The sequence below is a fragment of the Watersipora subatra genome, chromosome 6 (assembly GCF_963576615.1).
Source record: "Watersipora subatra chromosome 6, tzWatSuba1.1, whole genome shotgun sequence".
NCBI classification, from domain to species: Eukaryota; Metazoa; Bryozoa; class Gymnolaemata; order Cheilostomatida; family Watersiporidae; genus Watersipora; species Watersipora subatra.
This window is the reverse complement of record NC_088713.1, coordinates 24,694,871-24,766,959: the sequence shown is the minus strand read 5'-3', so window position 1 is coordinate 24,766,959 and position 72,089 is coordinate 24,694,871. Positions and strand designations below refer to the sequence as shown.

At 35.2% G+C, this 72,089-nt stretch overlaps 1 pseudogene; it reads right to left on the bottom strand.

The window, feature by feature from the left end:
* Positions 1–30,348: 30,348 nt before the first annotated feature.
* LOC137398770 (ATP-binding cassette sub-family F member 1-like) lies at positions 30,349–52,141 on the bottom strand (annotated as a pseudogene).
* Positions 52,142–72,089: the final 19,948 nt, after the last annotated feature.

Genomic DNA, 72,089 nt, shown 5'->3' with positions numbered 1-72,089 from the left:
TCCAGACATCTGCACAAAGCATGATAATCAGCCGCTAGTGGTGGGATGCAAGGTCTGCCATACCATCAGCTGTATGAAATGTGTCGCAGATTCAACCAGATGTGATAATGGTAAGCTTATTGAGTTAACACTGTAACCCATCAGTTAACTCATCAGCATGGGGAGGGTGTTGCTGATGCTATTAGCGAACACTAGTATTATTCTGACGTAATCAGCAAACCAACTGCCAAATTTGAATTTCGACAGAAATTTTTGATATTATCGTTTGGCGAAAAGTATTTTGTCTAGAGAGGACAAAAAATTAATCGAGGTCTTCATCATAGGGCAAAATATCATAATAGTGTCATCGTAACCAGAAGGCACACTGCAGTAGGCAAATTTGTAGTGGGTCCGCTGTAGCTAATACTAGTGGAGAATACCTGTATATTGGCACATGGCAGAAGTGTTTCATATTCATATCTGATGCTTTGTCATGATTGGTATAGGCTGATCATCGGTTAGTATATTTTATGAAGCAGCACAAATTGCTCTGATATAAAAATGTTAGACTTTAAACTAAAACTTGGCTGTTTTAAAATAAAACTGTGTTATCCTGACAACACTTCAGTAACTAATAAAATTATTGAAATCAGTTATTAAAATATTCACTTTATATTGCAAGGGTCTTGATGAAAGTTGACTAAAATAAATGTCAAAGACAAATATCACATACTTGTCTGACAAATTACTAGAATTTCACAGTTACTCCTATTTGCCTTTCAGTATGTTTCATTTTTTCTCCTCGTTTAATTTGTTTAATGGATTCATTGTTTGCAGTTTTAACAGCGGGGAGAACATTCGATTGAGGAGCTTTATTTGTCTTATAACATTTATTACATGGAAAAGTGGTTAGGTGTGTTGACCTCCCTGAACTATTTCAAGTGTCTGGATTAGCACAGGAAAACACCATATTTATACATTCTTTAGCTGAACTTATTTCAACACATATAGTCAGCAGGTAGAGATCAAAGTTTGGTATAGATGACGCTACGCAAACATCTGCATTCTGTCTAACATCATGAGGTTTGTATCATATTCATACTTCCTGTTTGATTTGTTTCTTACCAACAGCTAAGATAATATTACACAGGTGGACCACATGACTTCCAGTTGCTGGAAGATCTGGCTGCCTCCCTCCTGAGTACTATGATAACAGTAGAGAGTGTAAAGAAGGATGAGGAATATGAAAAACTCTTCAAGGAAGTATCCAAAGTTCAGTCGGACTATGATGCTAAAACAGAAAGCATGCTTCAGCTTATTCGTAAAACAAGAGAGAGTCAGGTTTGTCAATATTATTCTTGTTACAAGGTTTCATGCTGGTAAAATCAGTACCTAAAATCTATCAGTTACTCTATTAAGGTAACTAATACAGACTCTATTGACTGCATATTTTTAGAGATTTGTTAATAATTATGTTAAGAAGCTACAAAAGCAGCAGATAGTAAGAGTAATATATTTAGTATTCACTGAAACAAACTGGTGTTTTATGAAACCATCAGTGGAATGAGTAGTTGCAGCAAGAGCGGACACACTGACTTCTGCTGACAGCAAAATATTGGTGGAATCTGAAAATTTTTTTTGTTATAGAGTGAATATCCCACCTTATAATGTCTCTAATTGGGATCTATGGCACAATTTTACATCTAATTTTTTTTATTTCAGTAAAAAGCAGCTTATACCCTATTATGCACTGTATAACTACTGAAGGATGTTATGTTTTTGTTTTAACTTATCTCCTCTTCTTCATGCTTAACCAAGTAGTTGCTGTGATACTGAAGCAATTGTGTTAGTATGACAAGGAGGCTACAACTCCTGATTATTAGCTTTTCTCTTATTTCCATTTACTATTTTCTGTTACAGCTAAATGCGGTTAAAGTCAAATATGACACACTTGAGAAACAGGTGCTGGAAAACCGCCAGAAATCACAAACAAAAACTGCGGATTTTGTCGAAGATGTGTTGCTCAAGCAGTGGAATAGCCTGAGAACCCATCAAGAGCTGCTTGAAACTGGGACCAAGAGCCATCCCCCAGTAAGTTATTAAGCAGTGTTGTTATCCAGGAGTTCAGTAATGTGAATGAACTACTGTACTAACTGTATGTGAGTGTTTGTGAATATGTTGGTGAACATGTATGTACCAGTACTTGTGTAGTAATGTACTTGAGGTGTTTGAGGTGGTTGTATTGATATACATATATATTATTGAGCATGTGTGGATAGTTGTGTTTGTACATGTATCTATTGACATCTATTTCTGTACTTGTCAGTTTTGTGCAGTGTATTCATATCTGTGTGTCAACATATCTGCTGCATATGATCGATTGATCTGCTCAGTCAGATTGATCCACTTCATAAGACTACTAGACTGATGTCTCATAACCTACAGACCTCATACTATCAGCTATCTGCTCCTTCCATTCCTTCAATGTATCTGAGTCTATGAACTTGCTATTATTATTGTACCATACATCGTGAGCTGTCTACTAGCTCTTCTTACTTGTATGTTTCCACTGCTTAGTCTACACTCTCAGTCTTTCTATCCCTGCTTTATCTACCATCAGTCCTGTTCCTCAGGCACCACTTGTCAGGGTTTATATTCAGTAATGGCAGTTCTCCTATAGATACACTGATTGTAAGTTTACCAATTTATACATTACATATCTCTGTCCTTCTTCTATTGATTCTATTAGAATAGCTCTATGTTTAGGCGGCGATTGTGAGAGGATTCAAGGAGTTAAAGGCTCAGCTTGACAAAATTACCCAGGAGCATTTGCCAAAGTTCGAACTCACAGACCAGCTACAGTTAAAGCAGATAGGTATGAATAACTGAAGATAGATGTATACATTTTCTATCATCATTGAGGGGTGACCATACTGTGCTGCATGTACTGTACAACATGTTTGTTTTTGCACATTTTTAGTATTTTGAATAAAATTTATGTCTTTTTTAATTCTTGTAAAGCTTGTATCTAGAATCTGAAAATTTTGGCTAGAAAAGGGAAAATTTTGTTAGCTCTTACATTAAAATACATATCAGGTTGCTACTGGCATGGAAGCCTTGATTTTGAAGCATGTGCCCTGGTGGGTTGCTGGTGTGAAATATCAAAAATACATCCATAAGTTCATGCGATCATTAAGACCAAATTGTATCTGTGGTCTTAGAGTTAACTGCCACCTGTCACTTTCTACTGTACTAAAATAAAAAGAGGATTACTCTATTGATGACTCATGAATGAATCTAATAAACCATTATTAACAAAGCTATCAACAATTACCAAGTTTTTTGACTAAGTACAAAGATGTAAAGACTATAAAACTGCAACTTTTATTGATTTTTTAATGATTTAGACAGTTCCTGAGCAGAACTATTAGGTTCAAAGCCTCAGAGCTACTGTATATGATGAGCTACCAGTTCTTTATTTCTGATCTTTGAAGTTTTTTCAGCCTTCTGTCATTTTAATTTTTTGACATATCGATAGTTGAGATATTCTTAATATAAAATCTTACTAATAGTTAATAGTCTGGTGTTTAGGTGAGAAATAGCTAGGTACAAAGAGCCAGGTTGGCATACCTCCAAGTAATCCATGTAACAATGGTTAATATAGGATGCTGCTGATAGCAGTTGATATTAGTATTATATAACTAATTATTAGTTTATAGTTGTACAGTATGGCAGCGCTGTCACATGGGCTGACTGTTGAGTTATTTTTAATTGGATAAAATATACTTTCCTTAATCTACAGTACTTGTCATGCAAAGAAGAGGAAAATTTGTGAGCATAATTTTATAGTTGCACACAGTACAATGTAAAGATGGTGATATAACTAGAATCTTGACTACTATGAGCTAATATCTTTCTCTCAAGTACAATATTTCTGTGTATAATATTTAGTAACTGTTGGTAGTCACATGTACACTCTATACACTACAGGTGAGAGAAGAGATATCGAATTAGAAGTTATTTCCTCTCATGTTATCATCATTGAAGGACAAAAAGTTCCACCAGTTCAACTCCGTAAGTCCCTCACCAAACTGTCCTCCGTACAACTACCATCCTGTCCCCTCTCCATCTGCCACTATAAGGGTAATACTTATATTGGACTAGAGGATAAGACAGTCAGCAGAGTAGATATTGATAATAAGATCACCAACAAGTTTATCTCCACCTCCGGTCCAGTAAATTCTGTAACTTGTTAGGAAAGAATTTACACCTTGTCCGGTACCAGTCCTCGTACAGTTGATGTCTACAGCATGTCAGGGGAATTGATCACCAGCTGGAAGCATCCTTCTCATGGCTACTACTCTGACATGCTGGTGATAACTGAAGATAAGGTTCTTATCACAGACCCATCCAACACTAGAATCACTACCTACTCCTTAGATGGTCAAGTTCTATATCATACTCCCTGTCCTCTTCTCGCTGATAGCACCGCTGTCAGAATGTGCGCCCCTGACAACAACTCTCTCATTATATCATCTAGCCCACATTCCAAAGTGTTTAAAATAGACCGGATCACCCAGGGAGTCATGTGGACCCTCACTGAAGTGAAGAAGCCTCAAGGGCTGGTCAGCTATGGAGAGTATATTCTACTGGCTGCAGTCAACAACAAGACTATTTACATCATTAATTCCACTACAGGTTAGTTATTAGTATGATGCAGGGCTGTTATAATATATAATGTTATAATATAGGGATATATTTTAATTAAAATATGTAAATGACTACACAGAGGGTAACCATATATTTTTAACATATTAAATAGTTCATGATAGACTGAGCTCCTGCTAAGGGTGTCATATGTAATATTCTATGATAGTCTGAGTTCCTATTTGTTCAAATGAAACATTTTGAAAGGTATGTAAGGTTACAAAGAGTCGAGCCATATAATAGTGTAATCTATAATATATTACTGCATCATAAGCTGTGCTTACACTGAATGTACCATATATAATACCATACAGTAGACTGAGCTCATATCGCAGGATGTTGTTAAAACAAAAAGTATTTTGTAATTTGTGTCATGATCACAGAAACCATGGTTAAGTCGGGATTATAAGATTTAGAGTTATCTGCATTAACAGAAGGAGAAAATTCTCAGTTATTTCGCAAAAAAAGTTTGATTTTAGCTTAATTACAGCAGATTTTATGGTCAATAAACTGAATGCATGTTTACCATCAGTGCGAAAACATAGTTCCGAGAAAACTGGTGTTAAAGTCTGAGAAACGAAAACCGATGCACAGTTTTGTTTACATTTCAAAACGTCATAGCAACCAATATTAAGAGGTTGTGTTATTTATCTAGATTTCTGTCTTTATATCAAAATCATTATGCTGAATTTAAAAATCTAAACAGATTTTGGCTGGTTGTCATAGAAATGGCTGTATATCTATAAGAAAATGTATTACCTAATTTTGCAGATATTAAAAACGGCTTGGCAGTGCCGCGATATTGAGCACAACCGTAGTTTGATCAACAAATGTTTAAAAATATAATAACAGTAACATATTGCACATCATCGGTCACTCTATACTTTGATCTTGCAAATTCGAAAAAATTTTCTTGTAATCAAATCTTATAAAATCGAATAATTATTCTCATAACTAAATATTGTAAAAATCTTATAAGATTGGTTAGGAATATATCATGGTCATCCCCTTTACTTACACTGCTTTTGGCATCAGTTGGAATACCAAAGTACTCATTATAAGTGTCCAAAATGTCAGAATTATCCTTCAAATCGGCATAAAAGAAATGATTACGTTTTTCGGACGCCATTTTTCAGTACTTCCTGTTTAGCATAGCAACGGTTTTAAGGTTTTTTTTCCGATGTTTTAAGACATCTATTATCTAAACTGACTTCAGATTCAGAAAGATCACTCTTTGATTGGTTCAGAAGCACGTGTTACAAAAATTCTTACTAAAATTATAAATTCAGTTAGTGCAACTTTAAAGTCGAATAACTCAACTTCGTGATTTGCGACTTAGCCATGGTTTCGGTGACTGCGACCCATTTGTTAATGGAAGCCCTTGACTCACATTTTATTCTATTATAGAGTTCATATTGCAGGGTGTTATTGCAATGAAAAGTATTTTGTAATTTGTTAATAGAAGCCCTTGACTCACATTTTATTCTATTATAGACTGAGCTCCAAGAAGCATTTGTTCTTTGGCTAGCAAAAAGCTGGCCATATACAGTATTTGCGGCATTTTAAATGTGAATTATAAAACTGCATGATAAACTGAGCTCCTGCTGATGGTAGACTGAGTTCCTAATGTACGCTAAATAGAAAAAAAAATCACTTTCAAAAAATGGTTGTAAGCCTCATAAAAAATGAATGTATCTATTACTATATTAACTCCTTTATTCAACATTCTCTGTATCAATGGCTATTATTGTGATACGAGAGAACCAATCATCTGCAGCTTTGAAATATATCATGTAATTTCATGTCAAATTGTATGCTGCCTCCATGTTTCTTCTATTTTAACTGGAAGACCTGGCTGACAACAGTGTTCACGCATAGTTAATAAGCATCTGTGGAAGTCTGGCTGTGTATTTATTATTATATATTGAAGGGCAAGTAGTCTCTCAGATGGCACATGATGATATAGCAGGAGATTATGTGTTCTCCTTAGATGTGTATGAATCCACCCTAGTTGTACTTCAATTCAACAACCAGAATCTCTCTTTCTACAAGATGACATAACTAATAACTAGAGAGAGTTGATTATAAACGTGTTGATTCCTTCTATTATTACTAGTGATTATTATATTACTAGATGTTCTTGATGACTGTCTGTAATCCTTGCTATATGTACATATGTCTGCATGCATCTGAATATGTGTGAGTATAAAATGTGTGTTTCTACTTTTATATGGCTCTCTGCATGCTAAGCAATCTGAGTACATACCCCATTGCGTTTGAGTGTATGAATATTTATACATGCATGGGTGTACATATCATGACATTTGTAGTCATGTAGACAACTACATGCATCCTTGTAGTGCCTGAATATGTATGTTTGATTTTATGCCTTGGGCTGTTTGAATGTCGGTATATTCGATGCTTGGTTCAGGCATTTGTGGACCAGATCAAATGTCTCATTTTTATACTTGTTTTGACATTTTACTCTGTGTTTTTGAAATTTAAAGGTTTGTAACAAATTATATTGTCTTTGGGCAGAAAATGTTAGACTATCATAGCAGGGCAGTAGAATATGTCAATAGGTGAAAGGTCAGAGAGCTCTTCAAACTTTCCTTGATAAACATCCATAGAAATAAAATCCAACAAATCCTGGAAGCTTGCCAAACCTACTAGAAAAAAGCTGTTAATAAGCAATTAGAAAAGTTATAAAGCATCTAATAGAATTGCCCTGCTATACTGAATGTTGTGAATGTTTGCAGGTAGACAAGAAAAACTGCAGGTTACAGAAAACGGACATAAATGCATAAGACTATTAGCATATGTAGTATGTTATAACATAGTCTTCATCATGAACAATCAGTATGAGAATAGATACACTCATTTACTGTAATCTGCTAACTTTGAGACTTATCTGTCTGTAGGAAAGGTTAAAAGGTCGGTTCACAAAGCTAGTCAATTATAATTTTTTCCTAAAATCCTAAATAGTAACTAAGAATGATTAAAATAACAAACTATTAATCAAGACAAAACTGTTTTTGGCAGCAAATTGAATTTTTGGAAGCTTGCCAACTCTACTAGAAGAAAGCTTGTTGATTGACACACGAATGTGGCGGCGCGTATAACAGGGAAGCTTGTATAGAGCTGAATTTATTATGGCATTGCTGTCTGGAGGCTTGCCAAGTCTACTAAAGAAAGTCAATATGTGGTGTAAAAATCCCACAACGTGTGTAACAACTATATTTGTGCAGTGTTAAAATGTTATATTAATTTACATGCTTGTCTTCTTCTGATAGATATGGTAATGAAATAGTATAATCAAATAACTACAGTAACTGTGTTAGCTCAACATAGATATTGTCAAAGAAAAGATAACTCCGAATTATCCTCATTCATTCTCATGTTAGATAGTATTAGTGGTCGACAGAGAACCCTACTTAACAAACTAAAGAACTTACCAATATATTATAGTAGTGGCTACTAGTAACTACATTGACTAATATACAGCCAGAACAGATATTGTTAACTGGTCAGCATGTAGCCACTGTATGATTTTCATGAAAGCGCTAGCAAATTATCAGAGACCTTAAACAGCAACCAGCGTATCTATCCATTTATTATGGGGAGAAATGTGTTAACTAGTTAGTCGCTGGAGACAAGAGTAAAGGTACCATTATCTTTATTATATGTCAGCTGACAAACTTGTTTGATCGTGAAGTCTGCTAATCAGCTTAAAAAACACAATATATATATATATTGTACAGAAGGTAGAGTTTAACACACACATCTACTCCTGTTATATAACATCTTCATCACAAACTAGATTAGAACATAAGTAAGAGAATGGGTGAAACTTGGTTACTACTAGAAAGCAGTAGTGAAGAGATTATTTCCTTGTTAGTTCTTGATACCAATACTAGAGTCAGTTTCAGAAATGCAGGAAATGGTTAATAGCAGTTGCCTCCCCCAATCAGTGCTATCATTAAAGTGCATAGCAAGGCTCATGATTATAGAGGCATTCCTACATTACATAGTAGTCTAAAAACTGAGAGCTAGCAATAAGGGACTAGCTAGGGACCTTCCTTAACCAGGGGTTTGAGCATCTTGCATTTGATATATCTCGTGTATCTACTTATGAAATGATCAAAACAAACAGAAGCATATTTGATAAATTGGTTTCTACAGTCTATGTTTGACCTTAAAATACCAAAGCAAAAAAGTATACAATAATACATGTATATTAATAACACAAGTTAATTTTCATCAAATGTACAAAAGCGCTAATTTGTTAAATAACAACAAGCTATTTGAAGTAGTAATTAAACACATTTGATTAAACGCTAGTCAGTCATTTCTCCTTTGGGAATCAATTGTCCCATTTATCAGTTTTGACAGTTTTTCACACGCCTTCAGTGTCCTATAAAAGAAATGAGTATAAAAATTATATCTTCTCAGTGTTCAGTAAGTATGTGGGTTCAAGACCCACTCGTGGCATTAATTTTCCCCCTGTTTATTCTCTTGATGGCTAGCTAAACCACATTCTGAATGTCAAGTAACTGCAATTATCTTAATCACAATGTTAGATAAATACAAATAATATAGTAACTCATTTACTAGAGTAATTATGGGAGAATTATAATTTCATAACCACTCTGCAATATCTACAATGATTCACAATGCTTAGTTTAAATGCCTCAAAGTAAAATATATATTTAGAACTACATCAGCTCTAATAAAAAGTACACTCATACTTCCCTTGATTCTAATAATTTTGACTCAACACACACAATTTTTCTATGGCTTGTAATGACTACAGAAAGATCATTGAGTGCATAAGATTGTACAATGTTCACTCTGCCCTTGCGGAGTTCATAAAGATGTTGATGACCCACCGAAAACGGAACTGACAGCTAAAGGTAAAAAGCTGACTAGTGTCAGAATCAATTAAGGCATCTATCAAGGCCTATAGTTGGACCCTTCAGTGCATAAGGTTGTACAATGTTCACTCTGCCCTTGCGGAGTTTATAAAGATGTTGATGACCCACCGAAAACGGAACTGACAGCTAAAGGTAAAAAGCTGACTAGTGTCAGAATCAATTAAGGCATCTATCAAGGCCTATAGTTGGACCCTTCAGTGCATAAGGTTGTACAATGTTCACCCTGCCCTTGTGGAGTTCATAAAGATGTTGATGACCCACCGAAAACAGAACTGACAGCTAATAGCAAAATGTTGACTAGTGTCAAATCAAGTGAGGCATCTATCGAGGTGACACCTTATCACTGCTGCTCTTCTGCATATGCTTGAACTCTCTAAGTAATATGCTGGTGGGGACCCAATATTGTTGCCAGTTTTAAGATAAACTTGTACAAAAAATATAGCAGATTTTAACGTAAATTATTGGTGTTTTCTTACCATTTGAGATTATTTTTGATGTTTGCGGTGACCTGACTTCAACGATATTTTATAATTAAAATCTACAAAACTTGATTGCAGTTAAAATGTTCCGATCATTTGAAAGTGTCAGTATAATGTCTATAGTAGTAAAGAGATCAACAACATAGAAACATGTAGTGCCACAACTTCAATACAAAAGCCGATATCAACTGTCTCAACAATAGCAATTAGTGATGTCATTTAAAATGTATTTATCTTCTGATTATTTTAACTGCGATCAAGCTTGGTATATTTTATTTTTGAAACGTTTTTGAAGTCAGGACGCATCAAGCGTGAAAAACAATCGCAAATAATAAAAAAATACAAAAGTTTCTATTGAAACCAAGTGAAAGTTAATGGAAGTTTACCTTAGAGAGCATTGGTGAACAAACCTGCTTACCTGGACATGCAGGAACCCAGCGGCAAGAAAACCTCCAATACTTGAGACATACCAAGTTGCAGTAATTTAAGGTAAAATTACCATTGTTGTTACCAGCAGTGACACTTTTCGATCACTTTTTGACATCAAAATATGTTGTTTGTAGGTCAAGCGTGCTAAACCACAAAGCCACAGCTGCTATTTATTGGCCATATATACTTAATTTAGTGATTTTTTCGTGATTTTATGGCTGTATTTGAATTTGCCAAACTACAGCAATAAAAAGTGAATCATTGTTATAGCTATTGGAAACAAAAAGTTTCCTACAAAATCAATATTTGTGCTGACAAGACTACATGTTACAATCATTTTTTAGTAGATCTCTTTTACAACTACAGCAACATGTGATAGGATGTACTTCTTACCACTTTTCTGGTGGTATAAAAGGTCCTACAACTTAAAATTAGTGACACCAAACTACAACTTGTTAATCGCATGTCAGGCACTCTTGACTACTCAGCCAATACAGCTGTCGAGGTGTTAGAATAAACTAAAACTCAAAAATCTCTGATCCTTAAAGATGTGATCACATCAAATTCTAGTAGATTATATCAGAAAGTATAGATATTCTTTTTTCCTGTGAGATTCTGTTTGTTATTTTAGCTGTTCTGAGTGCCAGGATGTTTCAAGATTAAAACTGACCAAACTTGGTAGCAGTTAAAACATTCAGACTTCCCTTAAAATGACGTACCTAACAGTTGTTTAAGTTTAAAAGTGATAAATATATGACATCTTATTTATCCAATCATCAGCATTGGTTACTAACATATGTTTACACAACAGTAAGAGAAAAACAATGGCGCAAATTCAACTCTTTCTACAAGCTCTTTAGAGTATTTAAAACGTACAATATAACAATGTATCTCAGGCTATATTTAAAGTTTTTTTCCAACAATGATTGGCAAATACAAAATAAAATAGATGTCAACAGAGACGGGTAACACTGCAAACATAAACACAACAACAGCTGATGCCAATACCAAAAGGAAAAAAGCGGTAAAAATCCTTTCAACATAGGGACAAATAACTAGATTAAAACATCGCATTTGGTGAGCAATGAGGCCTTGATCACAGAGACAGATCAAGATGTGAGTCTATCTGTTTCTAGCCATGCTGTGAGTGCTATTACAATAATTTTACAGTCGTGCGCAAGATAATTTAAGGTATTGGTCAACCAGATGGAATGTCACAAGTTCAAACCCCGCATGAAGCAATCTTTTATCTAAACTTCTTAACTGTAGTCACATTTAAATATATAGTTCACTTTTCCATTCACATTGCATAAACCAGCCCAAGCAATTAACACGGTGAGTAATATATACAAGACAAATGCAACTATTGTTCATACTGTAATGGCGAATAGCTATAAATCATCATTTTATTGAGAATTGGCTATAAAAGCATAAACAGATATGAAGTGATGATCACAAACTGGTACACCGGCAGTCCCATGCACCATGAGATGTTGTCACATGTAATAAGTATACACACAATTATTCATAAATGTAACTAAGTGATCGAGTGGCACAGACGGTAGCAAGCTTTATTGGGAAGCTGAATATCTGGTTTCGAATGCCGTTTGAAGAATCTTTTTTCTAACATTCTTAAAACGGCTTCAGACAGACAGAGACAACTCCTATTATATTAATGCTCAAATTGTCTACTATAATCAACAGTTCTCATTTCAATCATTTTAATCCCTAGAATCTATTTGCATTCCTTTCACAACCTCAGTATATAGGTATATTAGGTATTACTGCATATTATCTGTCTTTATTTCCCCATGATCTCAAGTTATTCCTTCACGACCTTGCTACCAGTGGCAGCTGACAAGTAACAACAGGTACATATGCTGTGGTAATCACTGTAGGTAAGCAGGCCTCCTCACATGCGGCTTTACTCTACAAACACAAAAACACTTGAAAATCTAAGTTTGATTCAACAAAAGTTGTCAGCTAATGAAATAGCTCTGGAAGACAACTCCTTTTCATCAGTGTTAAAAACGAGATAAACTCGCACAAAATGTTGGTAGATTTTATCAGAAAGTGTTGGGAGTGTTTGATGCTGTCAAACTATCCTGATAGTGTGCCAGGCACCCACGAGACTATATGCAATGTGAACCTCTTCAGTGATGGTGATTAGACATCACAGATTGCTGGTTCTACAATTATATTTAAACCCTCTAAGTAATATGTTGTCAGGGACTCAATATGGCTGCCAGCTTAAAGTTGAACTTGTGCAAAATTTTAGTATATTTTATCAGAAAGTATGGGTATTGTTCTATCATTTGTGACTGATTTTGATGTTTTAGGTAATCTGACAGCCAGGATATTTCACAATTAGAGTAGACAAAACCTATTGTGGTTAAAATGTGCATGGCTCATCTCTCATTGGTTATTAGCAGCTGCTAGCTTGTACTGCCTCAGAAGATGCAATCACACTTGATCTTCTCTGATTGGTTGTCTCAATTGCACAATCATTTACACATTGAACAAACACGCTTCCTATTAAAGTGATAAATATACGATATCATCTTCAGCCAATCATCAGCATTGGCTACTCATATGTTTACACAACATTTAGAGAAAAACAATGTCACAAATTCTACTCAAATTGTTTTTAAATCATTTGAGACATATATGGCAATGCATCTGAGGCTATACTTGGAGTGTTTCTTCAACAATCATGAGCAAATACAAAATAAAATGGATGTCAATATAGATGTGTAACACTGCGAACTTAACACAGCAATAGCAGATGTCAATATCAAAAGGAGAAGAACATTAAACATATGTTCTATGTGATAATGGCAAGGACCTGGACTACAGACGTTGCTGGTACACAGGGAGCTCTTGATCAGATATGCTAAAATAGTTACTAAACTGTTCACTAACTTAAATTATAAACTTATTTATTTAAATGCATTCATATAAGATAGCCTTAGTTCAATAATAGCAAACATGTGAACTATCTAGTATAACAATATTTACTATAATAGGAGCTGAGTCTGTCTGTTTGAAGCCAACGCTATGAGCGTTATTGCACAAAAAATGCACTGCATATAAATCCACCTTAAGTATTCAGATTTCAACCCAACTGCATTGCCAACCACAATACATGGCCACCTTTTCACGTTTGAGAATACTTGTGCACATAACTAGTACACATGAAGATCTCTCACAAGATTTTCATATGTAATAATTGTGATTTGTTCCAATATAGTGATTTTTCACCAGATTGGAAAAAAGATTGTACTGTACAAGATTTGAACCTGCAACATTCATCTTAGTAAACTGACACTATAATATTAATATTAAATTGGTTACCACACCTGACAATCCCTCTTGGTATACCGGATTACCAGGGTGCTCATAGATATACCTTTATTAATATTAAAATGGTTACCCAAATCTTCTAACTTTTATTCTAAGTTTTAAATAAAAACAAAAGCTTTATAGATAGCTCAGCCAACCCAAAGAAAACATAAACCATGCATACATCTTACTCCATATCTAGTGATGGTCTATAGACTCAGAACCAAAATATTCCAGCTCTCCTTGATAAGACAAGCAAAATAGAGGCAAGACCTACTTTGCCTAATCCCCTCCTAACAAGGGAGACAATTACAACTATTGCTCATACTAGAAGCGTGATTAACTATAAAACATGATTTTCTTGAGAGTTGGCTACAAAATAAGAAATAGACTTGAAGCGATGATCACAAACTAGTACTAACACCGACAGTCATGTGCATCACGAGTAAGGGGTAATAAGTATACACACAATTATACCAAAATGCAACCGAGTGGTTGAGTGACACATAATTATGGTAGCAAGCTTAGTTGGGAAGCCGGACATCTGGTTTCGAGTGTCATGTGAGGAATCTTTGTTCCTGATGGTCTCAGCATAGCTTGGGACAAACAGAGACAACTCCTATTATAGTAAAGATTGAATTGTTTACAATAATAAACAGTTCTCATCTCAATCACTTTAATCACTGGTATCTATTCTCATTCCTTTCACAACCTCCGTGTATAAATACTACATATTTTCTGTCTATAATTCCCTATGATTTTAAAATATTTATTCACTGTCCTGCTACGTGTGGCAGCTGACAAGTGTCAACAGGTACATATGCTGTATTAATCACTCTAAGAAGGCAGGCCTCCTCACATTTGGCTTTGGTTTACAAACAGATGAACGCTTGAAAAGTTCTAGCAAGGTTTGATTCAACGGAAGCTGTCAGCTCATGACTTAGTTCTAGAAAACTGAGACATTTCCAATAGTATTAAAAATAAAAGATGCGCTTGTGCAAAATTTAAATATATTTTATCAAAAGGTGTTGGTGTTGTTTTATTATTCACAATTGTTTTTAATGTTTCAGGTGATCCGACTGCCAGAATAATTCACAATTAAAATCGATACAACTTGATCGCAGTTAAAATGCACATGGCTCATCTCTCATTGGTTATTAGCAGCTACTACAGTTATTACTAGCTTGTACTGCCACAAAAGATGCAATCGATTTGCTTGAATTGATTGTCTCAATTGTACAATCATTTACAAATTGAACAAATTCAAACTGCATTCTACCTACTTTTTTCAAAAGATTTTATTCTGACAGAAAAAGTAAATTTTGATATTTGTTGACCAATCAATATTTGGGCACATTATTTCTGATTACCACGTCGTTACCAGCAACAAAACCTAAGGCAAGAATCATTGTTAGGATGATATCTTCCCGGTCTACTTTTAAAATACTAAAATATACCAACTAATAATGGTTACTGTTAATAATTAGTAAGTATTAGTGAAGAGCTGGTAAATTAGAATAAAGAATAAACCATTTCAAAAGGAAACTAGCTGAGGTTATCTCAATGGTGAATATTGTGGGCAAAATCTTACAATGTTATCAGACACTGCATGTCACTCTTTACTTCCTGTTCTTTAATAAAATAAGTAGCCAATATTTTATATTATTTATTGCTAGTCCTTGTGTCTAAATACTGTAAGTTGATCACTTAAGTTCTACAAGAGTTCTCAGTGGGCGAAGAGTTAAGCCTGGTTCCCATATACTACTTCGCGAAGCACTAGCGACGGCACCGCAGGCTGTTAGCATTGAAATAGGAGCATACGCGCCGAGGACGGCCGGTAGTTGCCGGCGGCAGTGCAAGAGTTTGACGCTGTTCAATTTTTGCAAAGATCCGCAGGCGAAACCTTCACGAAATGCACTGTACAGGTGAAGGTCAGCATTATCAAAACGGCATGCTTCGCGAAAATTTTATGTGATTATGCAATTATGTTTAGCGATGCAGCTTATATGTGGACAACAGCCGCCAAGCCTAGCAACGCCAGCGTTTTGCTGCTCAAGTTACTGCCGGAGTCTCGCAATTGTTATGGGAACCAGGCTGTAAGGTCGGATGAAAAAAAAAGCTTTTTAAAAGATATGCACTACATAAATCTATAGGCATCCACTATCAAAGAGATAATTTCAACTACTCATATCCGCCAAATTTCTTATTCGGTTGGGATGTGTTTTGGGCCCACCTTGAATTACTTAGTGGTAACTTCAAAAAAGCAGTTCTGGCCTCGCGGTCAAAAGGCCTGACTTGTAAAAACAGATGAGAGTTCAATTCCCAACAAAGACTGTTGGCATCCAACACTGAATTGTTCTCAGGAACTGAGCATATATCTAGTTATCAAGGTTTCTTTGCAACTATACTCGGATAGGTCAAGCCAAAAACATTGAAGCATTGTTTGTACAATAATATTCTTAAAAACTATATCGAACTCTGAGGGATTGCTCAAATAGATAACTTCAAGATATTGTCCTTCATAAAAATATGGTCTCCTCATGTCAATAAATAACTCATACTATTTTATTACTCTGATATGGCCCTTCAAGTTCTAAAGGAAACAAAAAATGAGGAAAAAACAGACAGCAGAGTAATTCTTGCTGAAAAGAGTGCAGAGTGAAAATAAAAATGGACTTGAAAGCATAATTTAATATCAGAATAGGTAACAGAAATTCAACAACCTACATGTACCATAAATTCTCTATATGGACGCTGTGGAGATGCACGATTCAAACCCTCTCTATAGTGACATTTTAATAGAGGTGATATTCAAAACAGCGCTGAATTCTAGAGTACCTTGTCAGAAGTTTGGAAAGATAAATAAATTCCAAATAAAAAACAGGTGAAGGAATGCTAACGTCGCTTTTTTATTAAGCCATTTTTTATTGAAAAAATTTGAAAGGTTAATTTTAAGTTTGAGCAATATAAAATATATACCTCATATAAATGTATATATACGGCTAATGTATATAAGGTATGTAAGTCAGAGTGGTAAAATAAGGGCAGCATTTATCACAATATTGTGTAAAGTGCTAAATCAGTAAGGTTATGAGTCAAGCTGGCATATGAAATAATCATTTCATAAAGTTTTTAAAACTTCCATTTCTCATCTACTTTAATAGAACTTTTATGACCCCGTGATCGGTAGATATGAACTGCACTCACAGATCATCACTCCAAAAATTAAATACACGGAAACAAAATTTAGTTTCACATGTGTTGTGAAATTACAGCTGTTACAACGCTGTGGCAAGCTCAACGGCATATAGAAATAGTCCAGATCTCTTCAGTCATTCTAATATTTACTAGAGCCATAATTGTACAGAATTATTTACAAACCATATACTGACACTTTATCACTAATACAAATCAATTGTCTTTCCGTATTTAGAAATAATTGTGCAACAGTAGCTACACCAAGCATTTGACTGTCAGAGTAATACCATCTCAGATATTATTTTTAAAATGTTTGTTATGAATGACTTATGGTCCTAACCTTATGGTCCTAACCTGTCATTTTATTTTTACATTGTCTAGCAACTCTACAGTAATTGTAACAAGGTCAGAAGTTGTCAGCGTTGAGACATGGTGTAAAATAGTCGAAGCGGTTATTGGTGTTTCAGACTTGCTGCAAGCGGAGTTATTATATTTCATTAAACTAGCAAGCTTTGCTTTTCGTCACACGCATTGATATTATTTATGACTTTAGCTTATATAAACAGTTTAGCTTATAAGACTGGCCGTTAGCTGGTTTGTGAGGCACCTCAAAGGATCACTTGAGATTGTGCAAGTTTTTGTACTTCTCATCATAATGAACATCCGAGTTAATAGAAAGTTCATTGTTTCTACTTACATGTAATTTTGCACATTTATTAAAGTGGACACTAAAATGAACCTAATTGTTATTTTCCAGAATTCTATATGATTCACAACAGCTAGTCATTAAAGTATCTCACCTACTTAAACTGGGGAAAGCCTTACTACTGGTTTATAAGATATCTCATATTGTAGGTGTTATTACCATATGTTCAATTAAATGCATGCATTGGACTGTTTTGGACTAATCACCCTGTATATTTGGTTAACATTTGTGCACATCTTTTTTATGCTTATATGCATAATTTACTGTATACAGGGCACAATTACGAGCCAGTAACAAGAGCCAGAATATAGGAGCCAGGTCAGTTCGTTCATTTATCTGAAGCCACCATAAAAGCGTTAGGAAAAATATTGCACCACATGAAAATAAAACTCAGAAATTTGTATTCGACAACAAGTGCACTACTAAGACAACACTTGGCTATCTCTCCGCAGCTGATAATATTTGTGCACTTACTTGTTACATCTGACTACCTCTCATGGGCTGCCAGCATTCTAATGAAGAATAATAGATGAACAAGCGTACACCAACCTTAGTCCAGTGTAGTCTGACACGCAGGTACAGTTAGAGTTGCTCCAAAAGTCCATACAAAAACCTGCGTATGAACAGCTTGACCTGCTGCACTGAGAGTTGTGCTCACATCCCAATGTTATAGCCACACCGCTGGAGTCTACAGCTGGAGGAGCCAAGATGATGGGATTGCTGCATGTTGACAGCGCAGTTGGAGAAACAAACAATGAATAAGGAGCTGTTACCTACTATGTACCTGATGAATGGACTCCGGCTATCTACACCTGCAAGCATGGATAAATAACTAAAACACATAAAAACAGCATAAAACCGCATGGTTCATCTACAAATGTTAAATGTAATGATGAATACTTACAACAGGTAGAAAGTTCCACAAGACAAAGTTTTGAAAGATCATTTAAAGTAAAATCTCCTTCAAAGACTCACTTGAATGAAACAAATTATGATAGGAAATCAGAAACAAAGGTGTGACAACCTGATCAAGGCTTTAGTAATGACTATATAGGAAAGAGACAAAAGGTGGAGGTTCAAATCCTGTCATTTACTGCAAACTGTTTTTAACCCGGAATTTTCATAACAGTTTCTAGACATTGCAGTATATTATTCCTATTTAATTTTAAACTTACGAGATATTCATAGTTAGGTTCTGTGCAACGGTAATTTCTCTCATTGTGGACTCTGATCTATAGACGTTGTTATCAGCATCCTGGTAAATAATCGTATGATATATTTTGTTATTGTATCATGTCGCCAATAGTAAACTATTTTTCTATTTTAACTGATGGTCATGAATGAAATAGAAATTAAACAATGCACCTAGAAATGTGCCCTTTTGTCACCCAAATAGCCTTATTGGTTTCAAACATCTATAGTAATTGGAACAGATTTTACAGGCAAACTTTTCTGCAAACAGCCAGTTTGAGAGATATCACAGCTTCTAATTATGTGTAGTTACAATTAAAATATACACTGAAAACTCACATGTATTTTATTAGATATGTTTCTTACTTGAATTGGATTGAGGCATTTTTCGAACTAAAAACCATGCTGTCGAATTTTTGCAGCTTTGTGGTATTCCTTAACAGATATGGATTTAACGCATTTGCGTAAGTGCCACCATCTATGACATAAATCACACTCAACCGCAAGATGAAGTTTACTAACAACTTTATCACATCTTCCGCACCGGTCCATGATTTACCAACAAGGCTCCAACTCAAAATGTGATGCTTTCAAGCTTTATCAAGTAATAAGTAGGAAACTTTAGTATGTTGAATGAAAGGAAAGTAGACATGTCGGGCTGTCTGTGGAAAGTATTATGTATATGCAATACCAATCTCCAGTCTCCATTCGCGGTACCAATTATTTCCCATCATAGCCGTGAATCGATTTACTCAATGATTTTTTTTGGAATTGAAGTACCGTAGTATCCACTCAGAGGAGAGACATCTCATGGTTTATTTATGAAAGGATATGTTTGGTGAAGTACGGAGTTGAAATAGAGTAAATTTTGAATTGATTGCGTAAACAGATTAGTTCTGTCTATTGAATAGTGGGTAGTTTCAGTAACAAAAAAATACTCTGATAATTACCAAACAGCAGCCAGATGAGAGAAACTTTGTCTCAACCTAAAAGCAGATCTACTTTCTGCTTTTGCTGTTTAGTCAACATATCCCTTTTTTGGGAAAAAATTTATGTGTAGATAAAGTTTATGGCTAATAATTGAGATGCCGATTAAATTTCAAAAAACAGAAGTGAGTGATTTCGTGAAAGTCTAAATGGTATTCAATTCAAAATAGACTTTTAATATATACTTGTTATATTATATAGCAAACCTAAAGAGAAGGATCAGTTATAGTAGCCATGCAAGGAGATTGAGAAATGGGTTTTTTCTTCATTTCAAAGATATTTGCTGCAGCAATACAAAGAGGTTGAACTAGGGACACTTTAGCATAATGTTATCAACTGTGCCTAATTATTGTGTGGTATATAACAACCTTTTTACTACTCTAGAGTTGGCTCGGTTATATTTAATATTTTAATATCTGTTTTTTCTAAAATAATACTGTTTCATAAATTACTTTTTTGTCTTGAAGTGAATTAACAGGTTATAATTATGCAGAAATGGTATTATATTTTTATGAAAGCCTTCTTTTGATCATTTACATATGATGGATAACACTATTTATTTAAAATTATGTATAAATTACTAACAGCTGAGGTTTTCCTGTTCCTGTTTTCCTGCCCTCTTGCTTTATGGTGCAAAACCATGAGAAAATGGTACTTCTCCCTTTTTCATCCTTAATCTTGTGGTTGTCCCAAATTTTTCAGAATAAAACTGGCTCTCATGGAAGTGCCTAATGCACACGACTGCACTAGCAGGTAGTCTGTGAAAAGTAAAATCGGCACGCTTTGCCTTAGACAGCCACAATTTTGTTAAATTTTGCGACTGAGACAAAGACACTCAAAAAGGAGTTAGGCCACGCCTTCTAGTGTCAGATTCGCAACTACCAAAATGACATCTGTGCATTGTAACTAACTGATTGCGGCTAAACAAAAAAATTCAAATGCGTTAGACGTTATCTCACTAAGGATATGTTACCGAAAACGGCTGAATTACGACTCAGTGATGGTCCGAGGTAAATGCGCCAAAATATATTTTCAGGTTTGAACTTGCTGAACCAGTAAAAAAATTGCTAAAATTTTGTTTTTGTTGTTGAATTAATGTTGTATGATGCAATACCAATCATATGGAACAATGTTAAATTTATGTGTTTACTTTCACTTTAATACCCTTGGAATGGCGATTATGTGACTGTTACACTGATAGCGATACGTAATGCATACACCATAATAGAGAGCTAATCGCATACTAGTTCCGTTTGTAAACAAACAGTGAAAAATGAGAGAAACCAATAATATACAGCCCCCATACATACTGAATAGTTATTTTCCAGCTGGGTGTTAACAAAAACTCTTCCTACACAAGGTTTAGAGTGCCCTGATAGAAGAAAACCTATTTATAACATATGGAGTGGGATCTAGGGAAATAAATGATAAGTAGATGTAAAATAGATTTGCGTTGACCATATTAGTCATACAAACTGTTGTATTACAGATGCATAAACCCAGCAAATGAGATATTCAGGCAAATAACAACTGTTCCATTATATTAAAAATTACATTACATATGCATAAACCAAAATGGAGAAACTTAGCACATGAGGTATTTCGATAAAAACAACACATTCTGCCAAAACAGAAACCATTTTCAAGATTTAAGTGATAATAGTTTAGGAATGTATCATATGTATAATACATTATCTGTAAAATATGGAATAAACTACTGCAACAACTAAACGGAAATTAAAAACAGTTGTAATAGAGGATAATCAAACAAATGCAAACAAGGAAATGCATGCATTAGTGTAAACAGATGATTAAACTTATACATACACATTAAAGAAACTGTGTAAAAGGAGATTTGTATAGCACTGGATATTGAGCCAAGGTGCATCAAAGTTTCTTAGAACTTAGATTAGAAATCAGAAATCAGATTAGAAATAGCAGCACAACAACAGCTACAGATGAATATTACAGTGATTACATTGTAACTGGCCTTTAAAAAATAATACTTTAATATTTTATGCTGCAAAGATGCACCTTGCTGTTTAAATGTAGGATTTTAAAGATGTAGTTGCGTCAAAATTTAAGTTGATCTTAAAAGAAAGCATTTTTTTTCTCTATCAGTTGATATGTTGTTTGTTGTGTTACGCGATCGCATTGCCAAGATATTTGAAGCTTAAAACCGAAAAGATCTGATCACCGTAAAAACGCTCAGGCCACAAAAACGTGCCCAGCCTCGCCAAAAATGATGTCACGCGTTTGGCAACCTCTCTCTATCTCTCGTATTCACATCGGCTATTTGCGATAAAAGTCTAGTCTTACGCGGCTCTATTGGCATATATCTTATTTTGTATTTGCTCGTGTTGGCTAGAATAAAATTTTAAATCCTGCTACAGATGCATTATTATGAATGTTTAAAAGGCCTCATATAACGAAAATTGAAAGTTTGTTCTACTCACTTTCTCCAAATCTTGTGTAAACATTTGGGTACCGACTACCAATTCTACCGGTCTACGGTAATTCTGTCTAGTCACTTTATGTAGAACGCGGTCTTTGTATCAGCACAGTTCTGCAGCTACCCATATAAACGATATACAGCCTCCCATAAGCCCCGCCCACATTATGTCGCCTATTACCTATTGCCTACCTACTAGTTTCTTACTACTAGCAAGCCACCTCTTTGAAAAGAATATAGACAGGGATAGAGTTTTAAGGATGGGAAGTCTGCTGCAAACTGGATTTGAACTCACATTCTCCAGTTCTGCGGACACCCATATACCATATCCGATTCACTACAATATTCTGCAAATCATGTTTTGCATTATCTTCAACAATATTATTTTATTATATAATTTTTACAAGCAAAAATATTTTCATCTCGGCATAAAGCTTTTATTAAAAATATTCATCAAGTCGTGGCCACTCACATAGTATTAGCTGATACAATAAGACAAATTCATCTACTGCAACAAACTCAAACAAAACATCATCCAGCACGCATTCAAGTCTCGCTTTCTCCTTTATGGCAGTTTCCACACAACGACAAAGCTTCTTCGGCTGGTGGGACGACATAAACATTCTGTAATCAGTAAAACAAGTAAATGTAAACAAAGTAGATGCATTATATATGTCATTCATAGATATGTCATTCTAAAGCGTATCTATTGACAGCTTCCAAATTGGGAGTTAAATAGATTGCGAGTGTAATTTTAAAAACGAATAAACATTTAATAAAGGCACAAGTACGCCAAGCCAACGATTCGAAGCTTTGGTTCTGGAAATTAAAGATTTGCAATGATCAATCGATTTTACCCACTTCCTACGAGTGAAAATAATTTGTAATCATGACTCTAATTTACCAAAGAAAATTCGAGATAAGCTAGATATTCGACAGATAAATTCGGCAGATAAGCTATGAAACGATGATTGGAGATAGCAAAGAATTATCATTTTATTAATTAGTATATGTATTTATGACTATAAAAAATATTACATTTACTAAAGTATAGAAGACTCTAAGTTAATTTACCTCCATTCTGTCTTCTTCTGCAGCAAAACGCTGCTGACGCCTGTCAGCTTTGGCCATAGGCTGTCTACTCTAATCTTTTACTAAACGTTGCTCAGATAACTCTGAGTAGCGGTCGCTCGAACTTGAAGCCATTTTAAAATTATGTATAACTTAGTAATTGTTGAAACGCGTTGAATCAGTAACGATGAGCATGCATTCTCTAGCGATGAGAATCTTCGAGATCACAGACAACGCGTTTTACGAGTGATAACATTTATTACGGCCTATATAAAAATTTCGCGCTCGTGATTGGCTAACGAAGCGACCTCATATTTATCGCTCGTGGTTTCGTTTCAGAAAACAAGCTTGTGACGTCACGAAATTGGCACCCGCCGGAACGTGAGCTTTTTAAAAGAAGGCCTCATTCAAACGCATATATCTCTGGACAGGGTTGGTCTACAAAGACAAAAATGGCATCAAATTGTAGCTGATGTTTTAGCCTTTTATGGGTCCTAATTTCATTTTTGACGCAACTACATCTTTAAGGGAACAAACAGTTATTATCTATGCTTTATTGACACATCTCACTACCAGAGTACTAGCATATAATTATGAGAAGGCATTGATAGCTTATATTCATGCTCACTTAGCCTGAGATATTGGAAATTTGACTTGCAGCTCAAAAACTCAGCTCAACTTCACATGTAAACACATTTTCTATTGGATCAATGCAGGCCTATGATTGTTTCATTTCAATGAAACTAGTCTACTAAAGTCTGGTTTACATTACATCACTGTGTGTCAGGCTTTTAAGGTTTGGTGCGGGTGTTAGACCATTAGTCTTCGAGCAAAAATTTTTAAGTTTGAATTCCCCTACTATGTAATATTTTCGCACCACTATCAACAATTATTGCTGCAGTCAAACGTTCCCAATATTGTATCAGAGGAGCAGCTGGCAAAGCATTGATCTATTGAGCCAAAGTCTGCGAGTTCAAAACCCCTACGGTGTAATCTTTTTTGTAAACTATCAGGAAAGTTTACATCTGTCATACTTTCCCGATTGTGTTGCGAGCATCCACGACAACATCTGTAATGTTCACCAGTCCTGCGATAGTGATTGGCCAGCACAGATTGCTTGATCTATATTTTTTCACGGCAGTGACTGCAGGACTAGCATTTCATCATTTCTGACCCCAATATATAATCAGAAGCTATGCTGAGAACAACTGGCTGATGTAAACACAGATAAGTTTGTAACAGTGTGACAGTTACCGATGTTATCTTTTGAGGTGATAGAACTGCTAAATCACTTGAGGTTAGTAGCTCAGGAACGCAGAACATGCTATTAGTTTACTACTAGTAGGTTGCATTACTAAGCAATCTGGCGGGTTATGATGTTTTGTTCCAATTATCCAATCACAGTCCGTGAAATTCCTTGTCACAATGGCAACAGTGATCGACTTGTTTATTACGCCTCCGCCATTTGATGAGTATGTAATTTAAACATGAAAGTACAGTGAGCACAGTACAGTGCTTGTATAATATATAAGCAACGACATTACAGAGCATTCCAAAAGAATTCGCAAAAAGAATATTGAAGATTCTTTCGCATGCATCATAATGCATAAGTTGAGTAAAGTAATACCAACTCACAATTGAGCTACTCTGCTCCTAGACTATATTTGGCTCGTGGTATGCAAGGGATGAAATGAAGGCATGAACTCCAAATTAACATATAACTCACTTTATAATAAAGTATCAGTATTATATACATGAGTAGACAGTAAGTACTAGAGAAGTTTTCTACACTATAAAATCATAGTGACAGCTGATGAATAAATCAATTAATTATAATATAATATTAATTATTGATGAATAAGTCAATTTCTAATCAACAGTAAACAAACAGCCTATTGGTGGCAGTCATGTCTTAGTTATACCTATTCTGTTAAATCCTTGAACTACTACCAAGTTTTATAGTTTGATCTAGTTTAACAGGATTTTGTCCAACCCTACACGTCTCATTGATTTGGGGCTCACATGGCTCTTGCAAAACTAACCAGCATTGAAAAATAAGGTTCAACACAAATTAAAACTTTGAAACTTTAAATTTTAAACTTTAACATCATTGCACTTTGTAATCAGAATAATATTGTCAATCGTCATCGAACAGAGAAAATAAATCGAATTTAAATGTAGAAAAGGCAAAAGTGTTTATTTGCAGGTTTTCTCAACAAAACATGTTGAGCATCTTCAATATTAAAACTGTTAAACCGTCGATCGTTGTTTGTACACAGACCACGCATGAACCAAAATTTGTGAACAGAAATTCACAGGATTGGCTCGCTAATAATTTGTTCAGCAAATTGAAACCGTTTCGACGAAGATCTCGGTGTGCACCGGCATATGGTGTGTTTATATCAGCATGTACAACCTTGACAATTCTGTAAATTTCAGTCAAAAACATTTGCGCTTTAGATTCTGTTGGTGATTCCAATCAAAACCATAGAAAAAAATTTGCACATGTGGTCCACATTTGCACCTTTATAGTTTTTCTTCCAGTACACCTAGACTCCCCTTTTCCTCCTATTGCACCTAGACAGCCAGATTTTCCTACAAAATGTAGCAAAATCAAAAATATGTGCAAAGAGCTTTCATACAAAATTGTTGAATATATTTAATACTATTTTCTATTTGTTTCATAAGAGTCGTTAATAAATACAGTCTTTTATTTGTATCGTATCTTGTGCTGTCCGACCCACCTGTCAAATGTTAAAAGTCAAGGTTGCCGCTGGCCTGAAAAGTGGGGCCATCAGTGCCCTAGACTCTCCTATTTTTGAGGCAAAGAGGCATATATCTACATGAATGTGTATTCCATAATATTTACTATAATAAGAGGCAGGTTTGTTTGTGCGGCTACATGTCTGAAGTCTTGCTGAAATGTTATAGAAAAGAAATGCTTTCAACAGAATTTGAACTCACACCCTTCAGCTTGATTGCCCAGCACACTATTACCTGCACTAATTGACTGCCTTGGCATAACTAGTTATTAATAAAATTAGCCTTGATGAGTTGATATGACAGCCACTTGTCACATTGCTATGATGGTTTACTGTTCTAGTACCAACAGACCCAACGGTAGAAGTTGATTAGTAAAAGAGTTGCCTTCTGTGGCAAGTTCTCAATTGATTTGCATAGATGTGCACACCATAGACATCATGTTAAACAGTCAAACCTCAGGCAGTTTGTTAAAGTAGAGATTGCCGTTTCATTAAGTTGAAACTTTAGATAAATATGTTAATAATGAAAAACTTATATATAAAACAAATAACTTAGTACTTGATAAACCTTTTAAAACAACTTGTACAGCACAATTATCATAACAAGTCTCTGATTGGAAACTAATTTGCAATAACAAAATAGACAAAAGCCTCAGCTGCTATAATAACTGTTATGATAAAAATGCTCGGTAAGTGAGAGACTACTTTTATTAGACAAATGAATGCGTGGTTACAACAAAGTGCAGATTGGAACATGGCGGTAGTTATTTAAAAACATACTGAGAGCATGTGAGAACTTACCACATCATGTGTCTTCAGTTTGTCAAGTGAAATGGATGACAACTCAAAAAATTTAATAAGAAATGCTTAAGCATTCTTTGTTCTTGAGATTTTGTGTTGCCTGATAGTCTTCAAACTCAATTCTCAAAGCTGATTACCAACAGTTACCGTATGGAGCAAGTTATGCAGCCTGAAAGAACAGATATTCCAAACTAAATCAAGTGTCAAATTAACTTAAAGCACATCAATTGTATCAGAATTGTTTCAGCTAATTCAGGTTTTTCAATATCTTGGCTTTCAAATTAGCCATTGTTTGACATGGTGAGATAGACATTTGTTGGTGTTTATAAGATTTCCCCCGAGCTTTACGGCAGAAATGCTCAATGTTATAGGTTGTAAATTATTACGTCACAATTTTGATATTCAGCGTTGTGTGCTCTTACCACTTATTTATCAACTACGATAATGACGCTAGAGGCAGGCGAAGGTAAGACAACTTCAGAGAACCGATGAAGATGACAAAAGAATCAGTGTCATCAGCTCTCCATGTATATATTGTTTCTTTAATAAATAGCTCAAATTCCAAGCACCATTTTACGTTTTTTCGATGATATTATGCACTAGCCATATATTTTCATTGTGATGTTGAGGGGCGCAACTGAGGCCAATTAATTTACATTTAGTCATTTACAATTTAATTTACATTTACAATTAGTTTACATTTACAGTTAATTTACATTTAGAGGCCAAATTACATATATTCCTAGGCCCACACCACTGCAGGTCGACAGTTTATCAATGACAGTATATTTATTGAAGCATAATCAAGTTTAGAAAGCAACATGGAAAGTGATATGAACTCTTCAGATAATAAGACTACTACAACAGCAAATACTTCCACAAGAGCCCACACCTGAAGTTGACACAAGGCAGGTAGGAATTTCTGTCATATACAAAGCAATCTTATCGATATCTTCATAACTTGAATATTATCCTTAGTTTTTCTATCCTCTCCCCAAAGACAAGAAATAATATAAACTAATGCTAACAAGAGCACAAACAGCATGCTGAAAGGATGCCTACTTGACAGGTTGTACATGTGATGGTTTGGTAAGCGTGTAGCACACAGTTGTTAAGTAGTGTTATTGTTTTCAAAGGTCAAACTCCAGCACCAACAAAGAAGAAGACGACTACCGAGAATAAGACTGACACCAACAAGGAGGCTTCAAACAAGACAACTGCTAAGCGGAAAAATAATTGTTTCAGTTTCCTGCTGTATTTTATTAATGTTTTTAAAGTTAGAAGATAAAAACAGCTATGTGATGAATTTATTTATAGGGCAACCAGCATATGCCCAACAGTTTCAATCTATTCATGATATTCACTATAAAGTAACTTATTATCAGTGTTAGGAAATTTTAAATGTACATAGTGGTACATGCAAGCTGGAAGCTGATGTCTCTCATTCTTTCAAAGTCCAGGATATAGCCAGAACACCAGGTTTCGATAGCCAAAGAACCTCCCCTTTAGCCCTTGTTCCACTGTTTCACCAGTAAGAACATGTTTGTCATCTAGAAATAAAATATAATTAGTAATAAATGTGCTTATAAACTGTTAATATAATCACTGCTATTATATCAAATCACTGGAATTGAGAGGCAACAAGTATGATAACTACTTACCATGATATACCAGGTATTGGTTCCTAGACACTTCTAGAGGTGCCTCCTTTAGTAGTTGTTCCACCCCAGATTCATTGTTATGCAACTAAAGTGAGCAAACAACAAAACATGTCAATCCCGCATACAAGAGTCACAGTACTGCTGGGGTATAGCCAAAAGCAAGCATTATGTTCCAATACCGGTGATAACCATTGAATTGGCACTAACCTGTCTCCCGTCAAAATCTTTTCTGATCCTACAGCATGTTCTTGACAGCATACATTCTGGGCTCCAGTAGACATCAAAGCACAATGTCTACAGTGGCACCATCTTCTTACATCTTGATATTCCTTAATCACCAAAGATCAATAAATGATGGTTAGTAATTTTATTGATTAGAGGTTGAACAGCCATGGGTGGCCAACAACCAGGTATGTTGTTAGTAGTCATTTCTGTTTTTGTTTCATTTTGTTGTAGAAGTCAATTGAATTAAATCAATCATTGGGGTTGTTGACTCACTGTACTCTGGGTTTGTTCAAAATAGAGAAGCCAACTGTAAATAACTTAATTTGCCTATAAGCTAGTATCATACACAAAGTGATTAATTTCACTGTCCAATACATCTGTATTCTATTTATCATACAATTTATTCAAATATTTAATAATATAATATAAATATTTCAACTTTAATATTTATATCTAATTACTAATTAGTTATTAATCAAGTTCACTACAAAAGTTCAACAAACAATGCCATCATGTAAAACAATGTGATAATAATTACTACGTTTAAAATGAACAAAAGGATGAAAAAAGCAAACTCTAACAATCACCCAAAATCTATTAACTCAGAACATGTGTTTGTATTGGTCGGGCGTTAGCACGATCCCCGGGCATTGTTGATTATCTAAAATGCTAGTTTATTATTAGCTCTCTCTAGGTTTAAGAGCACTGATGGTCACAAAAAAGCGCAGTCTCAATGGCAACGAAAGGGATGAATGATAATGATGACGTCAAAATTTGAGAACCTGAACCAAGTGTTTTTTTTGCAGGACATATTTTTGACACCCTGTTTTTCATAGTTCTATTATTCTTTGTGTATTGAAAACAGGCTCATTCGAAGGCCAAGACATGGATGTATTGAAATATATAATAACAAAATTATGTAATTTATGTGCTTTAAAAGTAGTTTGCAGCAGACCTTGTCCACTGTAGACCACCGGTTCTGTTGATGATTGAACAGAGCACAAAGTAGCAGTTTTTATTTATAACATTTCTAACTGCGCAGTTACTAAACAGACATAGTGCTGTAGCAGAGAAACATGCTATTTGCTATAATTGATTTTTGTTACACACAAATTTTTATCAAATGTTCCAAGCTTGCAAAAGATGGAAACGGCAAATGTGGATGATGTAAGAGAAATCACCGTGCAAGCTATTCCATTTTAAACATTTTCCATATTTCAGGCATTCCTATTTGAAAGGTTGCTGCCAAATGAGACATGAAACTGCTATGACCCTCTGGTGTAGAATTCTTTATCTTTTTTAACTAAGCACTGATGTTAATCTGCATGTCCAAACTCAAATTCGCGTCATCATGACGATAGAAACATTGATTGTTAAGCTGGGTAAACAGGCTAACCAGGCTAACCCATTTCATTACATTCCAATCAGGACAGCATGACAGGACTGCTAGTAGTGCTACTAGCCACACTGACAGCAGTGAGAGGATTAAACACCTTATTCCTGTTACTCCTGTGAGTGGAACCAGGTTGAAGGCTGCAAAACAAAGGTCAAACTCAACAAAAAATACTTGATGGATGACTGTGCAGCGTGCTATAAGAGTATGAAGCCATACAAAGAGGGCTTGGCAGCGGCTAGCGGTGAGTTTGGTAGTTAAAACTGCTCTAAATTCGATTTACAATTTGTGAAAAATTTCAGTTTTAAATTGAAAGCCTGGTTAAAGACATAAACTTGGGAGTTATCCACACAATACAACAATTCAGTTGCATATCAAATTTGAAAAATTTGAGAGTACATGAAACTCGCTTGACTTGCGGACTTTTGCCGGTTTCATCTTGTGGATGACACAACCTTGCAAATTAACCGCTTCATGGAAACCGTGATAGAAGGTAGTTAACAAAGTGACAACTTTTGATAGGATTGAGGAGGTGCCTGAAGGGAGAGGACTTGTCTAAGGGAGTCTGAAACCACGGCAGCTTTCATATTCAAATTTACATAAACTGATCATGACAGCTGCATTCTGCATTCCATAAAAACAAAAAGTATCTACTTTTACCACATATTAAAAAGGTTTCTATAATATGTATGACAGAAATTCCACGATCTCGATCAGATTATTTTTATACAATGTATTTGTTGTTTAAAGGATTCCATTTTTTTATGTCAAATAAGAAAGTATCTCATGTTTGAGTAACCAATTCCTGGAAGATCGGATATAATGATGGCTTAGCCTACCGCAAGTAGAGGCTGCGCATGTTTATAAAAGTATTGTTGTACAAATATTGCCTCTGTGATCTTGACTGGAAATGTCTGAGTCTAGTGTCAAGGAAACCTCAATGACTGGAGACATGCCCATGGCAGAGAGTAAATTGAGGTTTGATGACATTCCTGTCGCTGTCAGTGGCCTTTTTGGGAGTTGAACCCTAACCTGTGTTTGGAGGCCAGGTGTTTTAAACCATCAGGCTGCCTCTGGAACAATACTTTAGTTAAACCATCAGGATGTTTACACTAGAGTTGCCCTAATTCTAAGCATCTCTCCACATATAATTAGTTTAGTAAAACTCTATTGTCACCTAAAGCCTGGTTCCCATATCGGTTGCGATACTCTGGCGGTAACTTGCACAGGAAACCTTTGCAAAGTTAGGCTCGACGGCATATGTTCACATATAAGCTGCATCGCTAAACATAATCGTGTAACTAAATAAAATGTTCACTCGCCATGCCGTTTCTATAACGGTGACCTTCACCCGTACAGTGCATTTCGGGAATGTTTTTCCTGCGGCCTTTGGCGAAATTTGAACAGCGCTATACTATTGCATAGGTTCCCAATGGACCACTAAGAGCCTGCGGTGCTGTCGCCCGTGCTTACAACGTATATGGGAACCAGGCTATAGTTGGAGAGACAATCTTAGGTGAAACCAATTGAATCTCAAACTGTTGTTTGAGAGACCTCTGATCTGTGTATCTTGTGTTTACATCTTGCGTATCCCTCACAACTTTAAGAACACTCCGGATGTTGCAGCCTTGATTATAGTTCATAAAGATACGTAAAAGCCGAGCCAGTTAGGGTCCGTGTATATGCGCATGTGTGGTGATGCAATAATACATCTTAGAAATATTTTATTGTTTTTTTAAGTACAACAGTCAACACATGCCTTATGACAAAGGCGTAGGGTGTCTGCTGCAACATTGGATTGGCGCATAAACCATTGATAGAGTAATTAAAATGCCTGTCGAACATCACAAAGATTTGGCAAGTGGAGGACAACTCCAATTATATGGACATGCTACCCCATTCCACAATAAAGAGTGTTTGAAACAGTCAACCCTGTATGATAAACATAGAAAACTGAATGTAGCCTTATAGAATCGCCAGGACAGATCAGCAGCAGGACTCTGCTGCCAGTGACAGCAAGTCTAGTAAAGTAGTTCCAGTTATAGAAGGTTTAAGTCTAAAGAGAGCATCTCACGAGGTCTACTGTAGAATGGAACCGTAAATCCCCCAAAATCTATCTCATCAGTGGTAGTACTTTCAACCGTCTTCCTAACGGAGATAAAAACCCCAGGCAAACAGAGGAAAGACAACTTACAGCATCCTTTGAAGATTTCCCACTCGCCTTCATTTCTCTCAGTCTTTTCTCCTGCTTTTCATAATCCTTTATCTGTTCCTTCCGCTTCTGTTTGAACATCTTTTTGAATGACGCTACACAACCAAATATATCCTAATAATAATGCTAAATGACCAAATATGTCCTAATAATAATGCTAAACAACCACCCATATCCTAATAATAATGTTAAACAACCAAATATATCATAATAATTATGCTAAACAACCACATATATCCTAATAATAATGCTGCACAACCAAATATATTCTAATAATAATGCTACACAACCACATATATATCCTAACAATAATGCTAAACAACCAAATATATCCTAATAATAGTGCTAAACAACCAAATATATCATAATAATAATACTACACAACCACATATATCCTAATAATAATGTTAAACAGCCACATATATCCAAATAAAAGTGCTACACAACCACATATGTATCCTAATAATAATGCTACACAACCACATATATCCTAATAATAATGCTAAACAACCACATATATCCTAATAATAGTGCTAAACAACCGAATATATGCTAATAATAATGCTACACAACCACATATATATCCTAATAATAATGCTACACAACCACATTAATCCTAATAATAATGCTGAACAACCAAAAATAACCTAATAATAATGCTAAACAAACAAATATATCCTGAAAAATAGTGCTAAACAACCAAATATATCCTAATAATAATACTACACAACCACATATATCCTAATAATAATGTTAAACAGCCACATATATCCTATTAATAAGTGCTACACAACCAAATATATCCTAATAATAATGCTACACAACCACATATATCCTAATAATAATGCTAAACAACCACATCTAACCCAATAATAATGCTACACAACCACATATATCCTAATAATAATGCTACACAACCACATTAATCCAAATAATAATGCTAAACAACCAAAAATAACCTAATAATAATGCTAAACAAACAAATATATCCTGAAAAATAGTGCTAAACAACCAAATATATCCTAATAATAATACTACACAACCACATATATCCTAATAATAATGTTGAACAGCCACATATATCCTATTAATAAGTGCTACACAACCAAATATATCCTAATAATAATGCTAAACAACGACATTTAACCCAATAATAATGCTACACAACCACATATATCCTAATAATAGTGCTACACAACCGCACATGTCCTAATAATAATGCTAAACAACCACATATATCCTAATAATAAAGCTTAACCAACAAATACATCATAATAATAATGCTAAACAACCAAATATATCCTAATAATAATGCTACACAACCACATATATCGTGAAGCAAACCAAATACATCCAGACATACACATACATCCATGAAGCGAACTAAACCAATCATGCAGCATAAATTAAGCGAATTCTACCAACCATAAGAACTGTTTAACAAAAATTACCCCTGAGAAACATGAATATAGCTTAAGTTCCTAATATAATGCAGGTACCCACCATAGTTTCCCTTGTAGAAAAACAGCTTTTGCATGTCAAGGTAAGTAATGTCAGTGCACACGTTGTCAAGGAAAGACTGGTCGTGGGAAACGATCAGGAGGATCTTTTTCCAATTCTGCAGGTAATTGTCTAGCCATATGACAGCATTCAGATCGAGGTGATTGGTCGGTTCATCGAGCAGCAAGAGGGTTGGCTCAAGGAACAAGGCTCTGAGAAAAGTGTACATTTTGTTCTATACAACATTTTGATGCAGATTTCAAAGTACAGTCAAACATGAATAACTCGAACTTTGCGGGACCGAGCAAAAGTGTTCGAATTATCAGAGCGTTCAAGTTATCAGAGCAGTGTCACAAGTCCATGTATTTACTTATTTATTAGTAAACACATGTACATATACAAACTATAATATGAATCAAAATCACAATATGGCTTGTTTCAAATTAAATGCTTCTAGTGTAAAGTTTAAAACGTTTTTATCAAAAAGTATAGAGATTTTTTCAATCACTTGAGATTGGTTTGTTGTTTGAGGTGATGTTATTGGCAGGACGTTTTTTAGATTGACATTGGCAAAACTTGATCGTTGTTGAAATGCTCAAAAGAAAAGACATCTTTTTTCTTTTGAGCGTTTTACCCACGATCAATTTTGCCGATTTTTTTTGAAGTTTATGCAAGGATTACCTCACTTTACCTGGGATTCGTTAAGAGCAACACTCCGAGGCAGTTCAATTAGAAGTTTTACGAGGTTTTATGGTACATTGTATATCACTCACACTTTTTGAATGGATACTTATTGAATGTACACACGTATTCTGTGTTTAGGTCAAACGGTGAATAGTTTTTTTTAGCTAAGACAACGTTTACGTTTAATTACAACAATTTTTAAGATTTTTTAAACATTCAACATTCCGACGTTCATTCAACACGGAATTAATGTCGGAAAACTATTCATCGCTTGACCTAAACACAGAATACATGTACGTTCAATAAGTATCCATTCAAAAAGCGTGCGTAATAGAGTGATATACAATGTACCGTAAAACCTCGTAAAACTCCTAATTGAACTGCCTCAGAGTGTTGCTCTTAACGAATACTACTTTCCTTACTTCCGAAGGGCGATCGCTAGGCGGATGTTTGGTATAAATCAAAATTCACCAAACCTTTAGCAAAGTCGTTGACAAAAATATTTTGCCGATGGTAGTAATAAAGATGCTTATGAATTACGAAAAGTTGAGGTTTACCTCTATGGCTTGGAATAAAGTGATTTTCTAAAGCGATAACCACCGTTTCGGTAGTTGTTGGGCAAAAACCAGTTCGAGTTAACAGTGTTGAGTTCGAGTTATCTATAGCAATTTATCATTACGTGGGAACGGACCAAAGAAACCGTTCAAGTTAACCATGTGTTGGAGCTATCCGTGGGCGAGTTATCCATGTTTGACTGTATTTTATTATGAATCCTGCATGTAACAATTGTTGGTGATGCAGTCTATGGCAATTATTTTGTCTTTTTCTACAAACAAATCAGTCTTAGTTGCTTAATGACTGTGTATTACATAATTATGTGTGTTTTTCCAAACCATCATCAAAGAGGGGATACTTTAGTGAGTTCTGCATTTTATCATGGTGGCAGTTCCGCAATCACTGATCAAAGAAGTTCGGAAATTACGCTAAAATGCTGTAATGATTGTTATTCTTCGATCAGCTGATTTAACAATCTTCCACCTAATATCCATTCTCTTAGCAGAAAAAGGCATTTTAAACGCAAGTTGTCAAACTATTTATTCGATTTTAGCGGCTAACTGTTGCCCTTTTTTTCTTTTATTATTGTTGTATAGCACAATTTGAAAAACATTTCTATTTGAAATGAAATGATTGCCAATAAATTAGCACATATATATAAATATTACTGTACTGGCCATAATTTCAATAAATAGTAAAAAACTATTTATATATAACATGACTATGTAACATTTGTAAAACAATTTTTTTAGTAAAAAGCTATTTGTAAAAGCCGTGTCCATCTATTTGTCCAAAACTACACGTCGAGGTTAGAAAAAAGATTGCTTTAAAGAGGATTCGAACTCACAGCTCATAAGTTCATGGATTGTCACTCCTCCACCTGTGCCAATTGATTGCTTTCCACATTATGGAATAATCGTGCAATTAGTTATTACACCTTACAATTTCTCACATCCTCCCGACATTGCCATGGTATTAGATATTATAAAAGTATAAATAAACAAATAGTCATCTTACAATATAATAACGAGGTGATAACCTTCCCAAGCATGCACCACAATAGGCCAATATTCTGACTTCTATAGTCCTAGAGGACAGACCTGGCAAGAGAAACTCTCATCGTCCAGCCACCAGAGAAGTGTTTGGTTGGTCTCTCCTGTATCTCCTTGGTGAAACCGAGACCGGCTGAGATACGCCTGGCCTTGGGTTCCGCTGAATCTACTCCGATAGCTTTTATTTCCTCGTATACCTAACAAATACAATCAGATGTAGTTGTGGTCTCTACTTTAATTCACAATATTTTAACACAATCATATAACACCTTGTAGTACACACAAGGAGAAATAGTTTGTCAACCTCAATCTTTTTAATGAACTCGAGATAAAACCGAAAGATAGAACATTTATTTACATATATATTTATAAGAATATACTTATAAATATATTTATATCTTTAAATATAAATATATAAAAAAAATTGTTTCCTCACCCCGGTTAACCCGTATGGGTGATAAATTCTGCTCTAATTCAGGTCTCCTACCAGAGAACTGAGAGTTTGAGCACTCGCCTCAAGATCTTAGCTGTTCCCGATAGCACACTTTTCTGCAACTCACCCGAGTTGATTGTTGTTGGTATTTGGGCAAGCCACATTTTATGTGCCGGTGTTATAGCGCCCAGTGCCCCAATGACTACTGGGATTACAGTTGTTCTTACATTCCAGCATTTTTCAATCTCTTCTCCAAGAGGGAGATATTTCTCTACCTTTTCTTTTTCTTTGCTGGCTATATTGTAGTCATTGGGTACTGCTATATCTATTATAGTAGCCCTCTTGTTCTCCTTGTCTACCACCACGGACATGCTTGTCAGTTCGGATGTAGAAGTCTTAAAGTGTAGAAGTATAAATACATATAAATTTATACATAAATATGTTTAAATATATATTTATATGCAAAGAAATATTTAAATACAAATATATCTTTATATATAAATATATTTAAAAATATATATATTTATATATATCTTTATATATAAACAAGCTGTGCCACCCAACATTTGCCATTATAACTTTCAAAGTACATACCATGAGAGAAGTGTGTCGTGTAGTTGAAATAAATTAAGAGAGAAATAAAAACAACTGTAAAGGTTTTAAAACTTTGTCAAACAACTGTACCTTTCAAGCTAGTAGCCTGGCATATTGCCAATGGAAACTCCACTAAGCTAGTTAATAAGGTTAGGCTTCCAATGACAGTAAGAATTCCATGAATTTTCATGAAAGTCCATGAATTTGAGGCTTTATTGTTGTCAAGCTCAGCTGTTCTAATAATAGCCATAGCCGGACTTCCAACAGACATACAGACTTTGAGAAATATATATATATAGATTATAGTAGTTTTTATCAAAAATTATCAGTGTTGTTCTATCATTTGCGACTTTTTTGACGTTTGAAGAAATTTGACTACCACAATGTTTCAAGATTAAAATCAAGTAAACTTGATCATGGTTAAAATGATAAGGAGAAAAATATGTGCCGAAATAACGGCACTATTCGCTCAGCTGACCGGTCTCTCTCTTTATTGATATCAGCTATTGTGTTAAAGTTGGCACTATTCTGTTAGTCTCTTAAGCCTGGTTTTCATATGACAGCGCAAGGCGCGCAACAAAGCGCACGACGTCGTGCGTAGGCCAGTTGTGATATGGAACTGTCAACACACGACGGTCGCGCGACGTGCGTACGCTGATCGCAAGTATCCAACAGAATGGATCCTTGCGATGGGTGCGTGCGATTATGTATCCCACAATACACCGCTCGACCTTGTCAACCTATCCCACAATTCAAGCGAAGGGCTTTGTTCCGAAAAAATCGGTCTCCCGTACGAAAGAGTAAGCCTGATTTTTATTTGACCACGTAATTTCGCAGCGGAGGTCTGTTTTTCCGAAGAAATATGTCTCTCCTACGAAAAAGTAAGGAAAATATCCACCCTGTCCAATGCAAGCATGGATCATACGCGCGATATGGAAACACTGCCTCGCGGCCCAAGAAATGCATTGCGCACGATCACTGGGCCACGCGCGATCATTGCGCTGTCATATGGAAACCAGGCTTTAGCAACCATAGATGCCATAATCACACTTTCTTGAATCTCAGTGTTTTAATTGTGATCAGGTTATGAAGAATTTAATCTTGAAACATCCTGAGAGTCAGATCACCTTCAACATCATAAACCATCACAAATAATAGAATATACTGATATTCTCTGATAAGAACTACTAGAATTTAGTGTAAGTTTATCTTTAACCGTAATGAAACAAGCCCAAGTTTTAAAGAGAAAGCAACTCCACATTGAACAGGAGATAAAATACACGCTGTCGAGAGGTAGGAGATTCCCTGATGAGCTCAGATAAGCAGCAAAATGCCATAAAGCTAATAAAGTTAACGATGGTACATGGTCACAGTAATTTAGTTATCTTCTATGAAAACAAGAGCTGTCAATCTATGCAATCAGATCTATTAGTAAGCAAAGATGTATCTATACATATTTTATGCCTATGATTTTACACACAGATATTGGAATGCCTCCAAAAGTGTCTATATCATTCATTTTACCAATTTCAGGGACAGTTGAGGGATACTCCTCACCTCCTTAAGACGTGTGCCCGCATCAGCCTGCCCATTTTCAAAGTCAGCAGACAACTTCTTCTCTAGCTCTAGCAGCGAGTATAGCGGGTGTATCCTCTGCTTTTACCTCTACGAACAATATAGGTACAGTGTGAGACAAAAATGTTGTGACGCGCAACCATCAAATAAATTAAGAAACAAAATAAAACAACTATAAACGTGTTTAAATGTAAATGTGAAATAACTAGATTTAGGAAACATGTTTAGCAGCATACCAAAATATACTACAGACAGCAGCTAAGTTACATGCTAATTCTACACTATGGTTACACAACCAACTTACTGAAAGTTGTTATCATTTCTTCCACAACCACTAAAGGAAATCTCAAAACATTGCATCTCTGCTCCATCAACTAAGAAAGATGCCTTTGCATAAGACTGTCACTAGTGGCAGTTGACTACCAATGATTCTGTTGCTGTAGGAAGGCATGCTCTCTCACAATGACTCTCTCACTCTCACAGCGGTCCTAATAATGCACGGGATAAAATCGCCTAGTATGTTTGCGCCTTAAATATGCCTGATATGATTGCTCTGTTATGAAACAAGCAAACACTCCTAAACAAACAGGAAAAACTGGATTCAGCATTCTTACACAAGCTTTTAGAAACATGAAATTTTAAATTTATTTTTAGTGAATTAGTTTTTTAGTTTGTGAGTGACTGAATGTCATCACAGTATAGAGAGCTGCCTTGTGCTAGTAGGTCTAGTCATCTAGAACTCCTGACCTACAACAACAGGTTATGATTCAATTCCCAGAAAGGTCATGGATGGTGTCAGAATGACACCCAACCTTAATCTGCTCTCTGTAACCGGGCATGTCTCCAATAATTCCTCTGCCACCGAACTAAGACATGTCCAGCCAAGATCACAGAGCCGTAGTTTGTGCCTTTTGAGCCGTAGTTTTGCCTTTTAAATCAAAATACAAAAAACTTTATAAAAAAGTGACACAATTATGACCTTGCGATAAAGACCAGTTTATTCTTTACTGCTTCCAATTTGCTGTTCTGAAGGAAAACAATTAACATAATCTCACCTTGTTCACAGAGCAAAATATCAATGTTAGGTGGAATATTCGGTTTACGCTGGGTCATGTGGTTGAGTAGAGTTGTCTTCCCATGCCCAGTGGGCTAAACGAGACCATACCTCCTTTGGTTGGCTATGGTGAGAGATGCATTCACAAACAAGTCTTTTCCACGTGATCTTATTGAAAAGTTCTCTACCTGCAACATTACATGTTTGTCATAGAATTACATGAGGAACACGCAGCCACCACTTTCACTTGACACATCTGAAAGCCATCGCCAATCCAATATATCATTGGCGAATCATTTAGCAGACATTAACAACGGTCTAAAAGGCTTTTACGATCACTCGCCAGCTATTGACCACCACTTGGCAGTTAATGTCAATTACTGTCGCCAGGCAATAATTGACAACAACTTGAAATCCTCAACAAAATCGTCACATCACTGCATCACTGCAGCACTGTTGTCACTGCATCTCAAGAACTTGTCAACTTTCAACAAAACACAAAAAATTCTGATTTGCCTTTTCTTAATTATAATTGTGTTGAAAGAACAGAGTGAACAATTATTCATGTTATAAAAGTAATAAAACCCAATAGTTTACCAAAATATAATTAATATATATTAATTATATTATTATTAATTATATTAATCGATATAAAGAAACTTGTTTGGTTTGAGCGCTGATAAATTTATAATAATTGTGTCACAGTTGCCTAATAAAGTACTAGTGATAAAAGAATTAGCAAAACTGAACTCTGATTGGCTACTGCTGTGTCGCCACCTTTCTTTGCCTGCCAATTTTTTTGTTTTTCATACCAATTATCGTAAAAACTTTCATTTTTATCTCGAACCATACATGCTACTCCACTGGCAGTGGAGTGTGCCGTGAAGGATCATCAGGTGTAATAAATATGCACACAATTATTCTAACTTGTTGCAAGTTGATGGAGCAGTGCAGTTAGTAGTGTGCCTGCCTGCAGAGTCAAATATTCGAGTTAAATTTCAGTTGTGTCGCTTTTTACCCTAAAGCCTGGTTCCCATATCGAAAGTGAGACCCCGGCAGTAATTTTGTGCAGCGAGACACTCACGGTGCTAGGCTCAGCGGCTTCTGCTCACATAAAGCTGCATCACAAACAATTGCATAAAAATGTTCGTTCGACAAGCCATTTCGAAAATGCTGACCTTAACCTTTACAGTGCATTTCGTGAAGGTTTTGCCTGCGACTCTTAGCGAAAGTTGAACAGCGTGCAGGTTCACATTTCACATTAATAATAAAGACTTGGCAACTAAATATTTAGACACTACTCCTACCCAGAGGCAACCAATTTATCTTCATACCGCTGCGTATATATGCATGCTCAACAACCATGCTAACATTTGGTCAATTTTGTGGATAAATATAAACTAATTTTTAATGAATTTGTAGTAATGCACAAATACTGCCAAGTTACACCAAAACCAGGCTAAGGAGGCAAATATCAATTGATATTTAATAAGAGACTACAACTCTGGTGGTCTCGTGAGCTGTGAGAGATTGTCATGTGTAATAACTATGTGCACAAGTATTCTTTAATGCCACAAGGGAGTTGATTGGTGCGAGTGGCAGCGTGCTCGGCTGTTAATCCGAATGTCTCAATGCGAATCTTGTGCAATGGAATTTTTTTAAACATCTAACCATGCCTTCGGATACGGGTCTCATTATAGCAAAGATTCACGAGTAGAACATCCTTAAATTTCCATTTATGCACATAATCACATAATTCATCAAATAAATATTTAACAAACTATGAATTATTAACAAATAACATGTTTACTATAAGAGGTTCGAGAATGACGATCACCACTGTGGTTAAATGTGACTGAGGAGCAATGGAGTCTAACCTTAATGTCAAGGGCATTGTCAAGGAGATTACATGACTTGCTCGACTTATCGGCCTGTGAGAGGGTAAACCGGTCCTCAGCCTTCAGAGCATCCAACTGCTCCTCAAATAGCTTCCGTTTCTTCATTTTCTTTAGCTCTTTTCAGATGAGCTAAGCTGTTGGCTCCGCCTCCTCCTCCTTCTTCTGTAACAGAAGGAATCAAAGCTACCATATAGCAGCCTGAAAAGTGCCAAGTAAGCCCATCTTTATAGATAAGTCAAACCTCTACGAACTTTCAAACATACGACGGAGAATTTCAGCAAACACTTATAACAAAACTCAAATTTCTAACTTTGAAGGTTTAAAATCTCTAGAAAAAATGGTTTTTGAAAATTAAAAATCAAAAACAAAAACCAATAAAGAGCAAGTTAAGTTAGTTTAAACATTCCCTAATAAAAGTGAGACTATTAATAATAGGGGTGCGATTTTAGCTTGCTGCTGTCCAATTCATCGACAGCGAGCTACTGGTTGATTGCAAGACATGATCTAGTCAATCACAGAGCCGTTCGTTTGTTCTATATCCGTTGAACCCATCAACATTAAATCCTGTAATTACTTCCTTTAAAAATCTTTGAGACCATCTGACGTGATAAAACTGACGCATGTGTGATTGGCTGAAATAGGCAAGCATGACAACCTCAGTCCAATTTTATTAATTTTCAACGCAATCTATTTGCGACTAAGATTGACTTTTGAGTGATGAAGACGACAAAGCTTCTCCCAGTTGGCTACTTATAAATATTGACAATTATAATCTCACTAGTAACATAAAGATGAAAGCCATGAGGATAAAGTGATAAACTGATCATGACAGCTGCATTCTAGTTTATACCGAAGAACAACAAAACAAAAAGTATATATTTTTACTACATATTAAAAACGTTTCTATTATATGTATGACACAATTTCCACGATCTCGATCAGTTGAATTTTATACAATGTATTTGTTTAAATGATTCCATTGCTTCATGTCATGTAAGAAAGTATGCATGTTTGGGAAAGCAACCCCTCAAAGATCAGATATGACGTCTGCTTAGCCTACTGCAAGCAGAGGCTGTGCATGTTTATAAAAGTATTATTGTACAAACAATGTCTCTGTGATCTTGGCTGGACATGTCTGAGTCTAGTGTCAAGGGAACCTCAATGACTGGAGACATGCCTATGGTAGAGAGTAATATAAGGTTTGATGACATTCCTGTCACTGTCAGTGGCCTTTTTAGGAGTTGAACCCTAACCTGTGTTTGGAGGCCAGGAGTTTTAAACCATCAGGCTGCCTCTGAAACAATACTATAGCAAAAAGGGGTTGAACAGATTTAATTTACAAAATCAGTATTTAAAATGTGTCGTAAGCAGTTTCTTTTTATGCTAGTGGTTTCCGTTTATCTGTTACAGTGGAAAGCATCTTTCCATATAAGCTTAGTTATTTTGTAAAACTCTATTGTCACCTAAAGCCTGGTTCCCATATCCACATATCAGTTGCAATACTCCGGCTGTAACTTGCGCAACAAAACGTTTGCAAAGTTAGGCTCGACGGCATCTGTTCACATATAAGCTGCATCGCTAAACATAACTGTGTAATCAAAAAAATGTTCACTCGCCATGCCATTTCTATAACGGTGACCTTCACCCGTACAGTGCATTTCGGGAAGGTTTTGCCTGCGGCCTTTGGCGAAATTTGAACAGCGCTAAGCTATTTCAATGCCGCCGGCAACTACCGTCGATACTCGGCGCGTAGGTTCCCAATTCACCGCTAATAGCCTGCGGTGCTGTCCACGGTGCTTAGCGACGTATATGGGAACCAGGCTTCAGTTGGAGAGACAATCTTAGGTGAAACCAATTGAACCCCAAACTGTTGTTTGAGAGACACTGATCTGGGTATCTTGTGTTTACATCTTGCGTATCCTTCACAACTTTAAGAACACTCCGGAAGTTCCAGCCTTGATTGAAAATCACAAAGATACGTAAAAGTCGAGCCAGTTAGGGTCCCTGTATATGCGCATGTGTGATGATATCTTAAAAATATTTTATTGTTTTTAAAGTACAACAGTACAACGTATGCCTTATGAAAAAGGCGTAGGGTGTATGCTGCAACTTTGGATTCATGCATAAGCCACTGATAGAGTAATTAAAATGCCTGTCACACATCATTAAAATATGGCAGTTGGAGGACAACTCCAAATTTATGGATGTGCTACCCCATTCCACAATAAAGAGTTGTTGAAACTGTCAATCCTGTATGATAAACATAGCAACCTGAATGTAGCCTTATAGAATCGCCAGGACAGATCAGCAGCAGGACTCCGCTGCCAGTGACAGCAAGTCTATAAAAGTAGTTCCAGTTATAGCAAATTGAACAGTCTAAAGAGAGCATCTCACGAGGTCTACTGTGGAATGGAACCGAATTCCCTAAGATCTGTTTCATCAGTGGCAGCACTTTCAACCATCTTCCTAACGAAGATAAAATCCTCTGGCAAACAGAGGAAAGACAACTTACAGCATCCTTTGAAGATTTCCCACTCGCCTTCAATTCTCTCAGTCTTTTCTCCTGCTTTTCATAATCCTTTATCTGCTCCTTCCTCTTCTGTTTGAACATCTTCTTGAATGACGCTACACAACCACACATATCCTAATAATAATGCTACGCAACCAAATATATCCTAATAATAATGCTACACAACCACATATATCCTAATAATAATGCAGAGCAACCGAATATATCCTAATAATAATGCTAAACAACTAAATACATCCTAATAATAAAGCGAAGCAACCACGTAAATCCTAATAATAATGCTAAACAACCAAATGTATCCTAATACTAATGCTAAACAACCAAATATATCCTAATAATAAAGCTAAACAACCAAACATATCCAAATAATTATGCTACACAGCCAAATATATCCTAATAATAATGCTAAACAACCAAATACATCATAATAATAATGCTAAACGACGAAATATATCCTAATAATAACAATGCTAAACAACCAAATATATCCTAATAATAATGCTAAACAACCAAATATATCCTAATAGTAATGCTAAACAACCACATACATCCTAATAATAATGCTAAACAACCACATATATCCTAATAATAATAATGTTAAACAACCAAATATATCCTAATAATAATGCTAAACAACCAAATATATCCTAATAATAATGCTAAACAACCAAATGTATCCTAATACTAATGCTAAACAACCAAATATATCCAAATAATAATGCTAAACAACCAAATATATCCTAATAACAATGCTAAACAACCAAATGCATCATAATAATAATGCTAAACAACCAAACATCTCCTAATAGTAATGCTAAACAACCACATATATCCTAATAATAATGCTAAACAACCAAATATATCCTAATAACAATGCTAAACAACCAAATATATCCTAATAATAATGCTAAACAACTAAATACATCCTGATAACAAAGCGAAACAACCACATATATCCTAATAATAATGCTAAACAACCAAACATATCGTAATAAGAATGCTAAACAACCAAACATATCGTAATAAGAATGCTAAACAACCAAATGTATCCTAATACTAATGCTAAACAACCAAATATATCCTAATAATAATGCTAAACAACCAAATATATCCTAATAGTAATGCTAAACAACCACATTACATCCTAATAATAATGCTAAACAACCACATATATCCTAATAATAATAATGTTAAACAACCAAATATATCCTAATAATAATGCTAAACAACCAAATATATCCTAATAATAATGCTAAACAACCAAATTTATCCTAATACTAATGTTAAACAACCAAATATATCCTAATAACAATGCTAAACAACCAAATATATCCTAATAACAATGCTAAACAACCAAATATATCCTAATAATAATGCTAAACAACTAAATACATCCTAATAACAAAGCGAAACAACCACATATATCCTAATAATAATGCTAAACAACCAAATATATCCAAATAATAATGCTAAACAACCAAATATATCCTAATAATAATGCTACACAACCAAATATATACTAATAATAATGCTAAACAACCAAACATATCGTAATAAGAATGCTAAACAACCAAATGTATCCAAATAATAATGCTACACAACCAAATATATCCTAATAATAATGCTAAACAACCAAATATATCCTAATAATAATGCTAAACAACCACATATACCCTAATAATAATGCTAAACAACCAAATATATCCTAATAATAATGCTAAACAACCAAATATATCGTAATGAGAATGCTAAACAACCAAATGTATCCTAATAATAATGCTACACAACCAAATATATCCTAATAATAATGCTAAACAACCAAATATATCCTAATAATAATGCTAAACAACCACATATATCCTAATATCAATGGTAAACAACCACATACATCCTAATAATAATCCTAAACAATCGCATATATCCTAATAATACTGCCAAACAACCAAATATATTCTAATAATAATGCTAAACGACCACATATATCCTAATAATAATGCTACACAACCAAATATATCCTAATAATAATGCTACACAACCAAATATATACTAATAATGATGCTAAACAACCACATATATCGTGAAGCGATCGCAATACATCCATACACATACATCGATGAAGAGAACTACACCAATCACGCGGCATCAATGAAACGCACTCCCCGAATCACGCGGCATTAATTAAGTAAATTCCACCAACCATAACAACTGTTCAACTAAAATTACCCCTGAGAAACCTAAATATAACCTAGGTTCCTAATATAATGCAGGTACTCACCATAGTTGCCCTTGTAGAAAAAGAGCTTTTGAATGTCAAGGTGAATAATGTCAGTGCAGACATTGTCGAGGAAAGACTGGTCGTAGGAGACAATCAGAAAGGTCTTTTTCCAATTCTGAAGGTAATTGTCTAGCCATATGACAGCATTCAGATGGAGGTGATTGGTCTGTTCATCGAGCAGCAAGAAGGTCGGCTGAAGGAACAAGGCTCTGAAAAATGTGTAAATTTTATTCTATACAACATTTTAATGCGGATTTCAAAGTGTTTTATTTTGAATCTTGCATGTAACACTTGTTGGTGATGCAATCTATGGCAAGTATTTTGTCTCTTATAAAAACAAATCAGTTTTAGTAGCTTAATGACTGTGTATTACATAATTATGTGTGCTTTTCAAAACCATCATCAAATATTGGATATCTTAGTGAGTTCTACATCTTATCATGGTGGCAGTTCCGCAAGAAGCAATCAAAGAAGTTCGGAAATTACGCTGAATTGCTGTCATGTTTGTCATTCTATGATCAGCTGCTTCAGCTTTATTGTTGTATGGCATAATTACGCTAAAATGCTGTAATGATTGTTATTCTTCGATCAGCTGCTTGAACAATCTTCCACCTAATATCCGTTCTCTTAGCAGAAAACAAGTAAAAAAGATCGCTTTAAAGAGGATTCGAACTCACACCTTTTAAGTTCATAGATTGTCACTCCTCCACCTGTGCCAATTGATTGCTTTCCACACTATGGAATAATTGTGCAATTAGTTATTACACCTTACAATTTCTCACAGCCTCCCGTATTGCCAAGGTATTAGTAATTATAAAAGTATAAATGAACAAATAAATAGTCATCTTACGATATAATTACGAGGTGATAACCCTCCTATGCATGCACCACAATAGACCAATATTCTGACTTCTATAGTCCTAGAGGACAGACCTTGCAAGAAAAACTCTCATCCTCCCGAAGTGTTTGGTCGGTCTCTCCTGCATCTCCTTGGTGAAACCGAGACCGGCTAAGATACGCCTAGCCTTAGGTTCCGCTGAATGTACTCTGATAGCTTTCATTTCCTCAGATACCTAACAAATACAATTAGATGTAGTTGCGGTCTCTACTTTAATTCACAACATTTTAACACAATCATATACCACCTTATAGTACACACAAGGAGAAATAGTTTGTCAACCTCAATTTTTAATGGACTCGAGATAAAACCGAAAGATAGAACATTTATTTACATATATATTTATAAATATATACTTATAAATATAATTATATATTTAAATATAAAGTTAAATATATAAATACATATATATTTATACACAAATATGTTTATATATATTTATATACAAACAAATATTTAAATACAAATATATCTTTATATATAAATATAATTGTACATTTAAAAAAAACTTAAATATATCTTTACATATATATATATATATATATAGATATAAATTGTGGTACTAGTTTTCATCAAAAATTATCAGTGTTGTTCTATTAACTGCGATTTTTTTTGACATTTGAAGAAATTTGACTACCACGATGCTTCAAGGTTAAACTCAAGTAAAGATCGTGGTTAAAATGTCAAGGAGAAAAATACATGCTGAAATGACATCACTAGTCGCTCAGTTGACCGTCTTTCTCTTTATTAATATCAGCTATTGTGTTAAAGTTGGCTCTATTCTGTCTCTTAGCAACTATAGATGCCATTATCACACTTGCTTCAATCTGAGTGTTTTAATTGTGATCAGGTTATGAAGATTTTAATCTTAAAACATCCTGGGAGTCAGATCACCTCAAACATCATAAACAATCACAAATAATAGAAGATACTGATATTCTCTGATAAGAACTACTATAATTTAGTGTAAGTTTATCTTTAACCATAATGAAACAAGCCCAAGTTTTAAAGAGTAAACAACTCCACATTGAACAAGAGATAAAATACACGCTGTCGGGAGGTAGGGATTCCCAGATGAGATCAGATAAGCAGCAAAATGCCATAAAGCTAATCAAGTTAACGATGGTACATGGTCACAGTAGTTTAGTTATCTTCTGTGAAAACAAGAGCTGTCAATCTATGCAATCAGGTCTATTAGTAAGCAAAGATGTATCTATACATATTTTATGCCTATGATTTCACACATAGATATTAAAATGCCTCCAAAAGTGCCTATATCATTCATTCTCCCAGCCTCAGGAACAGTTGAGGGATATTATCACCTCCTTAAGACGAGTGCCCGTGTCAGCCTTCCTATTTTCCAAGTCAGCAGACAACTTCTTCTCTAGCTCTAGCTACTCCAGACACTTCTTGTCAGCATTTAGGACAGCGAGTATAGCGGGTGTATCGTCTGCCTTTACCTCTACAAACAGTATAGGTACTGTGTGAGACAAAATTGTTGTGACGCGCAACCATCAAATAAATTAGGAAACAAAATAAAACAACTATAAAAGTGTTTAAATGTAAATGTGAAATAATTAGTAAGTAATAGCTTAATTAAGTCTGCTTTGCTGGGATTACAATAAAAATGATTTGGTAATAATAAAATTAATACAAACTGAAAAAAAAAATCCTGAATATGTTGAATTAATAATGATAATTCGTGCATATAAGTGTGTGTATAAACAATGTTAGTGTTCCAGCAGAATCTATCTATCAAAACTTTGAATATGCCAATACTGGTACTTCTCGATGCTGGTAAAATGTAAAAATGAGATATCGGACTGTCTTTGTCTGACCGAACGGAGAGAGAATGTAGAGGCTATTCCTACTCGAGATAATACCTTTGCTGATTTAGTAATTGAACCTTACAAGAAGCGGAAATAGAAGTTCACGAAAACGCATTGTGTTTCATAGAGATGAAAGTGTTTCAATTAAGACGATATTCAGCGTGTGAAATCGGAACAAGGGGGTATAAAGTATATAGTAAAACATTTTAATAGCCATAGCTGGACATACAGAAAGACATACAGACTTAAATTGCTCTCTGCAACTGGGATGTCTCCAGGGATTTCCTTGCCATTGGACTCAGACCAACCAAGATCACAGAGCCGTAGTTTGTGCAACAATCTTTTTAAATCCAAACACATTGAAACTTTATAAAAAGTGACACAATTATGAGCTTGTGATGAAGCCCAGTTTATTTTTCCGATTTGCTGTTCTGAAGGAAAACAGTTAACAAAAACTCACCTTGTTCACCGAGCAAGATATCGATGTTAGGTGGAGTATTCAGTTTACGCTGGGTCATGTGGTTGAGTAGAGTTGTCTTCCCATGCCCATTGGGGCCAACGAGACCATACCTCCTTTGGTTGGCTATGGTGAGAGACGTATTCACAAACAAGTTTTTTCCACGTGATCTTATTGAAAAGTTCTCTACCTGCAACATTCCCTGTCTGTCATAGAATCATGTGAGGAACATGCAGCCACCACTTTCACTTGACACATCTGACAGCCATCGCCAATCCAATACATCATTGGCGAATCATTTAGCAGACATCAACAACGGTCTAAAAAGCCTTCAACTATCACTTGCCAGCTATTGACAACCACCTGACAGCCAATGTCAATCACAGTCGCCAGGCAATAATCGACAACCACTTGAAATCCCCAACAAAATCGTCACATTTTCATCAAACGTAGTTGAAAGTTCACTGAAAGGGTTGTCACTGCATCCCAAAAACTTGTCAACTATTAACAAGAACACAGAAAATCCTGATAGGCTTTTTCTTAATTATAATTGTGATGAAAGAACAGATTGAACAATTATTCATGTTATAAAAGTAATAAAACTCAATAGTTAGCCAAAATAGTATTAATATATATTAATATATATTATATTAATTAATTATATTATTCCTAATTATATTAATCAAAATGAGGAAACTTGTTTGGTTTGAGCGCTGATAAATTTATAGTATATGTATCACAGTTGCCTAATAAAGCACTAGTGATATAAGAATTAGCGAAACTGAACTCTGATTGGCTACTGCCGTGTCGCCACCTTTCTACAAACTCGAACTGAGCACATGCTTTAATAGAAGGCTTGCAGACGGGCCTACAGTGGTGATCATAACTATGGGACTGCCTAATTTTATTTTTCATTTTTCATGTCAATTATCGCAAAAACTTTCTTTATTATCTCAAAACATACATACTTCTCCACTGGCAGTCGAGTATGCCGTGAAAGATCATCAGGTGTAATAAATATGCACACATTTATTCTAACTTGTTGCAAGATGATAGAGCAGTGCAGTTAGTAGTGTGCCTGCCTACAGAGTCAAATATTCGAGTTCAATTTCAGTTGTGACGCTTTTTACCCTAAAGCCTGGTTCCCATATCGAGAGCGAGACCTTGACAGTAATCTCGTGCAGCCAGACACTTGCAGTGCTAGGCTCAGTGGCTTCTGCTCACATAAAGATGCATCGCAAACAATTGCATAAAAATTTTTCTTAGCCATACCATTTCAAAAATGCTGACCTTAACCTTTGCAGTGCATTTTATGAAGGTTTTGCCTGCGATAGCCTGGCAGCGATGTTGCAGGTGCTTGGGGCGTACACAGGAACCAGGCTTTACCTCTTAGCTATGCTTTAGACAGAAGGATGGATACGGTTTGTACTATAGTAAAGATTTGAACAGCAAGTTTTGCAGCCATTCTGTATGTCACTGAATATTCTCAAAAAACGTAATCTATTCATCGGGCACACATTTTATCCTTTCCTTTGATTAACAATAAATACTTGGCAACTAAGACACTGCTCCTACCCAGAGGCCACCAATTTACCCTGATATAGCTGTGTATTTATGCATGCTCAACAACAATGCTAAAATTTAGTCAATTTTGTGTATAAATATAAACTTATTTTTAATGAATTTGCTGTAATGCACAGATACTGCCAAGTTACACCAAAACCAGGCTAAGGAGGCAAATATCAGTCGATATTTAATAAGACTACAACTCTGGTGGTCTCGGGAGCTGTGAGAGATTGTCATGTGTAATATCTATGTGCACAAGTATTCTTAAATGCTGCAAGAGTGTTGATTGGTGCGAGTGGCAGCGTCCTCAGCTGTTAATCCGAATGTCCTACTGTGAATCTTGGGCGATATAATTTTTTTTCAACATCTAACCATGTCTTCGAACAAACATACTTGGGTCTTATTATAACAAATATTCATATGTAAAACATCCTTAAATTTCCATTTATGCACATAATCACATAATTCATCAAATGAATATTTAACAAACTATAAATTAATAAGAAATAACATGTTTACTATAAGAGGTTCCAGAATGAAGGTCACCACTGTGGTTAAATATGACTGAGGAGCAATGGAGTCTAACCTTAATGTCAAGGGCGTTGTCAAGGAGATTACATGACTTGCTCGACTTATCGGCCTGTGAGAGGGTAAACTGGTCCTCAGCCTTCAGAGCATCCAACTGCTCCTCAAATAGCTTCAGTTTCTTCATTTTCTTTAGCTCTTTTCAGATGAGCTAAGCTGTTGGCTCCGCCTCCTCCTCCTTCTGTAACAGAAGGAATCAAAGCTACCATATAGCAGCCTGAACAGTGCCAACTAAGCCTATCTTTATAGTTAAGTCAAACCTCTACAAACTTTCAAACATACGACGGAGAATTTCAGCAAACACTTATAACAAAACTCAAATTTCTAACTTTGAGGGTTTAAAATCTCTAGAAAAAATTGTTTTTGAAAGTTAAAAATTAAAGACAAAAACTAATAAAGAGCAAGCTAAGTCAGTTTAGACATTCCCTAATAAAAGTGAGACTATTAGTTATTAGTAATAATTATTTTATTTAGTATAATAGGGGTGCGATCTTAGCTCGCTGCTGTCCAATTCATCGACAGGCAGTGAAGAAGAATTTGAGAAACAAAATGAAGCTGAAATGTCAAACTGGAAGCAGCAGTCAGATCACAACTGGTAGCTGATGTCAAGAGCCGGTCAATACCAAATAACTTTTTCCAATTCATTTATTATTGTTCCTGTAAAATATTATGAATGTTTCTGTGTATGTCCCATGTTTTGACTATTTCTCACCTTGACTAGTCAAGGTGGCCTCATTGTTATGACATTGTTATGACGGTTTACTGTTCTAGGACCAACAGACTTGATGGTAAAAGTTGATTAGTAAAAGGAGTTCCCTTCTAGTGCAGATTTTAAAATGATTTGCATAAATGTGCACACTGTAGAAGTCAAAATAAACAGCCAAACCCTTCAGCAGTTTGTTCAAGTAGAATTTGCTTTTTCATTGAACTGAAATTTTAAATCAAATATATTAATAACAAATGATAAAGAGCTCAAATAACTTAGTATTTTGTAAAACATTTAAATAAATTTTATAGCGCATTTGTGATAACAAAACCCTGATTTAAATTAAAATAATCACGATAACTTTAAACTAATGTTGAAAAGAAAAAATTAAAATGCTTGCTCATAGTGTGGAATCTAAAAACGACCGTTGAAGCTAATTTGCAATGACAAAATGAACAGAAGCCTATACAAATTCAAACAAACTGCAAAGAAGGACACAGGCTATATCATCGCGGGTCAATTGCAAGCAATAGATATAAACTGGTAGAGATATTTCTCTGTTTCTCCATGCATATTTATTAATAGATTTTTGACAAGCTGAGGGTAAGTTAGCAGCTTTATTGCATCCAAAAGGTTTAACATCTCTCCACCGGAAAAAGAGAAACTATAGGCAACATTCGCGTCGCCCGCAATTAGGCTGAATTTATTTTCTCAAAATTCTGACGAGCCATTTAAAAAATACACTGCCAGCCTCTAATAGAACACCGCCTCCAATTGACCGCTACCACAGAGAAAAGGTTGAAAAATAAAGCGCCATGATGTTCAATTAGCGGTTTTACGGTGCATCACTTAAAATACATATTTGCAGTTCCAATATACGCTTCTCATGCTTAATCGTCACATTTTGTAGCGAATATTCATATACAATACATTGTTTCGTGTTCAATTTGTTTCAAATACTAAACCGCAATAGTAACTACTTTAAGTATTTAAATACAGCATTGAAACAAAAATGACATAAAAAATGTACATAAAAATGTACGCGCAATCTAACATAATAAAGCAATAAATTACAAAAGGAGGTTGTTGTTATTATTGTTATTATTGTACAGCAGACACCCCTGTACAGTAGACACTCCTATACAGTGGACACCCCTATACAGTAGACACTCCTATACAGTAGACACTCCTATACAGTAGACACTCCTATACAGTAGACACTCCTATACAGTAGACACTCTTATACAATAGACACTCTTATACAGTAGACACTCCTATACAGTAGACACTCCTATACAGTAGACACTCCTATACAGTAGACACTCCTATACAGTAGACACTCCTATACAGTAGACACTCCTATACAGTAGACACTCTTATACAATAGACACTCTTATACAGTAGACACTCCTATACAGTAGACACTCCTATACAGTAGACACTCCTATACAGTAGACACTCCTATACAAAAGACACTCCTATACAGTAGACACTCCTGTACAGTAGACACTCCTATACAGTAGACACTCCTATACAAAATACACTCCTATACAGTAGACACTCTTATACAGTAGACACTCTTATACAGTAGACACTCCTATACAGTAGACACTCCTATACAGTAGACACTCCTATACAGTAGACACTCCTATACAGTAGACACTCTTATACAATAGACACTCTTATACAGTAGACACTCCTATACAGTAGACACTCCTATACAGTAGACACTCCTATACAGTAGACACTCCTATACAGTAGACACTCCTATACAGTAGACACTCCTATACAGTAGACACTCCTATACAGTAGACACTCTTATACAATAGACACTCTTATACAGTAGACACTCCTATACAGTAGACACTCCTATACAGTAGACACTCCTATACAGTAGACACTCCTATACAAAAGACACTCCTATACAGTAGACACTCCTGTACAGTAGACACTCATATAATGTGTATATCAGATACATTAGACACTCCTATAATGTATATCTCCTATAACATAAATTCCGGATAACGTAGAAATTTTATTTAGTTTCCACTTCATACTATTTAAACATGTTTGTATAACCTAAAGTGTCAAGTCGGTCGAGTTTTCATATTCAATTAGAATGTTAGTTTATCTCACCGCACTTGCGGAGGAAAAACAACATGCATATAGCGTAATATTGTTATATACGTGCGTGTAGCGTGATATTTATTATATACATATCTTTCGCGACATACTAATTTGTTGGGATAGATCGTCAAATGTGTCGACAAAACAGAGAATAGGACAGCTGTGCAAATTGCTCATAAACACTTGAAGGCAGTTGATTAGTGCAGGTGTTAAAGCGATCTACTAATCTGAATGTCAAGAGTTGAAGTATCGTTGAAAGTTATCTTTTATTATAACCTTGACCTCTCTATGCAAGGGTCTAGCTTATAATAAGCATCAAGATTTTGTCGTTTTGCCTTATTGTAGAACCAATAACAAAATGTTTCATTAGTTTCACTTTGCAGAATAGACCATACTGATTGGAACAAATAAGCAAAACGTTGTAAATCAATGCAGAAAATGTGTAGTTCTCATCTCCTCGTTGTAAAATTACTACAATCATGGTCTATATAACCAGTAATATTGATCATAAAAGGGAGAAAATTTGCTGATGCAAACCGCTTATATGGCAGTTACTATACAGCCCACAAATTAAAAAAGTTGAGTTAAGTTTTTCCTTTTCGCATGGCCAAAGAGGTGAGTTTGGAAAGATCTTGGACCGAATCAGGCAAGTAACATGTACTTTACTGTTCTTATAGGAATGTAAGAACTTTCTGTTGTAGGAACGCTTAAAGTACTTAAAAAAAATAAATGTGAAGATTTGGCAATGAGCAGGTTGAGTGTAGAGTGAGTGATTGAAACATGGTATAACTATAACTAGTAAGAAGATGGAATATACTATAAACTAAGTACTCCTGCAAATTCTAAAGTTATACCACCAATTCATAACACCAGTGGACTCCATCTTGTTAATATTGGTTATTTCGATGCAATATTTAATTTTTGCTATGCAAATGAATAGATCAGCTTAAAAACTTTTTCAACATCTTCAAAATAGTGCTGTAATTATAAGAGCTAATAATAGAAACTGACGGCACTTGATGAAATAGAGAATTGAAGAGATCAAGTACGCACATCCAAAACATGACAGATCAACCATAATAAGCTAATGACAGACAACGAATCAGGATAGCTTGGTCATGAAATGGTTAAAGTGAAGATAAATTTAGGAGTTATCTAACCTTTTTTATGAAGCTTCTAACAAAACAAAATATACACAGATTTACTATTGACACAATGGTTCGTTCCATCATGACATCTAAATAACACAAAATAATCCACAACTTACCAATAGCTGGTCAGCTAGTGAGTAGAAGAGACCCAGACCTGACAATCAAAGGCTCTTAGAAGAATAGAACAGGAGTGGAGACACGTACAGAGTAGATGATACTAGAGAGGAATAGAAGACAATATACAGCTCAACAGGAAGAACATATCTGGAGATGGAAGGTGAACAAGTGCTTGAACTGACAGCAGGATCAAATAACTGTGAGATGACTGAATGATAGCAATGGAGATATACAGCATTCTCTAATCACTATTTAGACTGACATGATTGTATGTGATGAGATTGTAATCTATATATATAAGAATCTCAAAAGTTTGTCATCTGTTCGGATGTCTGTCTGTCCAGCTATAGCTATTAAAACTTGGAATTAAGAATCCGTATCGCAGATGATTTGATATCATGACCTCCCATTTCCCAGATGATATGGTAAACGATTGAGCTACATAGCAGCATATAGGAAAACAACAGAAGACCAGGAAAACTAATAATACTAATATTACAGGTTGCAAGCGGTATTAAGAGGATTTGAGAGGAAGGACAACTAAAGATTACCCATAGGATAAGGTATTCCCAACAGCCATATATCTGTGAGATATGATGATTTGCTGTATTTAAGCTCTAAAGAGCTAAGAGAATAGACAGCCTGCACTGATGAAAATCCTCCCCTTTCATGGCATCGCAAATATTCAGCTGCAATGAAAATTATGTGTATGATATTAGCAAACGGAAGTTTTGCTTAACCTTTTGAATAAGAAAAGTAGAATCATAAGTTAAAGATTAACATGGTGCTTAGAACCAGATATACAAAAACCTTATCTTCAAAATAACAAAACAGTAACCAGAAACAAGCATCATAAAAATAAAAAGTGAGCACACTTATATATAAAGGTATGTAATTATCCTGCAAAATGATTATACCGCGTGGCATATTTATTTGTGCAATGACCAACTGTGCATGAAATTCACATTGAATTTTATAATTCGCCAAACATGCATAAGCATTTGGCAAACAATTCACGAAACACATACCCTTAAAACTGTTATAGCTGAAAATCATGTTTTTGAAATAGCTGTATATTAGCAATGTTCCCACAAACGTAAATGTCAAGAGATTAGTTAATAGGTAGGAAACTTAGCAGTTACAATACATTCCTACAGCATATATTATCTCCCACTAACGGAAACAAGTATGCATCAACAACCATTGTTTACATGCTGCATACGTGTACAATATTCTTACCATTTGATTGTGGAGTTGGGAATTACTTACTCAGTCCATAGCAACACTATAGTAGGAACACAACTCCTATTCAGTCTATCCATTTATATAGAAGTAGCTTTATAGTTGTATTGATTCCATGTCTAGCAACTAAGGAAGCAACATCATTTAATTGTATACTAATAGTTGATCGATCAACATGTATATTATATCATAATATCTTACGTCTAAACTGCTAATCTAACCCCAACCCAGTCTTTAGAGGGTTGGTTGGAGGTGTATGTACATTGGCGTATATATGAGGCATCGTTACATGAACTATAGCATTGGATTAGCCTTGTTGTAGAACCGTAACCTGACCATCACTAGACTACCTCCCACCTATCGGCATTGACACTCACATAGACGGTGAATAACACTATAGCACCAGCTAACCAGAGCCCTCTGCCCTAACGACAAACACAACTGAAGTGAAGACTATCCATATATAAGGAGATTTGGACTCATACTAATACTGAAGGTAGATAGCTCATTTACAACAAAATAAGCTACAACAAAACCTCTAACCAATTGCTAGTTACTTTAAAAAGAACTTTGAATAAAATTAATGGTTTTATAGGTAAACTAGCGTTAGAATAAACTGTGAAAGCGAACAAAAGATACAGGTTTTGCACAAAAATTCAACCCAATGCAAATTTTGTACGACTCCTAAAAAAATATTGATGCAGACCCTACAATCGTATCCAATTACGCAGCATATATAATAAATTAGTAAAACAAAACATGCATAAGCACTTGGCTAACAATTCACAAAACATGTACCCAGTAAAACTCTAACCAATTGTAAGTAAACCACAATAAATCCCAAACAGCGTATACCCAAGAAGAAATGGTTAACAAGTCTATGAGAATAGACCGACTTACTCTTTTATCCGTTACTCTTTCCAAATCACGATTGACATTCAATGTTAATAACGCAAACTAGCTTGTTTCTTTACAAAATTTAACGTGTATTAATTTGTGAGGTTCGCAGGGCATTCCGAGAAGGAGAGCAGCGGTTTTAGTAAGCAGATGACCGGCCTGCGGCTACCTACGGGTATGAGAAAGGTACATCCTAGTAACGGATTGCTAAAACAGTCGTCTTGCGGTCGTTTACGTAAAGCAAGAATACAGCTCGCCCAGTCCTTGTATCCTCAAACACAAATTATGGTTAAACGTCTAATAAAATTGGTTTTTGTTGACGTTTCGTTAGACAAGCCGGTATCTCAACAATCAGGACTTCCTGCGCACGCGCGACAATTTCACTTTATGAATTGTCATAAACGGTATCGAACGCAGTAGTATTTCCGCCTTGTTGCTTGGTAACGCTTGTCCGTAGCATTATTGTTGTAGAAACGTTTGCGGAACGTTAAAATCATTCGGATTGAAAGCCCTAACAGTAAGTATTAGCCTTCACCGATGTGTTCAGAACATTTCAAGTAATTTACGGTTATATAATGCAATAAGCTGTTCAGTTGTAACCTTAAAAAAAGTGTTAGCACTATGTAGTGATAGAAGATGTAGTCATCTACGTGTAATCACCTGATTCATCTCCAATGTTTTTGGTGGTTCTCTAGTACGACGATTGACTTATTTTCTATGATTGATTCTTTCATTTTTCAGAATTTTTAATTGTTTTTTTTTAAACTTTAGTTATTGTTGATTTTGTTGATTCGGGTGTCTTGTTGTTTGTACATATTATATGCTTATCTTGTGGTCTGGCTTCCTTCACGTTTGTATCGCGTTGTGCTGATATTTCCATACCAAAAGATTACCGAATATTATTAAAATTTAACCACGTACATAAATTGCTTTTGTTTGCTAACTATGCTGACAGTATTGCTTACTGCCAAGCATGCATTTTATTATAAAAAAATAAACGCTTTGCAGCAGCCTTGTTATTAAATGTGATAAGATAAACCCACCACAAATTACTTCACACTGGGGAACAATATTTGGCTTTACTGACAAACTACTCATCCTGTGTTAGGCGTGTGTTAAAGTACTATCTAAAAAAATGTGAAAAAGAATTTTTGATTTTTGTTCATCAACATCATTCTAGAGACATGAGTGCAGCTTTTTATAGAACATTCTAGATGGTACAAGTTTTTTTTAAGAAGTTAGTACTTTTTGTGCAATTAATGTCATCTTGTAAAGTCAACATATGCCAATCACCACTTTGGTAAACTAATCACCAACCTTTTAACTGTAGACTGATTAGTCATGACAGGCTCAGTTTGTATTACTAGTAGTTATCCTATTTTTACTGTGAATGTTTCTGATTTTGTGCATTTCTGAGGTTATAATGTACCTTTTAAATGTATTACAAGTGACGGATACCACCAAAGATTCATCTCACATTCAGATGTTATTTTGTTCTTGGGATTTCTATTGGAAATTTATACATCTTTGTTTCACCATAGAAGTTACCTTTTTATGGTCACGGACACAAGATTGCCTCGCTAGTCTCCAAAACTGTGTTTTAGTTATAAAATATCTACGGTTGTTACTGAAAATGAAATATTTTTGTTATAAGTATAAATAGTATTAAAACGCTATCAGTTATTCATAAGGAAACCGGTAGGAACTTTTTCAATTTCTGCTCCCTTCTGTGGAAAATAGGATGGTTTTCTATAACGATAAGGAGGAATTTTCTAATATATTTTTAGGAAATTGCACTGATGTGCGCTAATTTTCTGCTTAGGTCCAATGCTTATTTATGTTCATATCATTTTTATAATACAACACTTAAAATTTAATTTTAAGGAATAAAAATTTGCATCCTTTGAGCTTTTAAATTATCTTGTAATGTTGTTATTTCTTTGAAGCAATGGCTACCACAGCAGAGGACATCGAATGCGAGTTTTGCGGTCGGAAAAATGATAAAATAGTTGATCCGAAGAAGCTGCCATGTGGGCACATAAACTGCATGCCTTGCCTTACATCACACTACAAAGAGAATGACATTTTCTGGTGTGGTTTGCAAAGTTGCGGGTAAGTAATATTCAATGATACCATCATGTTAACATTAAAAATATTTAACATGTGAGAGTAAACTGGAAAAAAAATACACATTCAACTATTGACCCTGTAAACGCTTTAAATGGTTATTGTTGTTGAAGTTTTTCATCCAATCATTTTCCTCTTCAGAGATAACGACTAGTAGGACAGGTTGTTAGTTACTTTACATGTTTTAATAAGTTAGCATTTACTTGATTTGAACAGGTCTGAACAACTGACAATAGAGACAAACGTGATGAGTTGAAAATTGATAAACACAAGCTAAAGATAGCTATTATGTTCTTCATTTGTACACCTTTTTATTGGACAAATGAGAAGGATTTATGAAAATTTGATGAAATTTGATGAAATTAGTTTTTTCATAAGTCCTCTGGACAGACTACAATTTCCATTGTAACTTTAATCTGAAATTAATTATTGGAGATTCATTTAATTTTTGTTTTGCAGCGGCTTTAATTGTGCCAACATTTAGTCATTCTAAAAATTATGTAAACGCAAGTTATGTGATGACTAAAATGTTGGTCAACATGGATCTTGAGTACCTGACATGCTGATTATCAAGCTGACACTCTAACCAACTGAGCTAATCAGCTGTCTACCAAATCCTCAAATAATTTTACTAATCAGGGAATAAACATTGCTTTGTGACAGTAATAGTCAACAGATGGACAAAAGATGGTTAATAATATTATAGATATTTGAGATTATTTCATTAGCAAATTGATCTAAATTGGGAAGAAATGAGCTGCCCATTATAGTTTTATTATAATAGCATATCTATTGGAGCAAGCGGCTGATAAACTCATAGGATAACATAATGTATTGTTGTAACAATATTAGTAATATTATCTTATTACACTATTTTTGAAATGTTCTGTTTTATGCCATCTCTGATTTTTAGCAAAGTGTATAAAATGTCCCCTGAAATGCTCCCTGATTTTGATGATGCGCAATTCTGTGACACTTGTGTCAAGAAGGGTCAAAACAAGCGTCAGGCTGTGTCATATTGCACAGATTGCTCCAGAAAGTTTTGCACGAAGCACCTTGAGGTATGTAACATATGCACATGCAGTATCTTAGGTTATTTGTCATTACCATTCATACCTTCAGATTTCAGCTGGTCACATGAAGGTCATTTTACAGAGCAGCATAATTGCTGTTGTTAGCTTTGTTATTCATTAGATATAAATGGAATGGTCTAGTTGTTTACTTGTAGTAACCAGCTGCAATATCTCTCTCTGTAAATATTTACTCTAGCCACCAGCTCATATACAGCATTAGATTATTAGGGGGTGACCTGATATACGCTTATTACTTAGTAGGATGAACTTTGCACTTAGGCTATGTAGTTTCATCAAGTTATATAGTTGATCACTAGAGGTTTACTATGAAAGAGCATTTTTACTTGTTGTTATTTTATGAATCAAAGTTACTCCTAATGGTTATCCTGATAGCAGAGCAAAATAAATCACTAGTTAGCGCTTGTTCAGCCATTCCATTTAAACATGATTATAATAAGCAGTTGGTATACTAGAGGTAATAGTATTATGTTTGTAATCTTGTGTAAGTTTAGCTGCAATACAAATTATGCACAATTGTTTTTTTGTATACTCGTGCTCAACAACCTCCCATTATTCATTGATACAAAAGTGGATATTATACATGTAGCTATCAAAGCTATGAATAGTGAATATGCTTTATTATAGTTTACAAATAGATATCACATTGTCTTATCTGAATCGCAACTGTTTCTCTACTTTGCCCAAAAAATCTAAATTTATCCTTAAATATCTTCAAAAGTTAATTTATAATAATAAAAGCCTGTCACCGATATCTTGAATATTTTTATTTGCCTGACAATTTACAATGATAGGAATTCTATGGCAACCACATATTTCTTTATTCTAGCAACTCAATTGGTTAATTGATGACTATCACGCCAGTGTCTATAGCCTGGTATTTCGCCATACCATGTTTGGCTTTATTTCAGCTACACGATGGTGCCTTAGAAGACCATCATACAATTCCTATGGCTCAGTATTTATCAAAAGAAAGCCCCCATATGCCAGATATCTGTACAAAACATGAGAATCAGCCGCTAGTGGTGGGATGTAAGGTCTGCCATACCATCAGCTGTATGAAATGTGTAGCAGATTCAACCAGATGTGATAATGGTAAGCTTATTGAGTTAACACTGTAACCTATCAGTGAACTCATCAGCATGGGGGGGGGGTGTTGCTGCTGCTGATGTTATTCGTGAACACTAGTATTATTCTGACGTAATAAGCACAACCGAATTTCGAGACAAATTTTATTAATAACATATGGCGGAAGATATTTGTATAAAAAGAGCAAAAAATCATTGTGTTCCACATCGCCGGGCAAAAGAAATCAAAGACCAGTGTCATCGTTACCCCAGGGCGCTCTGTAGTAGGCAAATTTGTATGAGGTTTTTGCTGTAGCTGATGCTAGTGGAGAACACCAATCTATTAGCATATGTAAAGAGTGCTTCATATTGGCATCTGCTGCCTTTTTCATGATTGGCAGGCTGATCTCTAGTTAGTATATTTATTAAAGAAACACAATTTGCTCTGAATACAAAAAGTTCAACTTGTAATTAAAACTCGGCTGCTTTAAACTTATTATTCTGACAAAACGTTTGTAATTAATAAAATTAATAGAAACAGTTGTTAAAATATTCAATTTATAATGCAACTGCTTTGGTGAGATTTGACTACAATAAAAGTCAAAGACAAATATCGCACACTCGTCTGACAAATTAATAGAATTTTGCAGTTACTTCCATTTTCCCTACAGTCTGTTCCTTCTTTTCTCCTTATTTAAGTGGTTTAATGGACCCACTTTTTCCAGTTATAACAAGGTTAGGGAAATTTGGTTGGTCATTTAAGATTTATTATACAGAATGCATTGAGACATTTAGCTTTTTGAACTGCTTCAAGTTTCTGGATTAGCACAGGAAAACACCATATATACACATTCTTTAGCTGAACTTGTTTCAACGCAAATATAGCCAACAAGGCCGGATCAAAGTTTGGTGTTGACGACGTCACACAAAAATCTGTCTTCTATCTAATATCATGAGGTTTGTATCAAATTCGTACTGCCAGTTTGATTTGTTTCTTACTTACAGCTAAGATAATGTTTCACAGGTGTACCACATGACTTCCAGTTGCTGGAAGATCTGGCTGCCTCCCTCCTGAGTACTATGATAACAGTAGAGAGTGCAAAGAAGGATGAGGAATATGAAAAACTCTTCAAGGAAGTATCCAAAGTTCAGTCGGACTATGATGCTGAAACAGAAAGCATGCTTCAGCTTATTCGTAAAACCAGAGAGAGTCAGGTTTGTCAATATTATTCTTGTTACAAGGTTTCATGCTGGTAAAACCAGTACCTAAAATCTATCAGTTACTCTATTAAGGTAACTAATACAGACTCTATTGACTGCATATTTTTATAGATTTGTTAATAAATATGGTAAGAAGCTACAAAAGCAGCAGATAGTAAGAGTAATATATTTAGTATTCACTGAAACAAACTGGTGTTTTATGAAACCATCAGTGGAATGAGTAGTTGCAGCAAGAGCAGACACACCGAGTAGTGGTTACTGTGATACTGAAGGATCTGTGTTAGAATGAGGAGGAGTCTACAACTCCAAATTTTTAGCTTTTCTATTATTTCCGTTTACTATTTCCTGTTACAGCTGAATGAGGTTAAACTTAAATATGACACACTTGAGAGACAGGTGCTTGAAAACCGACAGGAATCACAGACTAAAATTGCAGACTTCATAGAAGATGTGTTGCTCAAGCAATGGAATAGCCTGAGAACCCATCAAGAGTTGCTTGAAACTGGGACCAAGAGTAATCCCCCGGTAAGTTATTGATCGGTGTTCTTATTCAGGACTTCGGTATCGCGCATGATTTTTTGTACTGGCTGTGTGTGAGTGCTTGTGAATATGTTGGTATACATTTATGTACCAGTGCTTGTGTGGTAATGTACGTACTTGAGGTCTATGAAGTTGTTGTATTATATGGATAGCTGTGTTTGTACATTATTTATATTTATTTCTGAACTTTTCTGTTTTGTGCAGTGGATCCATGTCTACGTGTCAGCATATCTGCTGCATATGATCAATTGATCTACTCAGTCAGATTAATCTGCTTAATAAGACTACTAGACTGATTTCTGATGACCTACTAACCTCTTACCATCAACTGCCTGCTCAATCCATTCCTTCAATGGATCTGAGTTTATGAACTTGCTATTACTGATGTACCATACATTGTGAGCTGTCTAACAGCTCTCCTTACTTGTATGTTTCCATTGTTTAGTCTGCACTCTCAGCCTTTCCATCTCTGCTTTACCTACCATCAGTCCAGTTTCCAGGCACCGCTCGTCAGGGCTTATATTCAGCATTGGCAGTTCTCCTATAGATACACTGAATGTAAGTATATCAACTTACAGATAACATCTCTTTGTCTTCTATTGATTCTATTAGGGTAACTCTATGTTTAGGCGGCGATTGTGAGAGGATTCAAGGAGTTGAAAGCCCAGCTCGACAAAATTACCCAAGAGCATTTGCCAAAGCTCCAACTCACAGACCAGCTACAGTTAAAGCAGATAGGTATGAATAACTGAAAATAGATGTATACATTTTCTATCTTCATTGAGGGGTGACCACACTGTGCTGCATGTACTGTACAACATGTTTGCTTTGCACCTTTTTAGTATTTCAAATAAAATGTATGTTTGGTTATTTCTTGTAGAGCTGTATTTAAAATCTAAAATTGTTGGCTATAACAAAAAAAACTTTCTCTCACATAAAATGGCATGTTGGGTCACTGAAAGTCGTGGAAGCCTTAATTTTGACACATGTGTCCTGGAGGGTTTGTTGGCGAATATAAAAAGGACATAAATAATTACAGGTAATCATTAAGTTCTAATCATATCTGTGATCTTGGAGTTATCTTCTGCTTGTCACTTTTTACGGTATTAAAATAAAGAGAGGATTACTCTATTGATGACTCGTGAATGAATCTAATCGACCACTATTAACAAATACCCAGTTTTTGACTAAGTACAAAGATGTAAAAACTATAAAACTGCAACTTTTATTGTCTTTATAACGATTAAGACTGTTACTGAGCAGAACTGTTAGGTTCATAGCCTCAGAGTTGCTGTATATGATTGTTCACCCTTTCTTTTTTTCTGAAATTTGAATTTTTTTCAGCCTTCTGTCATTTCAGCTTTCTGATATTTTGATAGCTGAGATATTTTTAATAAAAACAGCTAGACAATTTCTTGTAGTTGTCAGAACGGCTCATTAGCCTCAGGTTCAATGGTAAAAATATATCTTATATCAATGATATATATAAGTATCATAGCCTACTTGCCATTCATGCGCAGCATCAGTGTAATCTAGAGTTGCGCTCCCAAACCAGCTCTTACAGGATGTGCTGCCATCACTGCATATCAACATATTCACACAATAATTACTATTGTTACATGGAATACTAGAGCACCTTTAACCATACTAATAGTTAATAGTCTGGCGTTTAGGTGAAGAAATAGCTAGGTAAAAATAGCCATGTTGACATACCTTCAAGTAATCTATGTAACAATGGTTAATATAGGATGCTGCTGATAGCAGTTGATATTAGTATTATATAACTAATTATTAGTTTATAGTTGTACAGTATGGCAGCGCTGTCACATGGGCTGACTGTTGAGATATTTTGTATTGGATAAATTATCCTCTCCTTATTCTACTTGTCACACAAGGAAGAGGAAAATTCATGAGCATAATTATATAGTTAGATACAGAGCAGTGTGAAGATGGTGATAAAACAGGAATCTTGACTACTATGAGCTAATATATTTCTCTCAAGTACAATATTTCAGTGTATAATATTTAGTAACTGTTGGTAGTCACATGTACACTCTATATACTACAGATGAGAGGAGAGATATCAAATTAGAAGTTACCTCCTCTCATAATATCGTCATTGAAGAACAAAAAGCTCCACCTGTTCAACTCCCCAAGTCCCTCACCAAACTGTCCTCCATACAACTACCAGCCCGTCCCTTCTCCATCTGCCACTATAAGGGTAATACTTATATTGGACTAGATGATGAGACAGTCAGCAGAGTAGATATTGATAATAAGATCACCAACAAGTTCATCTCTACCTCCGGTCCAGTAGAGTCTGTCACTTGTTACAAGGAAAGAATTTACACCTTATCCTGTACCTGTCCTCAAACAGTTGGTGTCTACAGCATGTCAGGGGAATTGATCACCAGCTGGAAGCATCCTTATCATCACTCCTACTCTGGCACGCTGGTGATAATTGAAGACAAGGTTCTTATCACAGACCCATCCAACACCAGAATCACTACCTACTCCTTAGATGGTCAAGTTCTACATCATATTCCCTGTCCTCTTCTCGCTGATAGCACCGCTGTCAGAATGTGCGCCCCTGACAACAACTCTCTCATAATATCATTATTCAGACATTCCAAAGTGTTTAAAATAGACCGGACCACCCAGGGAGTCCTATGGACTCTCACTGAAGTGAAGAAGCCTCTAGGGATGGTTAGCTATGGAGAGTACATTCTACTGGCTGCACAAAACAACAAGAGCATCTACATCATTAATTCCACTACAGGTTAGTTATTAGTATGATGCAGGGTTATTATATTATATATTGTTATAATATAGGAATATATTTTAATTAAAATATGTAAATGACTACACAGAGGGTAACCATATATTTTTAGCATATCAAATAGTTCATGAAAGACTGAGCTCCTATTTTTTCAAACAAAACACTTTAAAAGGTATGTATGGCTACAAAGAGTTGAGCCATATAATAGTGTAATATATAATTTAATACTGCATCATAAGCTGCGCTTACACTGAATGTACTATATATAATACCATACAGTAGACCGAGTTCATATTGCAGGATGATATTAAAACAAAAAGTATTTTGTAATTTGTTAGTGGAAGCCCTTGACTCACATTTTATTCTATTATAGACTGAGTTCATATTGCAGGGTGTTATTGCAACGAAAAGTATTTTGTAATTTGTTAATGGAAGCCCTTGACTCACATTTTATTCTATTATAGACTGAGCTCCAAGAAGCATTTGTTCTTTGGTTAGCAAAAAGCTGGCCATATACAGTATTTGCAGCATTTTAAATGTGAATTATAAAACTGCATGATAAACTGAGCTCCTGCTGATAGTAGACTGAGTTCCTAATGTACGCTGAATAGAAAAAAATCACTTTCAAAAAATGGTTGTAAGCCTCATAAAAAATGAATGTATCTATTACTATATTAACCCCTTCATTCAAGATTCCATGTAACAATGGCTTTTATTGTGCTATGAGAGAACCAATCATCTGCAGCTTTGAACTGTGTCATGTAATTTCATGTCAAATTGTGTGCTGCCTCCATGTTTCTTCTATTTTAACTGGAAGGCCTGACTGGCAGCAGTGTCCATGTGTAACTAATATTCATCTGTTGAAGTCTGACTGTGTATTTATTATTATATATCGTAGGGAAGATAGTCTCTCAGATGGTACATGATGATATAGCGGGAGATGTGTGCTCCTTAGATGTGTATGACTCCACCCTTCTTGTTCCTAAATACAACAACAGGAATCTCTCTTTCTACAAGATGACATAACTAATAACTAGAGAGAGTTGATTATAAACATGTTGATTCCTTCTATTATTACTAGTGATTATTATATTACTAGATGTTCTTGATGACTGTCTGTAATCCTTGCTATATGTACATATGTCTGCATGCATCTGAATATGTGGGAGTATAAAATGTGTGTTTCTACTTGTATATGACTCTCTGCATGCTGAGCAATCAGAGTACATACACCATAGTGCTGGAGTGTATGAGTATATACACATGCATGGGTGTACATATCATGGTATTTGTATCCATGTTGACAACTACATGCATCCTCGTAGTGCCTGAATATGTATGTTTGATTTTATGTGTTGGGTTGTTTGAATGCCGGTGTATTTGAGGCTGGGTTCAGGCATTTGTGGACCAGAATGTCTCATTTTTATACTTGTTTGGATATTTTACTCTGCGTTTTTTAAATTTAAAGGTTTGTAATAAATTATATTGTCTTTGGGCAGAAAATGTGAGAATATCATAGCAGGGCAGTGGAATATGTCAATAGGTGAAAGGTCGGAGAGCTCTTCAAACTTTCCTTGATAAACATCCATAGAAATAAAATCCAACGAAACCTGAAAGCTTGCCAAACCTTCTAGAAGAAAGCTGGTAACAAGCAATTAGAAAAGTTATAACGCATCTACTAGAATTGCCCTGCTATACTGAATGTTGTGAATGTTTGCAGGTAGATAAGAAAAACTGCAGGTTACAGAAAACAGACATAAGTGCATATGATTATTAGCACATGTAGTATGTTATAATATAGTCTTCAACATGAACAATCAGTATGAGAATAGATACACTCATTTACTGTAATCTGTTTACTGGAGACTATTATCTCTCTGTAGGAAAGGTTAAAAGGTCGGTTCACAGAGCTAGTCTATTATAATTTTTTCCTAAATTCCTAAATAGTAACCAAGAATGATAAAGATAACAAACTATTAATCAAGACAAAATTGTTCTTCGCAGCGAATTGAATTTTTGGAAGTTTGCCAACTCTACTAAAAGAAAGCTTGTTGATTGACACACGACTGCGGCGCGGCAGCGCGTATAACAGGGAAGCTTGTATAGAGCTGAATTTATTATGGCATTGCTGTCTGGAGGCTTGCCAAGTCTACTAAAGAAAGTCAATATGTGGTGTAAAAATCCAGCAACGTGTGTAACAACCATATTTGTGCTGTGCTAAAATGTTATATTAATTTACATGCTTGTCTTCTTCTGATAGATATGGTAATAGAGTAGTATAATTGAATAACTACTGTGTTAGCTCAACATAGATATTGACAAAGAAAAGATAACTCCGAATTATCATCATACATTCTCATGCTAGATAGTATTAGTGGTCGACAGAGGACCCTACTTAACTCTTTCGCAGGTGAGTTTTTGAGCCTATTTCAGATCGTCATGGGTGAATTAATTTCTCAAAAATATGAAAATTTTGAAACTTTATTGAAATGATATTTTTTTGCTACACTATGGTTGTATGATAGGTTTGTATCATATAACAAGGCATTGTACAAACAGTTTTACACCCTTTGTGCCTATTTGAGCTATTTAAACTACCCTTACACATGTAAAGTTTGAAGAAAATTAAAAAATTTGATTGTTGTTGCGATAATGTTATATTGTTGAATAAAAAATATCCTGTATTTATATTACAAATAAAGCATTTTACAAGTAGAACCACACTTTGTAATGCATATTAGCCACTGTTTAGACTTAGTCCATATCCCATATCCATAGTCCATACAGTCAATTTGTGGTCTATAGTCCATATTGTCTAATTGTGATAAGTGACAACAGAAGCATCGTCATCACTAGACTCATCACTTATATCAAAGTCCATTAGATTGACATCAGAAAAATTGGAGTCATTGTCTGAGTGATCAACTATAGAATCTGCCAAAACAAACTGGGCCCTGCGAGTTGATCTAGCAGGTCATTGGGAAGATGAAGCCATGAGTATAAAACGTTTTTTGTGTTCTCAAAAGATCAATGCTTGGATCTCACTAAGTAAAAAAAGGCACAAAGAAAGGGCATCGACAATGATCGTAAAGCATAAAAATCATTTCGGGGGAAGCAGGCTTAGTATCTTACTGAGTAAAAAAAAGTATCGATATTGATAATGATCGCCCAAAACGAGTTGAAATGAAAAAATACATGTCTAAACTGTAGTTATTCAAGTCGTCACATGTGTTCTTTTACTTTAAAAGTATTTAATTTGATAGAAAAACGAACACAGGCCTATAGCAAATTCTTTTGTTCACGTAAAAGCATAAAATTCGATTCGGGGAAAAAGGCTTAGTATCTTACTGAGTATAAAAAAACATTGAAAGACGTTTGATAACGATCGCCACAAAACAAGTTGAAATAAGAAGATACCTGTCTACAATGTAGTTATTCAAGTCGTCACATGTGTTCTTTTACTTTATAAAGTATTTAATTGAATAGAAAAATGAACACAGACCAGTAGTAAGTCTTAATATGTAGTGCGTACGATATCGACATTAATGTCGCACCACCCACTAGGATCGATATCGCAAAACGACATTAATGTCGCACCACATGCAAAAGGGTTAACAAACTAGAGAACTTACCAATATATTCTAGTAGTGGCTACTAGTAACTGCATTGAATAATATACAGCCAGAACAGATATTGTTAACTGGCCAGCATGTAGCCACTGTATGATTTTCATGAAGGCGCTAGCATATTATCAGATACCAGTAGTATAGTGAGAGCAGATCTACACATTTATGCACTTAAAGTTGGATTTTGGGTACATTTTAGCCCGAGAACCTCGGAGAATGGTGTTGTCTGATGGAAAGTTTGGGGGGGTAGGTGTGTGAGTGTTGGGAGCTAAGGTTATGAAGTTTGAGAGGAATTGTGGGAAGGATGCGGTGCTGGTCGAGAGGAATTGTGGGAAGGATGAGGTGAAGAGGGCGATGGTTTCGGGTTTCGATGCGATGGGTTTGGGGTTCGGGTGTCGACGAGTTGAGCGATCGATCGTCGAATGGTTGGGGTCGGCTTGGCGACCGGTGGGGTGAACGGTGTTATGTCGTTTCGGTTGAATGAACGCTGATGTTGGACGAGTTCGGGCGTGTCTATTCGTGGAATCGGTTAAGTCTCCCTTCGTTATAAAACTCTTTCAAGATGAGTAATAAAAAAGGGGAAAGTCGAATGAATTATTCATTATGAAAAATTTCTTTTGAGAAGACATGAAGAGTCTTTATAGAAAACTAGATGATATAATTCAAATTTCTCCAATACTATTTATTAGTTTTGGATTTTTTCCGGTTAACGGTGAATTTTTACGAAATTTAATTCAATTTGAACATAACCCCTCGGATTGTACTTATGGTATAGCTAGTTATGAAATTATTCAAAGGTTGGGAATTACTGAACGACTTGTTCAATGGGCTTATCCATCTTCACGATCAGCGAGATATTGTGTAGGCAACTCAGCTCGTTCAAACTTTTGTGGATGGAGATCAATGCCTATTAAGTTTGTTTGTTATCATCCACAATTCGAAGAAAATAATGGTAGATTTACAGCTCCAATTAATTCTTCCACTACTCGATCCACCATCAGAACTACACATACATCCAGAATTCCTACCACCACCACAACTACACTCGCTAGTACAATTCCTACTACCACCACAACTACACTCGCTACCATCATTCTAGCAAGTGGAATCACAACTCTTCCATCATCTGAAAATCTTAAGGGAAATATAACTAATACCCATCCAAGTAATAAAGAAAGAGGCTATGGAAATGAAAGTTTTTCTGTAGACAAATTACAGGATGTCGAAATTTTTTATCATAATCACATGCTGCTGCTAAAGTTGTAATCTAATTTTCATGCTTTCCTAAATTTTTATTCCACAATGAAAATGATATGTGAATATTGTATTGATTTTATTTTAATAATAGTATCTTAAAATATACAATAAAATATAAATTCTCCAT